Source organism: Chionomys nivalis, chromosome 24 (genome assembly GCF_950005125.1).
Source record: "Chionomys nivalis chromosome 24, mChiNiv1.1, whole genome shotgun sequence".
Lineage (NCBI taxonomy): Eukaryota > Metazoa > Chordata > Mammalia > Rodentia > Cricetidae > Chionomys > Chionomys nivalis.
The window spans coordinates 39,523,681-39,595,365 of NC_080109.1; the positions used below are offsets into that span (position 1 = coordinate 39,523,681).

At 42.2% G+C, this 71,685-nt stretch overlaps 2 protein-coding genes, 1 non-coding gene and 1 pseudogene across 4 annotated transcripts; 3 read left to right on the plus strand and 1 right to left on the minus strand.

Moving 5' to 3' along the window:
• The first annotated feature begins 9,066 nt into the window (after positions 1-9,066).
• On the plus strand, positions 9,067-24,344 carry Ttc14 (tetratricopeptide repeat domain 14). Its single transcript, XM_057757227.1, has 12 exons — positions 9,067-9,488; positions 9,961-10,085; positions 10,189-10,388; positions 11,552-11,636; positions 11,748-11,877; positions 12,085-12,240; positions 12,559-12,630; positions 13,037-13,156; positions 13,257-13,379; positions 15,217-15,334; positions 16,265-16,374; positions 17,102-24,344. The coding sequence occupies exons 1-12, from the start codon at positions 9,331-9,333 to the stop codon at positions 18,018-18,020; spliced, it is 2,316 nt and encodes a 771-aa protein (XP_057613210.1). The 5' UTR covers positions 9,067-9,330; the 3' UTR covers positions 18,021-24,344.
• Positions 10,929-11,034, plus strand: LOC130866132 (U6 spliceosomal RNA). Its single transcript, XR_009056308.1, has one exon. It is a non-coding gene; the product is annotated as a U6 spliceosomal RNA (small nuclear RNA).
• Ccdc39 (coiled-coil domain containing 39) lies at positions 21,858-51,697 on the minus strand. Of its 2 annotated transcripts, XM_057757224.1 has the most exons (20): positions 51,519-51,697; positions 48,451-48,570; positions 47,888-48,034; positions 47,120-47,278; positions 45,734-45,826; positions 45,517-45,645; positions 40,792-40,983; positions 38,040-38,143; positions 37,051-37,183; positions 34,645-34,839; positions 33,658-33,822; positions 31,897-32,034; positions 30,300-30,508; positions 27,517-27,640; positions 24,855-25,014; positions 24,389-24,495; positions 23,592-23,732; positions 23,300-23,476; positions 23,131-23,204; positions 21,858-22,077 (listed from the first exon to the last, which is right to left on the minus strand). In XM_057757224.1, exons 1-20 carry the CDS (start codon positions 51,606-51,608, stop codon positions 21,924-21,926), a joined length of 2,811 nt encoding a protein of 936 aa, XP_057613207.1. In that variant the 5' UTR covers positions 51,609-51,697; the 3' UTR covers positions 21,858-21,923. The 2 variants fall into 2 exon arrangements, with proteins under 2 accessions (XP_057613207.1, XP_057613208.1); XM_057757225.1 differs by lacking the exons at positions 48,451-48,570; positions 51,519-51,697 and having other exon boundaries at positions 47,832-47,931.
• Positions 43,219-43,999, plus strand: LOC130866008 (60S ribosomal protein L7a-like; annotated as a pseudogene).
• Positions 51,698-71,685: the final 19,988 nt, after the last annotated feature.

Genomic DNA, 71,685 nt, shown 5'->3' on the forward strand with positions numbered 1-71,685 from the left:
GAGAGCTTGGTGGATTAGGATAATTGAGATGGAAGAAAAGTGGATAAGGGAGCAGGGAAGAAGTTATCCTAACCAAGGGTGCCATTTTAGGGTTGGCTAGAGTCTTGGCTCTAGAGGGGTTCCCAGGTGTCCAAGGGGATTTCCTCAACTAGGTCATGGGCAGCAGAGGAGAGGGTGCCTGAACTGGCCTCCCATAGATACACTGATGAATATTTTACATATCACCATAGATCCTTCATCTGGTGAGGGATGGAGATATGACGGAGGAGGATCATCTGTCTATCTGTTGCTTTCATTGGTTAATTAATAAAGAAACTGCTTGGTCGGATAGGTCAGAACATAGGTGGGTGGAGTAGACAGAACAGAATGCTGGGAAGAAGGGAAGTAAAGTCAGACACCATGGAGCCAGCCACCAGGTCAGACATGCTGAATCTTTCCCGGTAAGCCACCACTTCGTGGTGCTACGCAGATTATTAGAAATGTGTTAACCAAAATGTGAGGATTAGCCAATAAGAGGCTGAAACTAATGGGCCAGGCAATGTTTAAATGAACACAATTTGTGTGTTGTTATTTCTGGGCATAAGCTAGCCAGGTGGCCGGGCAGCAGGAACACAGCCCACTCTTCCATCTACAGAGATAGAGACAGAGACCCACATTGGAGCACTGAACTGAGCTCCCAAAGCCCAGATGAAGAGCAGAAGGAGGGAGAACATGAGCAAGGGAATCAGGACCGTGAGGGGTGCGTCCACCCACAGAGATGGTGGGACTGATCTAATGGGAGCTCACCAAGGCCGGGTGGACTGGATCTGAATGAGCATGTGATCAAACCGGACTCTCTGAATGTGACTGACAATGAGGGTGGACTGAGAAGCCAATGACAAAGGCACTGGATTTTTATTCTACTGCATGTACTAGCTTTTTGGGAGACTAGTCTGTTTGAATGCACACCTTCCTAGACCTGGATAGGGGGGCTTGGACTTCCCACAAAGCAGGGTACCCTGACTTCTCTTAGGACTGCAGAGCAAGGGGGAGGGGGAGAGGGAAGAGTGGGAGGGAAATGGGAGAATGGGAAGAGGTGAAAATGTTAAATAAATAGATTTAAATAAATAAAAATAAAAATGTAATGAATAATTAAGAAATATAGGCTAATAGATAATCATCTATAATAGTCAAGTTTGTAGTCATGTTAGCTAGGTTTTCCAAATGTACAGAGTTGTATTTGAGATGATTAGATATTCTTCAGATCTTTCAAAGACTACAGAATATGGCATTTAAAATGTTTTAAGAACTTAGGACTTTTCATGACAGTGAGACTCATCTGCTCCTGGCAGCACCAATCTACTTCAAGAGAATGATAGGCATTGAAGAGGCTCCTCATGGAGTTTGTTAGCCATTTGGGCAAGAAACAGCTCTTACCTGGACTGCTTGACTAGACTGGACTTTCAGGGCCCACAGAATAATGACTCCTGAAGCTGCCTAAAGAAAGTGAGACAGTCCTTTGCAGTTCCTGCTTCATGAAAGAGTCTTCCAGACATTCTGCAGGACACAGAAGAAAGTGACTGACAAACTGCCAATATAAGTGGAACTGTCTTTGAAATTTCCTGCTTCATGGAAAAATCTACTGGATACTATGGGCTGAATATGGGTGCCCACAATATTACAGAAGAACTTTGGATGACTGTCCAGGAAAAGATATCCCTGTCAATTCTGGAGTTTTAAAAGTTGTTTACAATGCACTTCCCATTTACTTAGGTAATATTATATCCTTCTGGAGTCTTTGATGGAGTTGAAGAAAAGTTATAGTTTTCCTTAGTTATGATAAAAGATAAAGTAGATATAAATATTGTAACTATAATTCTTGCTTTTAAAAAAAAAAAGATTTATTTATTATGTATACAACATTCTGTCTCCATGTTCACCCGCATGCCAGAAGAGGGCACCAGATCTCCTTACAGATGGTTGTGAGCCACCATGTGGTTGCTAGGAATTGAGCTCAGGACCTCTGGAAGAGCAGTCAGTGCTCTTAACCACTGAGCCATCTCTCCAGCCCCTATAATTCTTGCTTGATACCTGTTTTGTTATATGTAACTTGCTGTGTTAAAGTTAAAACAGAAAAAAAGGGGAGGTGATGTAAGATGTGAATATGTTTTACTGCCACTGCTTAATAAAGAAGCTGTTTTCAGCCAATGGTTTAACAAAGTAAAGCCAGACTGGAAGATATATATATATATATATATATATATATATATATATATATATATATATAAAGAGAGTAGACAGAGTCAAGGGGAAGCCATGTAGCTGCCCACAGTAGACCGACACCTCCACTGGAGCCCACTGGAACCTTGCCTTTAAGCCACAGCCAAGTGGCCATACACAGATTAATAGATATGGGTTAATTTAAGATATAAGAGTTAGCCAGAAATATGTTTAAGCTATTGGCCAAACAGTATTGCAATTAATACAGATTTCTGTGTGATTATTTTGGAAGTCTGGGTGGCCGGGAAACAAACAAGCAGCCTCCCTCAACATATGAACAAGTAGGCAATTTCAGGCCACATGGTATCTTTTTATAACAAAAGTCATTATGCCCATCTTTCACTAACAATGAAAGACAACTTCATGTGGTGGCTACAGAGCTTTCCCTGAAAGACCCCCAGTGTGGGGAGGCTCTCACTCAAGTCTCGGGATAACACGGACCCCACCCCCAGTAACTCACAAGAGACCGTCCTTGCTGCAATCACACGAGGTTTATTGACAGGTACCAGTGCACTGGGGCCGAAACTCATAACTCACGCAGGGGAGGAGTTCGACCCCCAGTAGCTGGGAGAAGGGGTATTTAAGGGAAGAAACTACAACCCGGTCATCCAAGTCATTGAAAATTCCAAAAATACCAGTGATAATCACAAGGGGGTAACTCCCTGTTTCTCAAGATTATTCTCAATATTACAATCTAACTTTATCTTCAGCTAGTTCCTGAAACAGAGTCACTGAACCAGCTAATCCTAGATTTTTGGCTCTTCTCATCCTGCTAAAGGGGTCTGGATTTATCCGGGTCTTTCATCCCCTGACTGGCCACACTGTTCCTACCATACTTTTTCCCTTCCATTTCTCACATGTACCAACTGCTTCCTTCCTTCTTTAGAACCTCTGCTCTGGCTATTTCTTTTGCTTTTTCTCTCAGATAAGTTAAATGACCAATGCCTCATCTTCTATGATTCTTGGCTTAAACATCTTTTCAGCGAGACCTTCCATAACTTTCCTATTGAAAATGACTAAACCAGTCCCTCTTCCTACACTGTTGCCCTTGATTTAGTTACTTTTCTATAGGATGTATCATCAATACACTGCATAATTCACTTTCATTTATTAGTACTATGTCTTCCTCTAGAATATAAACTTCAAGAAGGCAGGAATATTGGTGTGCCTTTTTCATTAGTATGACCTTAACATTTAAAATAGTATCTAACGCCAAACAAGTTCTTGTTGAATAAATAGACTGATGCAGTTCCCAGTTTGGAATTCTGTGTCTATAAACAATCAAAGGTCACATCTAAATGAGTTCTGAATCCTCTCCCTGATAGAATGGATCTTCCAGGAAGTTCCTCTAACAAAGTGCTGGGGACCAGCCTCGACAAAAATACCTCTCACCAGAGTAGAGGCGTGGGGCTTTAGAAATATAGTAAAGAATATGAAGACGTGAATGAAAATAATAAAACAGAGAAACATATAGGAAAGTATCAGGAAGGAGTTCCAGTGAGCACTGAAAATTCGCCCACGTTTAATTTCCAACTGCTTAAAATATCCTTGACCCCAAAAGGTGGGAGAAAGACAAAAGGCCGCATTAACATGACCCAAGGAAATGAACACACCAATTGAAAGCCCAGGCTACATTCATAGTTAAACACTCTATTGCTAGGACAAAACAAGTCCTGCTTATACCCTGGACCAAAACATTCTGTAGGCAAACCACTCCCTGGGTGGAATCCAAAGTTATCTCCATAAAGGGAACTGGAACTTAGTTGGATCCTTAGACTTTTGTTTGAGGTAGGAACAGATTTACTTCTCTGCTCTTGGAGCGCAAGGTCTGGCAATTAGCCACACCTGTTGACAATAACCTTGAGAGAGCAGAATTGCTCAACAACTAGGTGGGACCTTTGTTTTGAGGAAGAGGCACGATAACCTTAAAGGAACTAGAGTTCTAACTCTCTGACCTTTGGTCAACGTGGAAATAGGCTCACATTTTTGGGCCTCCACACAAAGGTGAAATTTTAAACAGTTAATGTATTTCTAATTACTGACATTTTCTTTTGAGGCTGCCAACAATAAGATATAAAAATTATTATTTAATAACTAAAAAATATTAAATTATTCTGGTTTTAGAACAATGTGTAATTTGAATTTAAAATGATCGCCAAAGCAATCTAGAATGTCTTGACAACAAATTCTATTTATTATTTACTTTCCATTTCTCCTAGTTAAACACATCACATGTTCTTTAGTGTAGTATTCTAAAACAAAATACGAACTTAAGAATCTAATATGTGTGTAGTTTTGTGTGGGTTTATGCACAGTAACAAATAAGTTTATTTTAAAACAGCACACTAACCTAACCCATATCAGTAATGAGCATATCTTTGATGGAGTTATTCTGATGTACTTTTATTTTCTAGTCTCTTGTGTGAACAAATAAAAACATGGAAGAAATACTGAAGAAGGACTTCAGATGGTCACTCCATATGGTCAAGAACTGTACACCCCCAAGAGTATCACATGTCATACAAGGATTGTGTTACAAAAGATTACCAACAGTCACATCATATGGCCAAGTACTGTGCATCTCTGAGGTGCCTACACTATGCCTCCCTAGAAGTGAAATACACATCACCTATAAGTCATAATAAAAATGTGCCAATATTCTGCTACCTTGCCTTGGAGCTATGCATAGTCTGGACCTGTTCATAATTACTCAGCCTGGATAAAAACAAAAAACAGTGAATATTACTCTAGGAAGGAAAAATCAACAAGTAAATCTTCAAAAAATACTAAGACAAGTAATGATGTACAATAATTGATTTATTTGCATTAAAGTAATATCCTCAAAACCTTCACCAGTCACTACAGGATGGAGACAGTGTTAAAGACAGTTGTCCTAAAAAGTCATAGGTCTCCATCCCCGAGTCCATGTTTAGTTGCTGTGTCTGCTTTTCTTGAACATGGACACACAGTTGGATACTATAGTGATCTTATAGCACCCTCAAGTGGATTAAACTGACAGAACGTCCTTTCTAGAAGAGAAGTGTTGTTCTGACATAGGAAAAGGAGGTTAGAATCCTTTACAAACAGAGACTATTGGAATAAATGAAGACATACCAATCTTTATCATGTGGCTTATAGTTGGGACTACTCGCTAATAACAGAAACAAGTGTTTGGAGATTAAAGATGATGACAGACAGACAGACAGATAGATTCATATATACTATATAAAATGAAGAACTGCCTCACGTGATACACAACTATGGCAGATTAAAGGAACTGAGAAATCTACAATATAGCATATGTAAGCTTTAGACCCAGTGAAGTTAGTCTGTGTCCACAGGACTGAAAATGAGCAGTCAATGATTCAAATTCTTTTTTTCTTTTTTATGGTTTTTATTGAGATATATATTTTTCTACAACTCCCTCCCTTCCTCCTCTCTTCCCCTCTGCCTTCTCCTTTGACCCCCATGCTCCCAATTTACTCAGGAGATCTTGTCTTTTTCTACTTCCCATGTAGATTAGATACATGTGTGTCTCTTTCAAGGTCCTCTTTGCTGTCTAGTTTCTCTGGGGTTGTGGCCTATAGGCTGGCTTTTCTTTTCTTTATGTCTAAAAGTCATTTATGAGTGAGTACATATTGTATTTGTCTTTCTGGATCTGTGTTACCTCATTCAATATTGTTTTTGCGAGATCCATCCATTCGTCTGCAATCTACCTCAAGACCCAGCAATACCACTATTGGGTATATACTCAAAGGGCATGAGTTCAACTATGTTCATAGCAGCATTACTTGTAATAGCCAGAACCTAGAAACAACCTAGATGTCCCTCCACCAAAGAATGGATAAAGAAAATGTGGTACATTTACACAATGGAGTACTACACAGCAGTACAAAATAATGACATCTTGAAATTTGTAGGCAAATGAACGATTCAGATTCTACTCAAACATCTATTCCTCTGGAGGGAAGAGAAAATGAAATTAGATGCCCCAGTTCAAACACTGAAGCGAGGAAAAGACACAGGCTCCTTTCTCCTTTGTCTAGTTTCCTTTTCAAGCCCCCAGTGGCTCACATAACACCATCACACCAGCCTACAGAGCAGTTTCACTGCCCTAAACAAATGCTCCATGGGCTGTCTATTCTTCTCCCCTTTTTCTCAAAGTCCTGATAACCAAAAAATTCTTTGCTGTCTCCATGGTTTTTCCTTTCAGAGATTATCATTAGTTGGGATAATTTAGTAAGTAACCTTTTCTAATTTGCTTCTTTCACTCGTTAATATGTATTTAACTTTCCTCAATTTCTTCTCATGGCTTGGTGACAAATTTCTCCTTAATGCTGAATAATAAGTATCCTATTGCCTAATGATACCATAGTTTATCTGCTCACCCGTGGAAAGACATCTTAGTTTCTAATTTTTGATAAATATGATTAAAACTGTGTAAAATTTCAGCTACCAATAAGCTCAATGTGATCACTGGGTTTTATGGCAATAATGTTTTGATTTTTACAAAAGCACTAGAACTTTCCTCAAGTGGCTGTACCATTTAGGATTCACACCCACAAGCGGAGAATTCTATTGCTTCTTATTATCACGTTGGTATTGCTAATGTTCTGGAATCTGGTCTAATAAGCTCGTAGCGGTACCTCATTGTGATTTTAATTTGCATTTCCCTGATACCATATGATGTAGTACATGTTTCCATATGTGCATTTATCTTCTCTATATCTTTCTGGTCGCAGACACACTGTTAATGTCTCGCTCATTTTTAAATTTTTATTGGCTTTTTCACCGTTATTTTAAGAATTCTTTGCATGTGCCTTTTGTTAGCATTTCCTGCAGGTTTGTGAATTAGCTTTTCATTCTTTGAATGGAATCTTTTGTAAGTTAGAACATTTTAATTTTTTAGATTTTTATATGTATTAATGTCTGTGTTTATAGACTTGAACTGAATGTGTGCCTGGTGGTGACCCTGAAAGTCAGGAAGGGACATTATGTTCTCCTGGAACTGATACAGGTGACTGTGAGCCACCATGTCGATGAGAGAACAGAATCTGGTGTTCTCCGCGAAAGCAGCAAGAGCTCTCTACTGCTTGAGACAACCCTCCAGGCTCAAAGAAATTCATCCCAGTGAGGTCTATCTTGTCACTGTTTCTCCATGGATCATGCCTTTGGTGCGGTGTCTGAAGCCAATATGAGCTGTGTTTTCTCCTGTGTTGTAGTCTTGGGCTTCCACAAGGTTGTGATCCACGATGCATTTGAGTTTATTTGTAAAGTGGAAGTCTATATGTAGAATCCTCTTTAAAATTGCACGTGAATGTTCGGTTATTGAAGCACAATTTATTGAAAAGATCATCTTTATCAATTAATTATCTTCATTGTCATATATCAGTTGATGTTGTTTATGGAATTGTATTTCTGGGCTCATTATTCAGAGGCGTTGAACTGCCTATCTTGTACCTATAAAAACTGTCTTGATTATTATACTTTTATAGTAAACCTGAAGTTCTCCAAATGTCCTCATTTTTTTTCTCGAAAAAATCCGTTTTATTACTTTATCCAAAATAAGTGAATTGATGGCTTGTAACTAAAGAATTATTTTTGTTTTGTCTTGAGATAAGGTCTCTCTGTGTGGTACAGCTTAGTCTTGAACCAGTATTCTAGGGTGTTTGTTAGAGGATAAGCATATGTGTTTAGTAAGAAATGAAAATTTGAAATCACATTAAAAGTATTCCTAGAAACCAGATACTGAAAATTTGTTTGGGATACTCAGCAATTTCCTTCACCACTTGTGTCCCCTCCCCTGCTCCCCTACCCCATAGTTCATAAATTAGTCATATTTCTTAAAAGTTTCCTGGAGTATTTTAAGTTTTAAAAAATTGTAAGCCGGGTTCAGTGATAGAGCCCTTGGATGCCGTCCTGAAAACCCTGGCGCTAATCCTCTCATTCCATCTTTACCCCTTGTGGATCGGTCAAATATTCAGTGTTCTGTCCCTTTCAAAATAAGGTATTTATTGCAGAAGAAATGAATTCAAAACGCCTATAGCTATAAAAGACCTGGTCCTCCACGGTGAGTGCGGGTCTTAGGTGAAGAACGAATTAGTTTTTGCTGCCTGCTGTTGCAGTGTGAGGCCAGCAGAAGCAGAGGCAGCAAGCCTCGGCCCTGCGCATGGAACTTTAATTTGAGTTAGACAGTGAGGTACGTGGTGGACACACCTCCGGCTGCTACTCATGGTAGGTCCCGGTCTTTCTTCGGCCCTTTGGTCCACCAGGCACCTTTCCTGGGAGCGCCGATTTGGCCCAGTTATGACACTGGGAGGGCAGCGGAACACCTGGACAGTGCTCCGATGGAACACGCAGCGCCCTGTCCCGCCCTGTCCCCGCCCCCATACTCCGCTCCGCCCTTTCCCCGCCCCCGCTCCCTACTCCGCCCCGCCTTGTTCCCCGTACTCCGCTCCGCCCTGTCCGCGCCCCCGTTCCCTGTCCCGCCCCGGCCCCGCCCCCGATCCCTACGTTGCCCCGCCCTGTTCCGGTACTCCGCTCCGCCCTGTCCGCGCCCCCGTTCCCTGTCCCGCCCCGGCCCCGCCCCGATCCATACGTCGCCCCGCCCTGTTCCCGTACTCCGCTCCGCCCTGTCCGCGCCCCCGTTCCCTGTCCCGCCCAGGCCCCGCCCCCGTCCCTTGCCCCGTCCTGGCCACGCCCCTTCTTGCTCCGGCCCCGCCCCCCAGCTGGCCGCGCTGAGGGAACCTCCCTCCACCCGCTGCGCCCAGTGCACTCGGAGGCGCGGGGTGACTATACCGCAGACCCGAGCTCGAGCCATGCGGACCGAGGGACGTAACGTGTCACGACACACAAGCTTAAGGCAAGCATTCCCACTAGGCACAGCTCAAACCCTACCCCGCCTTCTGCGCCAGACACGCTTCGCGTTTCCTACGGCTTTCCGTAGTCCCGAGTCTCGCGAGAGCGTGGCAGCCCGCCGCAGAGAACGCTTCCGGGAGGTTACCGTGGCGCGGCCGAGTCTCTCGGCTTGCGGGAGCGCGGGCTCGGGAGCCGGATTCTGGCGGGCTGGCCATGGACCGCGACTTGCTGCGACAGTCGCTGGGCTGTCACGGCCCGGCGCTGCTGTCGCTGCTGCGGAGCGAGCAGCAAGACAACCCGCACTTCCGGAGCCTCCTAGGCACGGCAGCCGAGCCCGCCCGCGGAGCGGCACCTCCTCAGGGAGCTGGCAGGTACCTGGGCCGGGCAGAGCAGGGCCGGTGCAGAGCAGGAGTCCGGGGTGGCCCAGCACTGGCCCCTAGCAGAAAAGCCGGCTTGCTGCCTCTGAATCGCTGGCAAAGCTTTCAAAGCCTCCCCGCCCCCATTTCCCAGTGGCGACCGTGGGAGAATGGGCTTCATACTTCTAGAGCTCAGTGGGTAAAGTCACTTGCCATCAGACCTCCTGACCTGAGCTCGATTCCCAGGACTCACGTGGCAGGAGAGGAGTCCCCAGAGTTGTCCTATGACCCCCGTTGCACAGTGGCATGTAGACGCCACACATCTGCACTAAATAAATACCTATTGAAAAGCCAAAAGAATAAAAATAAATAAAACTTCCTCCAGAGATACAGCCTGAATGGAACTCTGGGGAGGGCTGGGTGATGAAAGTCACTAGCACGAGCTTGGATTGGAAAACAATTTTAATCCCTCGTCTTCCCTTTTAAGGAAAGAGAAGAGAGTTGACAACATAGAAATACAAAAATTCATCTCCAGGAAAGCAGACCTGCTTTTTGCACTGTCTTGGAAATCAGATGCGCCTACATCCTCTGAAGTGCATGACGACAATGACAGTAAGTTAGTCTGGAGTGCTTTCAAGATGGTTTGGTTCTCGGCAGTATAGTGAAGGAGAGGGAAGGCGACATTATTGTGGTGATTTTGAATTTCTTTTCCCAGATCATTATGCGGTCATGCCACCATTAGAGCAGTTCATGGAGATCCCAGGCCTGGACCGGAGAGAGCTGTTTTTCCGAGATATTGAACGCGGTGATATAGTGATTGGAAGAATCAGCTCTATTCGAGAGTTTGGTTTTTTCATGGTGTTGATCTGTTTGGGAAGTGGCATCATGAGGGACATATCTCACTTAGAGATCACAGTAAGTTCCTTGGTGGTCATCCCGTTCAGAAATGAATGTACTTAGGCAGAGGCTGGCTGGTCTCTGTTGAAACCCTGTCTCTAAAAAACAAGTGCTAGTGTTATATTTCCTCCGTTTTGGGGTTTTTTTGTTTTGTTTTGTTTTTTGTTTTTGTTTTTTAGGGTTTGGGGGACGCTGGTTGCAGGTCAGTTCCTTTCTTAAAATCATAGAGGTCTATTAGTTGATAAGATATGTCCATTGGAATTCTGGACATTTATCTTCTGGTTAAACGGATGCTTAATAGTTGGACATTAGATGTGTACATGTGAGTAATTTAGAAAAAGCTTCCTGTGATATATTCACAATCAACGTACAGCTTTCTTCCACTGTGACAAAATAGTTTACCTCCATTTAGAATACTTCCTTTAAAACCATTGCTAGTGCTGTGTCGCGCCGTCTGAAAAGGAAGAACTACAAAACTTAAGGAGAATTCACATTTCATTTAGCAAATGAAAATAGCTTTGTTTTGTTGTCTTTTTTGACTCTTAAAACTAGAAAGCAGTGCTCGCTTCGGCAGCACAAGTACTAAAACTGGAACGACACAGAGAAGATCAGCACGGCCCTGCGCAGGGACGACACGCAAACTCGTGAAGCGTTCCATGTTTAAAAAAAAAACTAGAAAAAAAACTTTATTGTGTTTGGACACAAATTGTAACTACGGATGTTAAGTTTAAGTAACTGACATGTCTGCTAGTAAATGCATAAAAGCCGTCAAAATGAATGAAACTATGCCATCTGTGTCAAAATGAATGGAACTGAAAGACCCTATTTTTAGTGAAATTAGATAGGGGGAAAGTATTCTAGAGTGAATGTACTGTGACTGAAGTTTATAATGAGAAAGTTCGAAGATAAACACAACAAATGTTGTATTTCTGTTACACTAAGATAATAGGATAATTAGACATTGCATATGTGTATTGAATTGCCACCCTGTAAATATTATATAATTGTACCCTGTAAACATGGCTAATTATGCATTCATTAAAAAGAAAATAGTGTTAGACTTTAGTGTTATTAATTTGCATGTGAAGATTTACCCAGTCATAATGAAAAGCTAAGGTAAAAGGAGCTACTGTTGTGGTCTGAGTGAAATGTATGGTGTTTTCAAATACTTCTCTTTGCAGGCTCTTTGTCCCTTAAGAGATGTGCCTTCTCACAGTAACCATGGAGATCCTTTATCATATTACCAAACTGGTGACATAATTCGAGGTGATCAATTTCAACATACTAATTAAAATTATCAAATTAATGTTGAAAATATACGAAGGTAACGTTTGAAAAGCTTATTTTTGTTTTCACTTTTTAATTTTTTTTTAAAAGCTGGAATCAAGGATATTGACAGATACCATGAAAAGCTTGCAGTATCTCTGTACAGCTCATCTCTTCCACCACACCTATCTGACATTAAACTAGGTGTGATTACTTCTGAAGAGCTACCTTTGTACTACAGGTATTTATCTTTTATGTACCCCTAACAAAGTATAACCATAATTTTTTTATTGTTAAGTGGGGTTTTGTTTTTATAAACCCCATTATTGTAGGCTTGGTGTACAAAAATATTAGTATTTAAACCTCATATAGTAATGTCTTTAGTAGAAGCAGGGTTTGCTGATTATTATACTCATGTCTTTGTGTTTCTCATTTTTCCCCCCTTAAGGAGGAGTGTTGAACTAAATAGTAATTCTTTGGAGTCCTATGAAAATATCATGCAGAGTTCTCTGGGATTTGTTAATCCAGGAGTAGTTGAATTCCTTCTAGAGAAACTAGGAATAGATGAATCTCATCCACCATCATTAATGAGAGGCCTACAAAGGTAAAAGTAGAACTGCATTCTCTTAAGTGGTAAGGGGAATGGATTAGCTCAGAAGCTGAATAACTGGAGAACATATTCGACCATAGCAACAAGACGGTGCCGAAGATTGGCTAAAGTAAGCAATTGTGTCTGCTCCTTGTCTGGCCTAAGCAATGATAGGATGTGCCATAGACAAGTAGAGAAGGTCCAGACGCTTGTGGATGTGCTTAAGAGCAGAACTACAACCAGTAGTAGTCACCATTTCACTGTTGAGTCTGTATCAGAGGTAGAATGAACTGTACTTTTAAAGTGTTTATTGACTCACTTTTTCATTCACAGCAAAAATTTCTCCGAAGATGATTTTGCTTTGGCTTTAAGAAAGAAGCAGTCAGCATCTTGGGCTTTAAAATGGTATGGAGGTTGTTTTGTCTAACAGGGACAGTTACCCAGTGTGAAAGTTCTGGTCGGGCATGCATTCTTTCATCACCATTAAAACTAGACTGTGTTTACAAATGCATGAAAACTTTGAGCATTATTTGTATAGGTATTATATTGGTCTTAATATTGACATCCTATCAGAGTTAAGTTTTACTCAGATTGTTTTCCAGGAAGAATTAGTGTCTTGATATCTAAGTTTCATAAATGTTTGCTATGAGAATCTATAAAAGCAGGGTGCTTTTTAAGTATACAAGAATAATTTGAAAACTAAGTATTTGTCCAATTTAAAGGCATTTTCTTTTAATAATCATCTATATTAACATTTTATTTATTAGATACTTTGTGAAATATTTGCAATGTTTTATAAATGTGTTTTCAGTGTGAAGATTGGGGTCGATTATTTTAAGGTTGGACGACATGTGGATGCTATGAACGAATACAATAAAGCTCTGGAAATAGACAAACAAAATGTGGAAGCTCTGGTAGCTCGTGGAGCATTGTAAGTTAATTTTGGATTTTAAGGAATATTTTTAAGAATGTGAAAAATGTTTAAGTAGGTCACAAGATTAAACTTTTCTAATTTTGTTTAATGTCTCTAGATATGCAACAAAAGGAAGTCTGAACAAAGCAATAGAAGATTTTGAGCTAGCATTAGAAAACTGCCCAACTCACAGGAATGCAAGAAAATACCTCTGCCAGACTCTTGTAGAAAGGGGAGGGCAGTAAGTATGGGATTTCATTTAGTAATAGTGAAAGTCCAACTTGCAACCAACTCCTGTAGTGCCATGTAATTCAAAGTACTCTCTTTCAGTTTTGGGTGGGGCAGGTGGCCTTTTGGTCCCTTTTTCCTGCCTTTTTGAGGGTGAGTGGGAGTGTGTCTGTGTCTGTCTGTCTCTCTGGAGATACTCGTGGTTAATTGCTCTGAATGTATGTTTTTGTTACATAGAAATATAAATTGAAAATTATAAGAGAATAAGTGCTCTAGTCCAGAGTATATACCAAAAGATTTTGTTCTAATGAAGGGTTTAATTTTTAAATCTTTTTATTGTAATAGTATGTAATCTTGTAGATATGAATTGAGTTCTAGTAAATTGTGATTAAGACTCTGCTGTTATATTCAGCTTGTAGCTCTGCTCTGTCTGGTAAACCCCGCAAATTCAGATTAAATGTGGAGTTAGAAGTATTTGGCAGTGTTGCCACTCTAGTTGGTGGCCTGAACCTGGGAGAGTGGAGCCTAAAATTTAGGCAGGCTAACGTCTCGTGCAAGAGCCAGCTTTATTCAGAGGATCAGACAGTTTATAATCCGAGGGTATTTTGAGAGATAGGCAGGGTTGTGTGAGTTTAGGTTGTGTACAGTCACTAGGGCAACCCATGTGTGAAAACATTTTCAGTAACAAAAGAGGCAACAGAAAGTCTGAAGTAAACCCACTCCTATGAGCTACTCCTGGGAGGGGCATGGAAGCACATGTTAATAACAAATCCCTGGTACAGAGGAACAAGGTTGCAGAAGTCCTGTCTTGTTGACTTTTCTCATAAGTTCTTAGAAATCTTACACAACTTCATTCATGGCCATGTTCAAATAGACAACATTCAGCCTTAATAACTAAAAGCCATGAAATGTTTTGATAAGACCATCTGCTGCTTTTCTTTTTGTAATACTGGGAATGGAATCCAAAGTATCTCAAACATGCCAGGCAAGCGCTGTGACAGTGAGCTGCATCCCTAGCCCTCTCTGCTATTGAAGAACGTTTGATCTCGTCTATATTATGTATCTTCTGCCTGGCCATTCTTGTTTGGATGAGTATTCCTTCCAAGTATTTGTAGGATGAGAATGCCCACAAATTCCAAATTAATGAGATTTCGGTTAGTGACTGGAAAAGATTTTTCATTGTCACCAAGAAAATAAGTAGTACCACTGAAATGAGGTCGTCTTATTCTTGGAGTGTTGGGATCTTGTAGCTGAGCAAATGGCTACATTAACTAGTTATCCAAACCACACGTGTTGTCCCTCAGCTCTTTACATCCAGTCTACTACAGAAAAGTAATCCCATTTCTTTTGCAGTGATAATTTTTTCCTTCCTACAGAAGTACAAAGTCCCTTCAATGCCCTATATCCAAACTTCCTTTTTCTGTGTTGCCCTGGCTGACCTGGAACTTGCTATTTAGGTCATATTAGCCAGGGTAACTTGCTCCCACTTTGCCTTCCAAGCACTGGGATAACAGATGTATGTCACCACACCCACCCAAACATTCTAATTTGGGTTTTTCACAGCATAGACTTGTAGATTATATGATAATGATTGTAAATGATATCTACAACTGTGTGTGTGAATTCCCAAATTTAATGGATTTCCAGTGAAGACTTCTCCATAGAAAGGAAAACTTCATAACTCCTTTTAAAAACAACATCTTATGTAAGTCTTTTTACTAAGTAAGCACATGAGTAGGTAATTAGAAAATAATTTGCTAAACATAATTTTCCTCTGAGTTCTGTCATAAGCCTCTAACTTCTGTATGTACGTGGATAAATTTTTACAAAATATTGTATCCTTCTAATAGGTTAGAAGAAGAAGAAAAGTTTTTAAATGCTGAAGGTTACTATAAGAAAGCGCTGGCTTTGGATGAGACTTTTAAAGACGCAGAGGATGCTTTGCAGAAACTTCATAAGTATATGCAGGTGATTCTTTATTTCCTCTTTGAAATTTAATGATGCTTAAAATTAATGCCAAAATGTCATATTTTTTTAGGAAAAACTAGGTTATCTAGATCAACTATTAGGAAAATGAATAGCTTTTCCTAACTAGGTTTGACATTGCATTGTAATACTTCTGCTTTTTTGTTTGTACTCAAGAGTAGAAATACCCTGTAAGAGAATGCTTATGCTTAAGTTCAGTGTGTGATTTTGATTGCTCCCCTTTGTAGAGAGCTTACTGGGTGGTTATAAGATTACGAGTATTGCTGGTATAATTGAGCTAATTATGCAAACCTTTGTAGACATTTTTCACTTGTCCTTTCCTGTAATACTGATGATGATGTTTTCTCATGCATTTTCTTCTGAATTGGACCATTGCTGCTGTGTCTGTGACATCTGGTGCTGCTCATCCCCATCCACAAACTGGAAAATGATTTCTTATGTAATCATGCATCCAACTGGCCTGTGCTATTTTTAAAATGGTTTGTATTTGAACATGGTGATTTTCCCCTCAATTCACCTCTGTGGAATGTCCTTATTTGAATTTTATTTGTAAAATTTGTGTCCTGTTTACATTTTTCAATTTTCAAAAATAATTTTTCATCTTTTTTTTTTTTTAATCTTCCCTGCATTCTGGGTCATTGGTGCTACTGCAATGGTTTCCCTGTTTTTCTTGGGATACCATCTGCAATATGGTCCTCAATACTGTTCTGGCCATTCAAATGATTAATGCCCAATGTTTGTCATTAATTTTTTATTTGGAAAAAATAACTTGTTTAATACTGGCTGTATGGTGATTTGTCTATACTAAATTGGGCTTTTGGTTGGGGGGTGGTCTTTTAAATACTGTTTTTTGTATATCCTGCTACTTTTATTTTTAACGTGTGGTTTTTTCCGATATCTGGGTTCTAAAAGAAATCTTTGGAATTAAGAGAAAAACAAGCTGAAAAGGAAGAAAAGCAGAAAACAAAGAAAATAGAAACAAGTGCAGAAAAGTTGCGTAAGCTCTTAAAAGAGGAGAAAAGGTAAACTATAATATTCAGTATTTTAAACTTAAAGAAACTACTGAGTTGAAACCAAAGTGCCATATGGAGGTAAAGTAAGTAAAAAAAAAAAAGTATCTTAAGTGATAATTCTTAGCAAGCATATGTTCCACATGTCTATCTGCGAAAGAAATTAAGCAGAGTCTAAGCTTAGAATTCTTTTTAAAAATTAGGATTAAAATGTAGAATAAATTACTGTTCCTGGGATATAGGCTTTTAGAAGAGGAGCTGTGGTTCCTAGACTGGTGATTTATTCTGTAGTTATTGTAAGTTGTGGAAAAATACTAGCATCTAGTGTGTAGAGAACAGTTAAATGTCCTGCAGTGCACAGGACAGTGTCTGCTCCTACCTTCAGTAAAGGATCGTTTGACACTAAAGTGTCAGTAGTGCTGAGGGAAACGTGATGAAACTACTGGGAGCTAGATAGGAAACTCGGGTCGCTTCTTACGTGTGCAGGGAGCATGAGCGGTGGAGAGACGTCACTGCGTCTTTCAGAAGCGTGGGTTTGCCTGTAGTGACACCTGTCTCCATAGACATCCTCAGAAGTCATGCTTCATGGTGAAACTTACTGCAGTAATTGAGATTATTGTGTCTGAGTGACAGCTTATAGAACACCTTCAGGGGATACAGAATAAAGTCAAATCTTGAGGATATTTGGATAGCATTTTTGTACTTAACATGTCTCATGAGCTAACTGCTTTTTTTTAAGGCTAAAGAAGAAAAGAAGAAAATCATCATCTTCCTCTTCAAGTGTTTCTTCTGCTGATGAATCCGTTTCTTCTTCCTCATCTTCTTCCTCTTCTAGTCACAAACGGCATAAGAAAAGTAAGAGGAATCGCTCAGAGTCTTCTCGCAGTTCAAAGAGGCACTGGTCTAAGACGTCTTTGAGTCACATAGATCAGAATAGGAAAGATGACTGCTACCCAGTTCCAACTAATACTTCAGCATCTTTCCTTAATCAAAAACAAGAAGTGGAGAAACTGCTAGAAAAACAGGATAGGTTACAGTGTCCAAGCACACAAGTAAAAGAGAAAGAGCGATGCCTTCTCACATCTTCAGCTGAAGTGCCAGATGACTTGGGAGGTAGGTCTGAAGACACAAGAGATTTCTACAATAGCTATAAAACCCACGCAGGTAGTAGCAAAACTGAAAAGCCATATAAATCAGAAAAATATTTCTCCAATAGGAGAAATTCCTTGGATTCCTTCTGTAGGAATTCAGAGGACAAGATGAAAGCATCTAGTTACCGGAGATGTGAAAAGGACTCAGAGGGAAGAAAAGACCACTCTAGAAGGTGGGAGCCGGGGTCTGTAAAGTCCTCTACTTCACCAGCAAGTTCAGACTACTCTTGGAAGTCACTTGAAAAACACAAAAAATACACTTACTCTGGATCACGTGACAGTAGACATGAGCCAAGATATCAGTTAAACACAAATCAGGAAGAACGTGCGTATGAAAAGGAGGACAGCTATGGGGAGGGTGATAAAACTGAGGCTCCAGAAGAGACACTGAATAGAAGAGAGCAACCAGAAAACAGAGTTAAGAAAAATTTACCTCAGAATTTACTCAATATATTTAATCAGATAGCAGAATTTGAGAAAGAAAAAGGAAATAAGACAAAAAAATAATTTGCTTAGAAAATTTTCACTAAATTTTCGGAAGTTTGGGGATGCTTTAACAAACAGTTCTGGATCTAAAATTGTAGCAAATTACAAGAAGTTTCTCAGTTTCAGTTATCAGCCCCTCGTCATAGTCAGTGATGCAGGAGTGTGGGTCTGTGCAGACGTAACTCATTCTGGCAGTTTAAGCTTTTCTCCTAACGCTATTTCTGAGCACTTTGTTTCTTCATGTTTGGGGTTTGTGAGAACCCTGTGCCTATCATAATTCGCTGTTGGAGAGAAATATGTTTACGTTGAACAGTTGGATTGTTTTATCAAAAAGTACTTTATTCTCTTTTGTTAAAAAGCCCTTAGCTTCTGAGGGGAAATATTTTATGGCTAAATGTTTCAACGGTACTATTTTAAGTCTGTTTTGAGCATTAAAATTTTTGCACCATTTCATTTTTAAGTGATAAATTATGACTTGATTTACCTCTAACACCTGATGTAAATGGTTTGTGAAAATTGTTTTCTTCCCAGCTTTAACAAAATACCTTAAGAATAAGACCATGAAAGTTGGTTAATCAGAACCTGCTTTACTTATTTCTCCATTATTATTTTTACTTAATGGTTATGTTCATAAGAAAAATTTTAACTTTAAGTATTTACAAAATTCTTAGGGAATTATAGACAAGACAGATGAGAATAGAAAATAACTGCTAGTAAAAATAGCAGCAGAGAAGCACCCTGTGAATCTGGTTGCTTTCTGTCTTAACCTCGCAAATGCTTGGGAAGTCAGTAGGCATGTTTCTAAATAGTGGAGGGCTGGCTTGCAGTTCCCTCTTCTACTCTATTACCTTCTCTGTTGATGTCTTTTCTCTGAATCATAGCGAAGGACAGAATCAGTTCCAGGCCTCTGCGATGGCTCAGTAGATAAAAGACTATCCGAACTGATGACCTGTGTGCAATCCTAAGACTCAAGGGCTAGGGAGAGAACTGACTCCCAATGCGTGTCCTCTGACAGCCATACACAAACACAGTACACACACACAAACAGCTAACGAAGGAATCTTAGACTGCCAGAGAACATCTCTGAATTACTAAAAATTGAATAGTGGACTCTGGGGAGATATTAGTAGGTATCCTAGCTGTTGTACTACGATGCTCTTCAATTAACCTTCTAGAACGTGTAAATAAGCACCAGGTGGTGGTGATACAGCCTTTAACCCCAGCCCTCTGTGAGTTCAATCGAGGTCAGCCTGGTCTACAAGAGCAGAGCTACTTCCAGGACAGGCACCAAAGCTACACAGGAAAAAAAAAGGAATAAGTAAATGGCAATGAGCTTTTAATCTCTTCTTGGTCATTGGATAGGATCCACAACTGTAGATGGTAATTTCTGTCCTGCCCAATCCTGCAGCCGTTCAGTCCCAAAGAAATACACAGAGTCTTACATTAATTATAAACTGTGTATCTTATTGCCCAGGCTTATTACTTCTAGCTCTTATAACTTAAAATTATCCCATAGTTCTTACACGTGTTTAGCCATGTAGTTTGGTACCTTTTCTCAAGCATTCTCATCTTGCTTCTTCTGCTTCTGGATGTCCTGCCTATACTTCCTGCCTGGCCAATCAGCATTTTATTAATCCAATATGAGAGACAAATCTTTACAGTGTACAAGAGTATTATCCACAGCACACCACAGACATGCATGAGGAAGATGAGGGAGTGGCAGGAAAAGAGGACTCATTGCATGTTTGTTTATACCAGTAAAATACAAAACTTTAGTAATGATATATACTATTTGTACCAAATTATAGTGATAGAAAACTACTGTAAAAACACAATAGGAAAAACCTTGATTAAGAACAATAAATAATGGCAGCAGAAATTGGAGAATCACTTCAATATTAGTTTCTGTACCCAGGAACTCATTATCACTATTATTGGGCAGGGAAAACAGTGAGCATGTGTGCTCCATATGTGGAGATGGGAGGACAACTTGAGGGAGTCAGTTCTCTTCTATCCACAGAGCCATTTTGACAGCCCAGCCCCAAGGAACTTTTAGGCATGCTCAATGTAGTAATGGTTCCAGTTTTAGTCCTACCTAGTCCTCCATAGTGGAGGTTTGTTGTTGTTAAAGAGTGGAAACACCTCCCTGCACGCCACTTTATCTTTGAGAATTCCTAGTACACCTTATACTCTTACACATAATATCTTACTTAACCCTTAGGAGAGTGCCTTGTGGGGTAGGCTATCAGAATTCGGAAACTACAGGCTTCCTAATAGGATTACATCTTTCTTAATAGGAAAAGACATACTAATTTAAGCAGTCTGCACTAATCTAAGCATCCAGTTCCTTGGGTTATTTAAGGAGTCATCACAGGAAAAAATATTGCGGATTTTAATTGATCTTCAGTGATGGCTTCAGTAGTTTCTTCCACATTAATATGTCCATAGTGTATATGTACCCCAGTTAGCTTTGTCCTGTGACTTCTGGGTGTTAAGATAACTCCAGATCTGTAAACAGGTTGATCCTTTGTCTTGCCATTTAGCATTATTATATGCGGTTGTAGTAATTAAATGTAAACGTGGATGCTGGGCATTCCAGACTAGGGGCTAGAAGTAACTCCATAGGTAGAAATTTACAACTTAAAGTACAGTTACTGTGCTTCAAGGCCATTAGGTTTTGCTTAGATCTTATGTTACTTCAGTAAGACCTTGATAAGTTAACCATCCTTGTATTACAAGAAAAAAAGCAGTGAAAAGTAAGCCTCCTGGTAAGAAACAAAACCCTTCTCTTCGTATAACACCAAGTTTAATGTTTTAAGTTCCTAGTAACTTACAAAGTAATATATGACTAAGAATCACAATATTGGTAAACAAAATGATGATGGGATTAAACGTCATACATTTCTGGCAGCATTCAACTATAAAGTGCCCACAATTTTCTTTGCCATTTCAGTTATGAGACTTAACTATACCTTCCTGTTCTGAATTAAAAGCGATCATCAGTAGAAACAGATTTACTAACACTACTGCTTTTTTTAGTAGTAACTGAGTAGTGGGTCTAAGACAATCATTCTTGTAATGAGTATTTTTCCCAAGGTTTAAAGATATGCTCCTTTCTCTACCTGAATGCTAATGTATTTAAATCTAGCTTTATAGTAGTAGTTCACACTCTGATCCAAAAAGTTCAAAGTGCTGGAAAAACTAATTTTAAATATAATATGCAATATCTACCTCCATTGTAAATTTAATATGTTCATTTTTTTCAAGATCAGAATAGAGACAGCAACTCAAGTTGTACTTTATGTATACATGTATAGGGATAAATATATATGGACACACACATATATACATATACAATGCTTTTCTTACCGAGGGAGTAATTAATGATGCTGTCTTTCCTTACAAATTAAAACCACCACCACCACCCCACCCCCCACCCCCGCAATAAAAGGCCTTTAACAGGTAGGTGTGTGTTACCCTCAGGAAAAAGAATGGGGGAATATGGTTGTTGTTTGCTTTTTGTTTTTAATTTTAAAAAGTAATTTTGTGATGAGTAAATGAAAATTTAGAGTAAATGAAAATTTCCTTATTGAGATATGCAGTGACTCTTTAGAAGTATATTCCTGAAAGAATCTTACTTCATAAATGTGTTACTTCATAAAACATCTAACACTATAGACATCAGTGTTCTAGTAAAAAAAAAAAAAACTGATTTCCCTCTGCCTAATCACATGTGGCCTGCCTAGGGTTCTGCAGTTTCCTTGGGGGGGGGGGGGGGCTCCTTTGTCTGGTCTGCAGTACTTCCAATAATATTTTAGTAGGCCTATATCGTTAATAAATGGAACCCCAGAAAAAAAGGAAGACTTAACCATTAATGAGATTTTTATTTGTGTTCAAAATGTGTACAAGAGATTAAAAAAAAAATCATTTGCTGGGCTTTTTTCCTTTTGGAGTACTTGAATTACTGCCATTACTAGCTGACCTAGAACTACTGCTTCCTGTTGGAGATTCTGGGAAGCTGAGCTGTAATACTTTAACTGAAGGTGGAGAAACAGGAGAAATTGTGTCCTCAAGCGACCTAAAACAAGAAAGGATTTACTATAAACTTAATGAAAATGTACTTTAAAAAGATCTTATTGGCAAAAAGTATCATAATTCCACAAGTAAAGAACAAGAAAAACCATTAGTGTTAATAAAATTTAAAAGTATGACCATTCTTTCAAAAGAAATGAACATAGTTTAAGTAAATAGTTCAATAATTGTTTCTGTGAGCGAGTCATTTTCAACCGTAATCAGTTTCTTAGAATTGGAAGCAGTAGTTTATCAAGTGGCAAAAAAGGAGGAGAAAGTGCTTGGGAAAGGCATCAAAATATTAATCTTAAGTCATTTAAGCTGAAGAGGAAAGGAGTGTGTTGGCAAGAGAAATGGTGAGCTTGTTTGGAAAATAGCCATTCAGTTCTAAAATAATGTGTTTTATAAAAAGTACAGAAAACTTAATATGTAATAGTAAATAATTCGGTTCTAAAATAATGTTTTATAAAAAGTACAGAAAATTTAATATGTAATAGTAAATATATTGAGTGGCTTAAAATATGTAGAAGCAGGTTATTAAACTTAAAACAGTGTCTTTGAGGATGCTTTTTTTATTTTTCATGAAAGTTTCGCAGACTAATAAAAACTAGTAAATAGCTGTCAACTGTAGGAGACTAGAAATCCTAAAATTAGCTAAAAGCCAACAATGACTTAGTGTCCATGACTTATCCCACTAATTTCTGGGTTGCATTAAGCTAAGTAAGACAACCACAAATAAAAGCTGATTATGTAGGATTTCACATGAGCAGCTCTGATTACAAAACTGTGCGTCTAACTTGCCCTTTTACAGTTTCAAAAGATTTAAATTTTCTCAGAACTTGCCCAAAATGTTAGCTGTATCACCTCAATTTTCACCCACCCTCGTTCCCCTAAAATAGCTTACTGGTTACAGTGAGTGTGCCTGCAATGTTGACAGGTGCAGGCGTCTTGCTAGACTCTGCTTGTATAGTGAGGTTGCTGAAGGTGAGGAGAGTGGGCAGCGTTCTGGTCAGCAGCAGCCCTGAGAGTTGAGGCCCCACTTGAGTGACCTTGCCCTTACCTGATTGACCGCAGGGAAGACTGTGAAGAGGATCTGGAGCTCGGGCCTTTAACTGTGGGTAGTTCTAACCCATTCTGGAAGAATATCATATTGTAATAATAAAATATCATTAGTCCTGCAACATTGTAGAAGAAAACTAATTAGATACACAGACATTATGCTCTCTTACCTGCTCAAAGTATGTTTGAAGGATGATGTGCATCTCAGCATTTTCCATGGCATTGACTAACATTTGGTCAATGTCCTTGTGAAACTGTTTAATCTCACGGAGTTGAATGTCTTGTTCTTCTAGTGTTTCGTCATTCGTGTCTTTCAAAATGCGGATTTCTCTTTTGAGTCTTCCACACTGTTAATAATAACAGTCAGATATTAAACCTAAATTCCACCAAGTTCAGGAAAGGGGGATGAGTGCATCTGGTACATGACAGAAGTGAATGCTAGGGACAGCTCTAAGAAATTACCTGCTTAATCACGCGCTCTAATTTCGGCTGCTGCTCCTCAGTCTCTTTGCGCAGTTGAAGGGAATGAGTTTGTTTCTCTGATAATTTCTCTTTGATATTATTTGCTAAGTGTTCTATGACTTCAAAAGTATTTTCCATGCTCTGTAGAAAACAAAATATCAACACATTCATGATCAGAATAAAAAAGACTTAATTGCCAATTGCCAGGTGTTCCCTCACTTTTAATTATTTTATTTGCTTATATATATACATATAGATATGTATATATATATACTATGTTTAGTGTATTAATGGATAAGAAGTCTAATGATGCTGTTAGTTTTGAATATAATTCCACTTGAAACTTTTTATAGAACTGGAAAAAATAGAAACAGTTACTTGAAATTATCCAGAGATGCGTGCTGTGTGTCATCCGTTCCCTTAGTTAGGGCCTACTTACCGAAGCATGTTCTTCAGTCTTTGAGAGGTTTGCTCTAGTATCTGCTGTCACTAGATTTTCTGTTTTAAACTTTGTTTTTTAAATCTTATTGTGCTCTTTAAGTGATTCAGTAAAGTCACTTAGTAATGGTTAGTGAATAAGTCATAATTGTTTAGATGTGGTTGATAACTAATAAAGTTATTGGCACCCAGCAATAGGATTTTAACTGATTTACTTAAATGTTTCCTTCGCTTCTTTTTAAGTGAGGTGTGTGTTTCTTATGGTCTGCTTCCCTAAGATGCTTTTCATACAAGACTGAGTAGTGATAATGGTAGTTGCCCTTTATTTAGGGCTAATTACTAAACCCTACAGAATTCACCTGGATGTCTTCTTGAAGTTCTCTCATTTGCCTCTGTTTGTGTCTGTATTTCTCATCTGCAGTCCTTTTTTGTTCCTCTAGTTGAATTTTTATTACATACTCATCACCTACAAGAGAATTTTAATTTCCAGTATAATATGTAGAAAGCCAACTTAACAAAATAAACCACTTATGAAAGGTTAAATGTCTTAGATCATGTGAAAAACAGTATAGATATGTGTAGTAGACATTTCTTAGGATATAGCAGCAATATTCTTCAGATTCAAAATGAATTCCTAAAGAAGATATGCCGTATACCAATAAAACTACTGATGTAAATCACACCTAATACTGATTAAAACAATCAGGAAGGTGCATTATTGATTTTTTTTTTAGGCTCAATCATGGCACATTTTTGACTAGTGTTCCTCCTCTCCATTCACTAACTTCAGTCTCCATCACGTTGCTCGCAGTGACTGACACCTACTTGATGGAGTCACTTTTTTGAAAGATTGCTTATAGTTGTTGTTGCAGCTGTTGAGTACTTGCAGGGTGTTTTGCAGAGCATAGATTTCTTTTTCCGCTTTGTTGATCTTAGCATCCAAGCTGTCACCTTCCCTCTGAAGTTCTTCCTTTTCTTGAGCAGCCTAGAAAATACAGAACAGTGCTGCCATTATTTATCACTGGGGATATTGCATTGAAACAGATAATCAGTTCATTCCCAGCAATCTCTACTTACCTCAGGACCTGCACATGCTTACCAGGCATTTACTTCTTGTCCTCAGTTTCAAACACAAGACCAAATCCTTAGTCATCACGATACAGCATATATATGGGATACAAAACCATGATGGAAATGTAGCCAGTGCTTATATAAAACACCAGGAGGAAGGATGAGAGATGGGGGTTGGGGATAGCTAAGCAGCTACTAGATCTCTAGGAAGATAAATGGGGTGACTCAAAGAAGGTCTTGAAATTAATTAAATCAGAAGAATATTTTGGTTTGACAGCTTTGTGAACTGGATTCTTATTTGATTCAGATAAGGGTAAAAGGTAACCATATACCCAGGAAAACAATGTGTGTATATTTTCTAATATATTTTGTTACAATTAAAAAGATAACTTTGGAGCTTGAGGGATGACTCAGCAGTTAAGAGCACTTGCTACTCTTCCAGGCGACCCAGTTCTGTTTCCCAATACCCATATCATGCAGCTCACAACCACCTGTAATTCCAGTTCGAAGAGATCTAACATCTCTGGCCCTGGGTACATGCACTCAATGTGTAAATACACACCTACACATAAAGAATTTTTTTTAATTTTGAAGATTACTACACAATTGATAGTAGTACTTATAATAAATGTAGCTAGAAAACTACTATAAATTATTGTCAATGCTTTAAAAACCCAAATTTCCTACACAGTGAACTTTTACAAAGGTAACTTCTCTGTGATGGGCTCCATCAGAATTCTCTACAATTCCCATCTGAGGCTGACAACAGCAGCAGTATGTATTTAAGGCTTAGTGCTAAGACCCTTTTTAGTCAGAATCTTCCTCAGACATTAGATGCGCATATTTTAAATCAAGTTGAGAAAGCTGTTCTCATTCTTATCTTTTTCATTATTATTTATATGTATGTGTATATGTCTGCATATATGAATGCTCTTGAGATTAGGAGTATCCCGAGAACTGGAGTTACAAGCAGTTGTAAGCTGCTTGGTGTGGGAATTAAACTCTGGTACTCTGCAAGAACAGTGATCTTAACCACTGAACCATTTCTCCAGCCCCATACTTTATATTTTGATTGGCATTTCTAACTATGTTTCAGAACATGAGTTCCACATACTTTTGTAACATATACTGCTTGTCAGCTGTGGCAAACACTTGGCATAAAGAAGTAAACCCACATTTTTTGCTCGGTATCAGAGGAGTCATCCTTCGTTTGGTTGTTTCTGGCCTGTATTAAAGCAGGACAGTATGTGTGTATGGTTAAACCCTAGCTGCTCACTCTGTGCTAGCCAGGAAGCAAAGGACAATATAAACCTTACCAAGGAATGCCTCCAGTGACCTGCTTCCTCTGCCTAGGCCCTACCACCTCCCAGATATTCCACAAAATTAAATATCAATGACTTAATCCACTGATGAGGTTATTCTCGGGAACCAGTACTTTCCCAAAAAAATCTACCAACTGGCAACTGAACCTTTAACATTTACATAATAAACCCTCAAAGATGATCCATGAGATGTGATTACCCCTGAGTTAACCATGTACATGTATGGAAACATCAAACTAACGTAGAAACACATGCAGTAGGTATGTGTCACATATAGCCAAAACATAATGATAAAAATCAGATCTGCTGTTTCAGTTGATTAAAATAGTGTGGTGGGAGAAAGCTGGGATGAGTGAGACAGTTGAGTAACTTTAGTGAAGGTCCCTTCTCTAAGCTCAGTTCATTCTTTGAATTAGTTTAATTTGTTCATCCTTTATTCCTGACTTAATTCTAGGTGTACATAAATCCTAAAATGATCATTACCTCTGTAGGTAAATCAGATTTTTTTCTATTTATAATGTACATTTTATTTGGGATTGGAAAGTTGGTATTTTGAAACAGATAATTTTAGTATCACAGCTTCTTAAAATACCTTTATTGGACAGTGTCACTCAACTTTGGTCAGAACAAGACTACTGACTTATAAAGACTGAGCATCTTAGGAATGAAATATAAAGGATATTTTCCAGTTTTGCTTTTAAGTAGAAAGAGACATTAAAGTTGAAACATGGAAAACAACCTGTTGTGCCACACACACAGGTCAAAGGCTGCTGCAGGATCAGTACTAGGAGCTACTGTGACCAGCTACTGTGACCATGAGAGATGTGCTGAGGTCCCAACACCTAGTAACTTAGTGTGACCTCCTTCAGGAGTCAGGCCTTTGCAGATGTCAAGATGATTGTCACTGTGGTGGACCTCAATCCAACAGAACTGGCATCCTTGCGAAAACAGTACACTACTTTTCTCCACTTGTGCCATGAATAATTTCTGATAAAACCTAGACTAAGTTTAGTTATTGCATATTTGAGGTATGAAGTGTGGATGTATGTATGTGTGTATTCCATGCAATCAAATGTTCATCAGGTAGACGTTACCTTTATTACATAATAGGCCTGTGTTTTCTCCTCTTCTCCTTCAGGAGGCAGCATGACAACAGTAAGGATTTCATATCTGTTCTTAAGCTTATCAATTTTACTTAGCCGCTCATGAAACTCAGCACTAATATGCAAAGAAAGAAATTAAAATCAGTAAGAGTGTGTACTGAAGGGCTTTGGACTTGTATGATTGCTGTACTCTACTCACGCGTGTTAAAGTGCTCTCTGTTTTAAGAGTTCTGTGGGAAGGTCTCTAAGTGTACTTGTCATAGCTCCATGGATGCTAGCAGAAGACGTGAGGCTTGAAACAGAGATGGTGTTACCATTCATGACACAGAAGGAGATAGGAGCTTCCTGTCTATATGGCCTGCTCCCACATCTCAGGAAGGCAAGAAGGGGCTCAGCTAGATACTACGCAGACATGTTTTTGTTACAGCTCAGGAACCCCAAATATTTTCAAGTGGGAAATAAACCTAACTTGCTCTGGAGTGAAATATGACCTTGTAATTTGCTATTCAAACAGACAGGGTTAGTACCTCTCTTTCCAAGGCATTAAAATAAAACAATTCATGGTGTCAACATTTGGTGTCAAATTTTTAAATGTTAGTTACTTCCGTTTGTTTCAGTAAACTTTCAGGAGCTATTTTCAAGTTATAATAATTCTAGTAAGGGTACTGTCTGCATGGCAGGGTGGAGATTGACTCACTTCTTGCTGTGACCTAACATATTCATTGTTTTTGTGATCATAACTTTCTCATCAGCTAAAGATCACAGACTGAGCAGAAGTTCATCTTCCAACTTTCTAAACAAAAGCTGGGTATGGTGGCAAACACCTTCAGTCCTGGTTCTTGGGAAGCTGATGCAGGACTGAGGCCAAGGCCAGCCTAAGTTATGTATCAATGCCCAGTCTCAAAATTAAACAAATAAAATATAATTTTTTAAAAAAGAAAGGGAAGAAGCCGGGTGGTGGTAGTGCACGCCTTTAATTCCAGCACTCAGGAAACAGAGATAGGCTGATCTCTGTGAGTTCGAGGCCAGCCTAGTCTACAAGTGCGAGTTCCAGGATACACTCCAAAAAAACTAGAGAAACCTTGTCTCAAAAAACCAAAAAGAAAGAAAGGGAAGAAGCATGAAAAACAGAAAACATGACTTGGGGAAAGGGGATTTTTCATGAGTTCATGAAAAAAAATGGAAGGTAACAAAAATAGATGTGTTCCTAGAGCATTACTGCAGCAGCAAGCGCTGCTTTTTGAAAAAAAAAATAATTTATAAAAACTGAATCAAATAGAAATACAAAATAGATTTTTGAAACAAGTAAACTGAATCCATGTTTGAATATTCCCTATTAAAAAGTTCATGCCCCCAATAGCTTCACCAATGAAGTCTTGAAAATTGTATAAAGAAAATAACTATTTGCATACTTGACCAGAATAGAGAAAGGTAAACACAAATCATTGTATGAAGGCATATACACACTCCAAACACCAGGTAGCAGGAGCAAAGAGAACCAAAGGACTTTTGCATGGAGGTTTAAAGTGCATAAAATACTATCAAAATACAGAGTGTACAAAGGATAAATTTATTCTGGGTAACTTTGATAAGCTTATTGTAATTACACTAACAGATCAAAGTAGAAGTGATGTCAGTAAATGCAGAAAATATTTAAAAGTTAATATATTTTTCCATTTAAATAAAATCGAGGCAAAATTTGAGCAAAAAGTAGAAGAACATGGTGAAGGATATCTGAAAACAGGTCTGAGGTATGTAGGCTAGCTTATCTAGCACACATAAAGCCTTTGTTTCAATTACCAGCACCATAAAAAAAATAGATTTAGACTACAGAAGCTCTTAAATCATAAAATAAGGAAACTCTCCCTTTGAGATCAGGCAAAAGACAAAGGTATCTGTAATTACCATTATTTAGCATTGAACTAGCAAGTACAGTAAAGAAAAAGGCTTTAAAGGCTGGAAGGAAAACTATTACTCAAAAATGATATGAATGGAATGCCCAGAAAATTAATGTGTACTGATAAAATTACTTTAGTGAGATTATTGAATACTTGATACATAGAAATTAAATAATATATATGCCAGTAACCAATCAAAAATGGCATGCTTTAAAGGGAAGTAACAAAAAATAACATGCCAGCAATATCTCATAAATGATAGGAAAATGTTCTACATGAAGATTTCTTCAGTAAGCTTAACTGTTAGAGCTAGATAAGGGAAACGTTTTACTGGACCATTTTTAGAAATTCTACAAAACTCAACTCTAAGAGCCAGGATAGTTTAATTGACAAAGCACTTGTCTTACAAGCATAAGGACCCAAGCTTGACCCCAGAACCCATGTAAAAGTGTCAAGTACAATGGCAGGAACCAGTGCTCCCAGCACCAAAGATGTTGACTGGAGCTTACAGGTTAACCAGACCAGCCTAACTGGTGAGCTCTAAGCCAGTGCAAGACCCTGAAGAAGACACCCCAGAGTGTCCTCTGGACTCCACATGCAGGAACATGCACCTGCATATACATATACAGGAATACACATGCATTTTAAAAATCCAAGTAGATTACTCAGTAGGGATATGTGTCAAGGGTACAGGATTAGCCTAAAGAAAGTCGCCTAGACCTCTGGCTCAGTGTATCCTCTGTCTTACACTGAAGTCAAAAACCTTTCAGATGAGTCAGAGAAAGATGGGCATGAGGGTGGTGTCAGGTGGCTCTCTTGGCACCACCCTGACATGGTTTTACAAAGCTCTTTAGCAGAGAAAACCCTGGTAATCACCTGACAGTTTGCCGTTGCTGGTCAACGTATCTGATCTGGGAGGCGAGCATGGCCTTGTGCACCTTGATTTCCTCAGCTCTTTCTTCCATTGCTGTGTACAACTGTTGTTTCCTTTTCTCCAGGGAAAGGACTTCCTCTGCTTTGCCGTGCAGCATTTCTCGGGTGCGTTTAACCTCAAACTTTAAAAGATTGTCCTCGATCATCAAATCCTACCAACATAACAAAATTTTTATTAATGTGGTTGTTTCTATATCAAAATCAAGGTATTTTTCTTTTTTATTGAGTTAAAAGTCAAACTTGAAAACACGTTTCCCAATTAGACCACTGACTAAGACATTAGCAAGGAAAGAAAGCAGAATGGAGAGCTGTGGCTGCTCCAAATCATTGTTATTAATTTAAATTTAAGTCCAAGCTTTACTAGACTATACAGGTATTCCTACAATCGAAATGTAATATTCCAGGAAACATGTAAATCCCACAAATAAACACTTTATACTCCAAAATAGCTATCACAAACTAATGTGGAATGCATATGCTGTTTAAAATCATTCTTCCATGTGTAGAGTTTAGCATAGAAGTCGACAAATGGATTGACTCCCACTAAAACAACATAGAGCAAACAGTTCAGGGTGTAAAGCAGGCTGCTTCTCAAGCACAGCCTTCAGGTTGCAAGAGACGAGATCACTGCATCTCACATGTCCAGAAAGATATTCTTGATGACTGAGACATGCCAATGCAACGGATGAAATCACTGCAACCCAGTAGAAAGAGCAAACATTTGTCTAACTTAGCACAAGCTTCTAAACATAAACATTAAAGACTCTTGAAACTTAATATTAAATGATTCATGTCAAAAACACTCTAAAAGCAAATGGGGAAAATATTGGCAATATTTAAGAGTTATTTCTACAAAACAAAATAATTTATAAAACAAATATAAATCCCTTAATGGAAGAAAATGAACCAAGAATATAAACTGGCTATTCAAAAAATATGGGATGTGACGCAATGTTTAAAACTTTAAATAAATATCATTAAAATATTACCAAGTAAACAGGACAGATTAAAACACTGAGTTTCATATTTGCCCGTCAAGTTGGAAATACGATCTAGCCACAGTTGCACATGGCTGGTGGATAATTATTAAGGGAACCATCTAGAGGACAATTTGAATTTAAAATAGTTTCAAGTCTCTAACATACTTATTTTTAGTTTAATTATACAGCTAGAAATTACTCCAACAACTAACTGATCAACTGTACAACACAATGGATACAGCACTTACGCATATTATCAGAAACAGCCCCAGATCAAAAAAACTTGGATTATACTGAGCTCATAAACTATCCCTGGAGGAAGTGCTGGAGAATTACTATTTAAAGAAAAGTTGATGTAGGAAGCATGTGTAATAAATTAAACATTTGTAATAAAACATAATAATTGCAATTTTTTTAAAAAGAGGAAATAATACACATTAACACTTAATCCTGGATACTGTGGATATCATGCTTTTCCCCTTAATTACTTCCTTGTGTTACTATCCCCATGTTGCTATGGTGCTTGTGACTCATCAACTGTGCAGGGAGACTCAGCGCACCTGTTTGGCAGCTCTAGCCTTGTTCAGTTCCTTCTCCGATCTGTCAACGAAAAGGTGCAGTTCGTTTATTTTATTCATGAGAGATTGCTTCTCATCATTATTCTTGCTGTTTGACTTCTTAAGGAAGTAGAGATCATTCTGCAAATAGAAGGGAAGGGATCTATGTTTTAAACAGTGGAAAGAATTGCAGACAGAAGTAGATATGCCTTGCACTGAGTCACATTTCAACACAACAGCTGGAGATTTCAACCTCCCCAAGTGTATTCACACAAGAACACTGTAAGTTCAATCACTTAGGATGTTTTGGGGTTAGCGTGAGATCAATAATTCTAAGAAGTATCATGTGTGGTTCCAAGTCAGCCTAGTTTTCAAGGTGCTGACCACTCAGGAGGAAATAGGACCCTGCTAATAGCTCATTACAGGGCACCAAGTGCCGGGTGGTAAAAACACTACCGGTCTGGAGAGCTCAGGACCCTCGGTTAACAGTATGGCTCCAATGGCCCATACACACAGTGGCACACAAGCCCACAGACATACATCATAAATAAAAGAATAAAATAAAATAGATGAACGTGTTAGCATTTCAACCTGAGGCTGTTTTCTCCCTCCGAAAGGTTGGGAGCTCCAGTAGAGTGAGACTTTACTCTCACACACAATCCCTCAGCCTGCCCACTGCAGAGAAGAGTGAACACCCCGTGTTTTAGCCAGCCTTAACCTGGGATCTCCTAACACTTCTGTGAGTCAGTGGAGAACAGAATGGCGTGTGCATCAACCAGCTTCATAGTGGCGAGAGCAGCTGGGGTGGTTAGGAACTCGAAGACCACTGGGGGCTCCCCATACAGCACAGCTTTAAAAGCCCTCTCGTTTATTCACACTCGTGTCCTCATGTTCCACGCTAAATGGTCAAAACCTGTGGAGAGTACTCAGCAGGAATTGCACCTGTTTTTCCCTTGTTGGCTAATGAAAAACCTATGCTCAAGAAAGATCAAATAGCAGGAGCCATGTAACCTCGACATTCAAACGTGTGCCTGATCCCAAAGTCGGTGCTGTTTTCCAGAAAACCTAGGTACCCACCTGAAAACTATGTTATCAAACTACAAACTATAAACTCCAATCAAATGCTTCATTCATGTTACAATTAAATGTCTTGCCTTCAAGAAACTCGAGGCAATTCTACTTATGACCACTAGAGGCCACTCATCACCAGCCTTTCCAACTTTCACAGTCCTCACCAACAGAAGTTCCATTCTCCCTCCTTGGCCTTTCCCACCATAAAACTTCAACAGAGGCTTACAACAGACACAATCACGTCCCTAAAGTTGAACTGTCCTCCCGCCTAACTGTAGTTGTTTCAAACGTAACTGCATAGCTGCATGACAACAAATTAGTCATGGGGAAAAAAGTTCCCTGGTGGCACTTTTTACTGGGGCAAAAAGTGGAGTGTCCCAATGTCCTAAACAGTTAAGAACGCTTTTAAGTCAAATGGATCTGAGTTCAAATCCTTCCTCCCCATGCACTCACTGTGTAGCCCTGAACAAGTGTCTTTGCCTATAAGAAGGGTAATCATCTTGAGAAGGCATTTACAAGAGTTAAGCGAAACCAATGGCAGAGACGTGATGCAGCAGCTATACAGAGTGAAAGTCAGGAGAGCGCCGCAGGGATACAAGCATCTGTTATGTGTGTGGGTCGCTAGACATCACTGCCCCCAACAGGAGCACTCAGCAGGATACGGAAACCACATTAGAAGGAGGAGTTAGTTACATGCAGCTTCTTGATCTGTGCTTCCAAAAGGGAAAGCGTGGATTTTTTCTCATCCAGTGTCTTCTTAAGTTCAACAATTCTTGCTTCAAGGGTTTGCTTCTCCTCTGAATTAATTTCTCCCTTTAGTCGTGACATCCTGCGTTCAACTTGCTGAATGTAAAAGTCCTATTGAAAGATTTTTAAAAGAAGTTAGTGGGTGTGTGTATCCAGGCAACAAGACCTCTGTGGAAGTGCAGAAGCAGCCCGCGCGCTCCTTGCTTTGCTCTGAGCACCATTCGCTAGGAAAGTCAACTTGGTCCTTCAGGAAATTAGGATAAAATCCGTTTTAGGATAAGGGGAGCAACAGTCTGCAACACCTGACTGCTCAACAGTCAGAGTGCAGGACAGCAACACAAACACCACCAGGAACAACACAGTGCAGCTTGGGAATCACAGCATCTGTACGCACGTGCACGGGGATGCCTGCAGGACAGTTGTCAAAGGACACAAAAAACAAACGCCTGTCACAGTAACCATGGAAAGCTCAGTGTATAATGAATTATATTTTTAATTTTATTTTAGTATCTATGATAGCATGACATTGCAAAACTAATAATTTTTTTCGATTAAGAAATTAAGATGTGAATGGGGGGTGTTAGGAAATAAACAGAACCATGAAGTAGGCAAAACTGAGGAGATAAGGCGGGTGGGAGATGCTCTCGTCCGAAGACTTCTTTTGTTCTACTCTGGCTCCCACTGCTCCAGGTTCCTTTAAAGCACAGGCCTTCCTTCCTCACTAGGATCTGTCCCCTTGCCTGTTCTTTTTAGATTGGAAAAAATAGCTTCTAAGGCTCTCGCAAGGCTCCACTATCCTAGCATGGCAGTCAGCTGTCATCAGCTATCCATCGAGGATATCTCGGAACACTCCATTTGCATGGGCACCGGGGTGACTTGACCACCACGGGCATGGCAAGTCCTCACAGCAGACCCACGGAGAAGAGCGCCTACCTGACTGTACATGATTTCCTGCTGCTTCAGGGTTTCAAAGTCCAGCTTGCGTAAGCGCTGGTTCAGATGTTTTAGGGAGGATCGGGTTCCTTCGATCTCTGAGACCAGGGATTTCTCCTTCATTGTCTCATTCTGTAGCTCCTGAACTTTCTTAAAGAGCACGTCCTTCACTATGTGCAGCTGAACCTCCACTTCCTGATAAGAAGTTGTAAGAAGTATGACAGTTAATAAACTTAGATAGCTTAAGCTTTGTGTTTACATGAACGTGAACATTTAGGAGCTCAGAAACAAACGAGACCCTCCCGTCCACACTTAGCCCTTGAAAACAGAAAGTCTTCCTAAGCTTCCACCCCTCCCCCAAATCTCTTTTCTCCTGGGCTGGCATATGAGATTGTCATTTTCCACTCCTGTGTCATTGGACCTATCACCCTAACTCCATCCCTAGCCTCAGAACGAGATACCCCATGAGTTCAGAGTTCACTGAATAATCTTGAGAACGTAAAGGAGGAAATCATACTGTCTAATTGGGAACTTCTTAGGGCCACTGTCAGGGTGAAAACAGCCATCCGCTCTCCAGTGGATGGGGACTAAGGGCAAACACTCCTTCTGTGGGGTCAGCACACCCACGGTGGGCAATTTCAAGCCACTTGTATACTTACACTACCATGGAGGTGGCATACAGAAGCAAACCAGCGTACAGAGGACAAAGTAAGAGATGTCGTTTAACCCTGAGCACACAGCTAATCATAGAGTATAATTCACAAATGATGAATGTTAATTATTACTTATTTGAATATACTGTTTTTAGCTATAAGTCTACTTACAATTTGGGTTTTAATGGTTGCCGTATTTAGCAGTGAACTTATCAATATTCCTGAAAACTTAACTGCTGGCTCTTAAGAACTGGTACGAACCAGCCCCCAGAAAACTGGCCCAGCCCTTCACGGAGGCTGTGAGCTCCTTGGTCTCCCTTTGTGCAAGTCTCTGATCTGTCGCTTCTCTAAGAGGACCTACCGTGACCTCAAGGCTTCATGGCCAACACGTGCCCAGTTTCCCTTTGACCTGCCAAACTCAGACCAACTGCAGCTTACCACTTTCAAACGCTGAGAGAATTTTCCCTCAAGACCACATTCCCCCTTTGTAGCTAATGAACCCCAACATGACACAAAACAAGCGCATGACCAGTGTGTACAAATCTTCACAAATCAAGAAATAACCAATAACGGATGCGGTATTTCTCACGTGGTAGTCACTTTTCCCTGAACTCAAGACTTTCTTAAGGATTGCGCTGCAAAATTTGAAAGTCTGGACTAAACAATGACAAAGTCCACTGAGCTTTCCCCAAACAAATGGGCGAAAAGTTATTCACTGGAGCAAGGGCAACCTATTGACAGCTCCTTTAATGGGCATTAATTGCTAACCGTCTTTCTGGGAGGGCTGGGCCTCATGGGTCCTCCATTCCTAATGCATTGCTGATGGGCCCAATCTTGTGCGAGTTTTGTACAGATAACTGCAGCCACAGTGAGCTCAGTTCACCTGCCTTGTTAACTGTCACAACTTTTATTACGCTCTGTGATGAAAAGATTTATTTCACACACCTTCAGTCTTGCAAGGATTTTTATTTTCAGCTCTACTTGCTGTCCACATTTGCACCATAGAAAACCGTGTTCTTAAGGCAAGGCAAAACACAAAGGCAAGGTTCACACTCAAAACCACTTGGGCCAAATGCTTTGCTACTTGGGATCTCAGAACACATCGGGGAACCAGGAGTCATCAAATATAAGCGAAGTTGTATTTTATGAGCCTCATCAAGGGCTCAAATTGCACTGCTTTCATTATCCCACCTCCTCTGCACAATATGGAAAAACCAGAGGCGGGGCTGCCATGTCAGAAGTGCCGATGTCATTCTCAGTATTCCAAAGAGAATTCGGCAAGGCAACCTTCTCCAGTTTCTTAAAAGTTAACTTTACTCTTGCTAGCTCGCTGGAGCCTGGTGGAAGAAGAGGCCAATCTAATGAATGAAATGGTACATTTCACAAACCACTTGCCGAAAACGCTGCCAGACTGGAAGAGTTTAAAACAACGATCAAATACTGGCCGTGGACAAATGTATGGAGAGGGGAGAGTTAATCACAAATACATACAAGATGACAATGTGGCAGAGTAAGCCGTAAAACAGGGACACCTGTCAGGATCTGCACACCGGCAGGCATAGGTAGGGGAACATGGCACAATGGGCACTGGAAAGAAATGGGCTAAGAAAAAAAATGGCTACAGGGCATAGAGTGCGGCCACCCTCAGAGTCAGGGCCCTTTAAGACTCTGCAGCCCTCTGACCCCACAAGTCTAATCACTTCACTCTTTTGGAAACTGCTGTGGTTCTGGGAATGCACAAAGCAAGCCTGACCTTGGCCACCTTCTCCTCTTCCTTCAGCATGTCTTCCATGTTGGTGGCCTTCTCTTCCACAGAAATGGTCTTCTCGGTTATCGTCTTCAGTTTATGCTTCACAATCTCGTTGTGATGTTTCAGTTTCTGTAACCTAAGTAGGGTTTACAAGGAAATATAGAAAACATGTTTAAATGGGTATTTGACACACACTCTCACACACACACACACACACAAATACTTGTTTCTTTTGCTGCAGACATTTTTATTGCCATCATGAATCTAATAGACTATAAAAGTGTTGCTCTGAGCCTCTGCTGGAATAAAAGAGAAAAATCTGGACTTTAATAATGGAGTAACTGCCCTGGGGTGGAGTCCAGTGGGCTGGGGTGGAGTCCAGTGGGCTGGGGTGGAGTTCAATGGGCTGGGGTGGAACTCAGTGGACTTGGGTGGAGCTCAGGAGGCAAGGGTGGAGCTCAGTGGGCTGGAATGGAGCTCAGTGGACTGGGGTGGAACTCAGTGGACTTGAATGGAGCTCAGTGGGTTGGGGTGGAACTCAGTGGACTGGATTGGAGTTTAATGGGCTGGGGTGGAGCTCAGTGGGCTGGAGTGGAGCTCAGTGGGCTGGGGTGGAGCTTAGTGTACTGGATTGGAGTTTAATGGGCTGGGGTGGAGCCCAGTGGGCTGGGGTAGAGCTCAGTGGACTGGATTGGAGTTTAATGGGCTGGGGTGGAGCCCAGTGGGCTGGGATGGAGCTCAGAGCAATGGGGTGGAGCTCAGTGAGATAAGGTGAAGTTCTGGGGTCAGGGGTACCACTGAGTGGTAGTGTTTATCTAGCACCTTCAAGGCCCTAAGTTTCATTCCTAACACACACACACACACAAAAAGAATGTAGCAGTTACAATCTTGCATGTATTTATAAAAATAATTGTAACCATTGATAATTTTCTAAAATAGACCATAAATATATCTAATATTTACATACACTATATTTATATGGGGTTTCTTACTTTGATGTTTCACCATGGATGTCCTTCTTTACTTTGGAAATGTTTTTCCTCAGAGCTTCTAAGTCGCTGGATGTTCTATTGAGAGTAGTTTTTAAAGTATCCAGCTATGAACCAGTAGACAAAAAAAATTACATATTCATAGTCAATAAGTTAATTTTACTTCCGAGAAATGCTATCCTCCCTACTTCTAATTCTAAGTTAATAGCACCCATTAAAATAACAACTTTTTATGATTAACACATATCTGTGGATCTTCTTGCATCCCACATCAAATCTTAAATGACTTTTTCTTTCATAGCATGAGAAAATGGCCAATATCCCCATCTATAAGTTGAAAGTACATGGAGAATCATCTACTCACTAGGCTTGCTTAGGGGGAACATGTCACATGACTCTGGACAACTTGGTGTGAATAGATAACCTGTCAGAACACCCAGACAAGTGCAGCTGAAGGTAGAAGACCTCAAGACTCAACCAGAAACGTGCAGGGTAATAGCATGTATTATTTAATATAAACAATAATTAATAAATATAAAGAATAATACATTATTTCTCTTACTGTATACAGAATCAACTCAGTGTGGAAAGCCTCGAGGCAGGTCCGCCACTTTAGAACTGCTAGGAGAAAAGACAGGGATCTGTGCCCAAAGGGCGGGTCACGCAAGCAAAATCACCACCTGACACTCTTCTGCTCACTCAGGACAGCAGCACAGTGCACAGGTGACCTGCACAACACTCCCAAACCACAGTGGATAAAGGGCTCATCTCCAAATACACCAGCAACCCAAGCCACTCAACGGCAGTGAAAGTATGACAATTTCAAGTGGGTAAATGTCCTGAACAGGCATCTTCCCAAAGAAAGCGTCAACAAGCAACAGGTACATAAAGACGGTGAGCACCACTGAGCCCAAGGGAACACAGGCCAGCATCAGCAGGCTGTGATGTTCCATTTGCCACACAAAGACAGTGTCATTGGTCAAAAAAACAAACAAACAAACAAACAAAAAATAAACATTGAGAGAATTCCTCAGGATAGTAAAAACAGAACCACCAGACGTTCCGGTAAACCCATTCCTAAGTACAAATAAAAGATATGTTAAAGAGATATCTAGACTCCACATTCCTGACAATATTACTCAGGATAGCCAGGGCAGGCAAACAGCCTAAGCGTTTCTAATCAGATGAATGGCTAAAGAAAATATAGTGGTGGCATGTGGGGGCAGGGGTATGGTAGAATATTACCCACCTTTAAAAAGAAAGAAATCCTGCCATGTGCAACAATAGCAACAAACCCTAAATGCATACTAAATAAAATCAGACACAAAAAGACAGCTATCATGCTAACACTGGAAACAGCTGTAGTCACCAACAACTGGTATGTAAACTATGACGTATAGCCACATGATGGGACAGTGTTCTACACAGAAAGGATGACGTCCTGAAAACACGGCCAAAGAAGACAGACATGAACAACATACTGCGTGATCCCACTCTATGAGAGACACGGATGAGGCCAATCTAGAGTGACAGGAAGTTGATGGGCAATGTCAGGTGTCTGGCCGAAAGAAGGGAGAAGAAAAAGTGACCAGTGACCCAAAGCTATAGGGGTAACAAAAACTGCTGGAATTGGAAACAGCTCTACAGTTAGGTGGCAGGGACTATTCCCACAGCTACGCAAACGTCCCGAAAGCCACTAGTTTGTGATATATGGAGGATGGGTGGGTCTCTGGGAATTAAACCTCAGTGAGAAAGGAACAGGGATGCCTGCCTCTGTCCACTTGCCTACAATAGCTAAAGCTCTCAAGCTCTTGGTGACATCTAACATAAGGAGAAATTACCTTCTTTAGGAACTTATGTAATTAGCTCTTTGGCAGAAAAAACTATCCGAGAGGAAAGTACAACATACCATATAATAAAATGGTTTATAACATTCTGCTTTTTGCCTAAGTAGTGGTAGCTTTAGATAGCAGGGACTCAAAACAGAAATGTTAGGGTGGTCCTTTCGTTGCTGAAGAAGGAATCATTAACTCGCGCTATGCTAGTCCAGCTGTTGTGGAACCTGCAAAAGAAGCCGAGGACAGGAGTTTTGCTCTCTCTGCGTCAAGGCCATTCATCACTACTCCTATGGTCAGACTGAAATACTGTCCCTTAACAAAATGGAAAACAACTTCAGCAGGTCCCTGGCAGACGCTGACACAAATGTCACACATGCCCGACACGGGTAAGACATTCCCCAGCAACACTCCTCGCGCATGCCCACTCATGGTGACCCCTGTGCGCATGGATCATTAGAAACATCAGCCTCACATCTCACAGACACTAGATCTCAAAGGAGCACTGGCAGTGCCCAGCAGGGATCCCTGTGCAGGACCTGAGGTTTAGGGCACACCCTGTGGCCTCACCGTACAAGGGCTCAAACAAAGTACCCTGAAGTCCCATGATAGGGACAAAAACGCACTGTGGTGGTACATACATTTATTCCCATTAAATGGGAGGCAGAGGCGGGCAGGTAGAACTGTGATTTCCTGGCCAGCTTGGTCTATATAGCAAATTTCAGGGCAGCCAGGTCATAGTGAAGTCTTGTCAAAATAGGAAGAAAAGAAAAGAAGAAAAGAAAAAAGAAAAGAAAATACATGCACATGTGCACACACACACACACACACACACACAAAGATTTAAGGAAAAGAGCCAGCAGGTCACTCCCTAAACAAATAACCCTCTGCCATCAATGGCCAGGGCTTGGGTGGCGCACCTCGTCCTTCAGTTGACTCCTGCTGGTTTCATGCCGCTGGTACTCCATCCTGCATTTTAAAACTTTACGCTCGGCGACAGAAATTCTTCTCTCATATTCTACGTTGTTCCCAACCTCATTTTCCAGAAACTTGATCTTTTCTTTCACCACGCCTTCTTTTTCTCTTGTTTCCTGCTTTATCCTCGCTAATATCTAGAATTGAAATGAATGCGTGCATTTAAATATTTATTTAATAAGTACCAACTGAAATACAAAGGAATTTAGTTTTCATTTTTATATTCAGTACTTATTTTTTACAAAAAAAATACATTTTGCTGTCAAGGAGAATGTACAGTTGTTTGGAGACAGAGTCATGCTGTGGCCCTGGGTGACCGGGAACTCTCTGTGAAGACCAGGTTTACCTTAATCTCACAAAGATCTGCTTCCCTCTGCCTCTCAGAGAACTGGGGTTAAAGATGTATGCTACCACACCTGGCTAAAAATAAGATGGATTATCAGTATGCTACTCCTGAATGTCTATGAATTCACATCATTGAATGCCATTATATTTATCTTTTCTCTCTGGAACCTTGCTGAAGAGCACAGAAATGCTTAGGCCTTTATACAGAAAGGGAATGCCCCCTCCCCACAAAGAAACACACAAGGAAATAGGACTGACTATTTTTCACATTAAATCTTAGACCTCAGTGAAATCTAAATACTATATAGACCCATTTTTCATCTTTTAAAAGTAACTTTCGGCCAGATGTGGTAGCGTATGTTTTTAGTCCCAGCTCTCAGGAGGTGGAGTGAAGCCCAGAGCTCAAGGCCCAAGGTGAAGGCAGCCCAGAGCTCATGGCTCAAGGCCAGCCTGGGCTACACAAAGAGACCCTGTATCAAAAAACAACATCAAAGGAAAATACATTTTGTTATTGGTTTTGCCTTAGTTAGGATTTCTATTGCTGTGAAGAGACACCGTGACCACGGCAACTCCTCTAAAGGAAAACAGTTAATTGAGGTGGCGGCTTACAGTTCAGAGGTCAGTCCATTATCGTCATGGCAGAGAGCATGGCAGCATGCAGGCAGACATGGTGCTGGCTGCATCTTGATCAGAAGGCAACAGGAAGTGTATTGAGACACTGAGTGATATCCTGAGCATATATGAGACCTCAAAGCCTGCCTCCACAGTGAGACACTTCTCCAAGACCACACCTCCTAATAATGCATCTCCCTATGAGATTATTGGGGGTCAATTATATTCAAATTACTAGAGGTTTCAATAAAAATGCCCTCACAGGCTTTTTGATGGCACTGAAGTCATATTAATAAAAATAATCCTCAGAATTCCATAGCTCGTGTACAGGTCAAGTGTTCCAAGGAAAAGGAGCAGAAGTCCTCCCAACAGACGCTGCTCGCCATATTACCCCAGAGAGCACTGCCTCCACTGTGAGAACTGGCTTCCATGGAATCACACGGCGCCATGCAAGCTTCCAAATGAGGGAAGTAGTCAACAGTTCGTCTACGATTCCTATGAACCATATCAATGACCAGCATGGCACGATACCAGTAAAGGTGCAGTAGAGGCATTCGTGCCTTGGCAGTAACCTAGTTGGACTGATGGGAATTAAGGCTCACTTAAGAGGAAAATCATTCCTAGTACTAGAAACTGAGCCAACTGCCCAGGGCCAGTAAAATCATGGATGTTGGAAGAAAACGTATAATCACTTTACTAAAACAATATAATCTCTAAGTACATTCTAAATATTTTTTCATCTTTTCTTTTTTCTTTTTATTTTTTTTTTCAAAACAGAGTTTCTCTGTAGCTTTGGTGCCTGTCCTAGAACTAGCTCTTGTAGACCAGGCTGGCCTCGAACTCACAGAGATCCGCCTGCCTCTGTCTCCCAAGTGCTGGGATTAAAGGCGTGCGCCACCACCGCCCGGCTAAATATTTTTTTCTTATACCCATAGATAAGTGTGGTCTTCACCCTTCATCAAGGAAACTTCACTTTGTGACGGACAGAAAACCACAACCAATCAAAATGCAGAGTTGTGGAGCCTGGTCCATGCCCACACATAAGGCTAAGGGAACGTTGAGAAAGAGAGGGTGGGATGATTGTAAAGCTAGAGGATCTATGTGTTTTCTCGGAGACTGTGTCTCCTAGGAACATCAAAAGCTACAACTGGAAAGTTTCACCAGCATGACCGCCCAAACATGAGCTGACCAAGGATAACAATTAGACATACCAAAGTGGATGAGGAAAAGACACGGGCTCCCAACCCTACATAAAGAACTACAGGTAACTAGGGAACTCTGGGAGTGGGAGAAATAGTCTTCCAAGGAAGAGCACACCAATGGGTTGTCCTATACCAAACCGTCAGCCAGGAAAACATATATACAACTAACTTTATACAAATTGAAAAGGCTACTCTCACCTCCAGCTAAGCAAGATGCCCAAGGGAAAGAAGGCCAAGGGGGAAAAAGTGGCCCCAGCTCCCACCATCATGAAGAAACAGAAGGCCAGAGAGGTGGTGAATCCTTTGTTTGAGAAGAGGCCTAAGCCCTTTGGCACTGGGCAGCACGTCCAGCTCAAGAGAGATCTCATGCGCTTCGTCAAATGGCCCCGCTACACTCGGCTGCAGCGGCAGAGGGCCATTCTCTATAGCCGCTCAAAGTACCTCATGCCATTGCAGTTCCCCCAGGCCCTGGACCGGCCAAGAGCTACCCAGATCCCTAAACTCGCCCACGACTACAGGTTGGAGACAAAGCAGGAGAAGAAGCAATGGCTCCTGGCCCGTGCTGAGAAGAAAGCTGGTGGCAAAGGGGACATCCCAACTAAGAGACCACCTATCCTTCGAGCTGGGGTCAATACAGTCACCACCTTGGTAGAGAACAAGAATGCTCAGCTGGTGTAGACCTCACTGAGCTGGTGATCTTCCTGCCTGCCCTGTGTGGGAAGATGGGGGTCCCCTGCTGCATCATCAAGGGAAAGGCCAGGCTGGTGCGGCTGGTCCACAGGAAGACATGCGTCACTGCTGTCTAACACAGGTTAGCTCAGAAGACAAGGGCGCTCTGCCTAAGCTGGTGGTAGCTATTAGGACCAATTACAAGGACAGATATGGTGAGATCCGCTGCCACTGGGGAGGCAATGTCCTGGGTCCTAAATATGGGGCTCAAACTGCCAAGCTGGAAAAGGCAAAGGTCAAAGAACTCGCCACTAAACTGGGTTAAAAGTACAGATAAGATTTCTGTGCATAAATATAATTACAAACTTATCTTCCAAGAAATTGAACAGGCTATATTTAGGGATATATATGTATATGTACGTATACATATATGCACATAACAATTAAAAAAGAGGCTATGAATTGAGTAGAGAGCAAGGAGGAACACTATTGTGTTGGAGCAACCAAAAGACTGTCAGAATCTATGTTCCAATGTTTCAAGGGCTCACTTGAAAGCCTTCATCACTTCGGCTTTTCTGCCACTTAGGCAGATAATTTAATAACATCAGCAGCATCCGTGTTTGTGAACAGTGCTGTTTATTAAGCGGTACCCTGGATGCTACATGTGTGTTGTTTGGTAACAAGATACACATTGGAGAAAGGGAGGAAGAGAAGAGAAGCCTAAACCGACCAGCCTGTGCTCTGCGCCAGTGCTGACCAGACACCTGTGATCCGGGGCCTGTTTGACTCACGTAAGGAAACAACCAGGACAGCAGATTTGAAAGCAAAAGGAACTAAAGAAATGGACACTGGTGTCCGTCTCCAGAATGAAGAGTGTGCATGGTGTGGCATCTACCTGCAGCCTTTTCCTGTCGAAACGACACTCGATTTTAACAGAAACTCAGAGGAAACACTGGCTCCAGCTATAAAGCCGGAATGGTTCTCTGTAATTCTTGCTAGAGAGGCATGGCCCTTCTGTCAATAAAACAGGCATTCAAATAAACCACATCCAGCTCTCAGAAGCCCAAACTCCCAGTCGCCTCTGCTCTCTTCTCCCTCCCTGCTTGTTTTCCTAAATTTCTTCTGTTTCCCCCTGAGCTTCCTGCCGTTTCCACCAAGCTTTCTTAATGATTTGCCACAAACTCTCCTCAACCCACCTGGAAGTGATGGGCCTGGGCCTGAACTGCTACCACACCGTCCCTGCCCTCTTTGGGTTTTGACTCACCATTGGTTCCACAGCTTCAAAACTGGACTCCCCTGGCAGCCAAGCTTCTCCTCTGTACCCACTTCCTTGCCTGCATTATCTACACAGCCATTTCTACACACCTACAACTTAGTGCCAACAGCAACATGTGAACCCCAAGTTACTACAGTCATGGGTCGGGATTACTGACAGGAAGTCTCAAACCTCAAGGATAATAATACTATAAGAAAAAAAACCCTCCATAGAGTCAAATTGGCCAGAGCCATTGAATCTTACTGAAAAGTGACTTTCACATAGCAGTATAATATACATTTTAATTTTGTTGTTGATGGTGGCGGTTGTTTGTGTTCATTTTGTTTAGAGACAGAGTCTCTTTAGGAAGTCCTGACAGTCCTGGAACTCACTCAGTAGACCAGGCTGGCCTCGAACTCACAGAGGCCTGCCTGCCTCTGCTTCTGCCTCCCTAGTACTGAGATTAAAAGCTTGCACCTCCACACTTGACTATGATGTACATTTAAATTGATGTGTGGAGCAGGAGTGGGAGAAGTCCAGCTCAGCGCTGCAGGGTCTGCAGGGCCTCAGAGTTGTGGACCACTCACCAGGGCGCAGCTGTCAATCTCCTGATCCCGCCTCTGCATCTGATCGATGGTGCCCTCCCACTGCTGGATGAGCTCTTGTCGTTCTAGGTGAATCTTCCGGAAGTCCTGCGCAGCTTTATCTAATTCTAACTGTCAGACAGAGAGCAGATTACACTTCCATTAACACAATGCCTTTGCCAACACCACCTTGAAAATTAGGAAGGCTCTGTAAACCAACCTGTGCACTCAATGTCTCGGTCAGTTCACTGTCTAGAAGCTTCCTTTTCTCATTGCATTCCAGAGTCAGCCTTTCTAATTGCAGGGTCAGGGCCTGAGGTGTGGGACATGGAAAATATTTTTATCGGTCAGTTATTTCAGTTTTAAAGCTGGCATATAGCATAACTAACATTCTGTATCATTATACCTTATTATAAACACTGGATAAACAGTATAATATGTATTTTCCTTATTGTCTAGCCCCAAGGTTTAATCTACTGTTTGAACATACCCCCATGAAAATGCACTTATTTCTAAGATGGATTTTGGCATGAATTAGGGGGAAAAAGAGAAATACAACCTGCCATTTGAAAATACTTAAAATAATACATTTGTATTTAATCTGCTAGAGAATCGCATGTTTGTGATACTGATTTCATTATCACCAGTAAAGAGAGTCTAAGTAGACTTTATATAATATTACAAAAACTTATCAATTGCAGTATTAACTCAAATCAATGTAATCAAGTAGGATAGTCAGCAATCAACTGTACATCTTGTAACATAGCTCCATGTTGAATGGAGATGCACAGCCTCTCTGGTGCTCCGTGCTTCTTAATGTCCCCACGAGTGATCTGTTTGGCACGTCATCTCCAAGTAGTGCCTTCAAAGGGAGTTATCCAGAGATGTCAGATAATGAAACAGCAATGAGATTTATTCTTTATAAAAACAATTCTGGTGTGCATGTGTGCGTGTGCATGTGATACGATTGTGGTTTTTTAGGCCACGACAGATATGTAGAGGCTGGAAGACAACTTTGGGGAGGGGGTCTACTTTTTTCCATCTTCATATGAGGATCAAGATGAAGTTACCAGCCCTGCACACCCCTAACATTTCCCACCGAGCCGTCTCGCCGACGCTCAAGTAAGATTAGCTGAAACATTACATCAGTAAAATATTGTCTCCTTTTCAGATTGTAAACATATTTCCATCCAAAGAGACAGGAAAACGGGACACTCTGAATAATAAATCCTATTTTAAAATGAAAAAATATTAAATAGGTAGAACTTACATACAATATTCAAATTAAATGTAAAACAAAGTATCCAAATTAATTATTAGTTCAGTATGACTAGAATTTTCTTCCCTAAGATGATTTAGACAGTTCTTTGAAGTCCTAACCAGTTCCCCAGTGGGTCATCGGACTTCAGAGGACGAGCAACCCAGAGTCAGCAACATGCTATAGGATTTGACTGCAGCCATTGCTCTAGGGACGTGACACGTGATTTCAATTGGAGACCCTGGTGCAAACCTTCAAGGACAGTTGCCTTTAAAACCGGCCAGCAACACTTCTTGTTTTAAAAGATGACTCAGAGCAAAGCAGTTCTGGTAGTTTCTAACGGCTCACCCTGATTTTGTTATCGTCTTGCTGCGCGTACTTCTGAAGAGTGAGAGAGTCGCTGTCTTTGTGAGCCGACTCCTCCAGCCAGGCTTCCAGGGCTTGCTGGTCCCAGTTCATCTGACATTTCAAGCCATCCAGCTTTTGGGTCGCTTTAAATATGCCATTCTAATTTCCAAGGAATGGGAGAGAAAAGGTGGTGATAAAACATCATTTATTGTTCAAACTAAAATAAAACATAAATTATCCTACTAAACAGTTAAAGAACCCATGTCTCTGCCTTCCATATTGCATAGCATGTTCAAGTCTATCACTACCATGCTTGTATTTGAATTCTCCAGTTGCAAAACAGACATGATCATACATGGTCAAGAACCGTGGTTAAACCAAAGTTCCTGTGAAAAGGCTTGAGGGTATTTCTCTCCCAGAGAACTCATTAGATCCCCCACCAAAGTCACCCCGAGTCCTCCATGTCTTTTCAGGGTCAAAAAAATGTAAGTAAGCCAGGCGATGGTGGCGCATGCCTTTAATCCCAGCACTCGGGAGGCAGAGGCAGGCGGATCTCTGTGAGTTCAAGACCAGCCTGGCCTACAGAGCTAGTTCCAGGACAGGAACCAAAAGCTACAGAGAAACCCTGTCTCGAAAAACCAATAAATAAATAAATAAATAAATAAATAAATAAATAAATAAATAAATAAATAAATAAATGTAAGTAAATCACAGAAAAGGTTGCGCTCCCTGGAGAGCAGAAGCGGGACTGCAGCAAGTCACACCCACTTCCTTATCGCTCTTGCGCTCCTGGATGGTCGCCAACTCCTTCTCCAGTTGTTGGATCTCATCCTTGACCCGGCCCAGCTCTCTTTCAGCGATGGCCTTAAAATGCTCTTCACTTTCAATCTCACGCTCCCTTGCTTTGTAAAGAGCCTGAAGAATAAGGCACAAAACAGAGCACGTTACAGTTCTACAGCGTAACATACAACAAGGCTCGAGACGAAACACCCAACCCAGCGCTCACTACGCCAGGGTAGTCTCACCCCCACGTTAGCCTGTGACTAGCTCACCACCAATGAGGCGATTAGCTAGCGGTATACTTCCCAGAGTTCCACTGTCAGGAGTTCAGATATCACATGGCATAAAGTAAAGAAAGGAAATCTATAAGGTGAGAGCTGGAAACCAAAACTCGTCCCTTCCCAAAAAGTAAGAAATATTGGTTATAAATCATTGAGAAAAGGGTATTTATACTGAATTAATCATATGTTCTACTTAACAGAGATAATTATTTCCATACTGAGGGTGAATATCTCACACGGCGCTATCAACATGTGTCAATATTTCTGTACCTGTGTGAATGAAAATTCCTGATTCACATTTTTAAGGTGAGAAGTCATGGAACTAATCCGATCTTCGTAGTCGCGAAGCTGATCTTGCAAGTTTGATTTCTCCTTCTGCAGGTTTGATAGCTGTAAGTAATAAAAGCCACGATTAAAAAGTAAAGTAAATCTTCACTTACTTTGTAGCATAGTCACTTCGAGACACTGTAATAGAAATACTATAAACTTGATACTTTAAAAAGCAGAAATGTATCTGTTACAGTTCTGTAGGCTAAGAATTATAAGATTCCTAGCGAGGCCCTTCTTACTTTGCAAACAAATGTCTTCTTGCTATGTCTAGACATGACAGAGAGATTAGCTCTCTCTTTTTACTTCTTTTTTTTTTTTTTTTTTTTTTTTTTTTTTTTTTTTTTTTTTTTTTTTTTGCTTTTTCGAGACAGGGTTTCTCTGTGGTTTTGGAGCCTGTCCTGGAACTAGCTCTTGTAGACCAGGCTGGTCTCAAACTCAGAGATCCGCCTGCCTCTGCCTCCCAAGTGCTGGGATTAAAGGCGTGCGCCACCACCGCCCGGCTCTTTTTACTTCTTATTAGAACACTGATATAAAGCCAGGCAGTGGTGGTGCACGCCTTTAATCCCAGCACTGGGGAGGCAGAGACAGGTGGATCTCTATGAGTTCGAGGCCAGCCTGGTCTACAGAGCAAGTTCCAGGACAGGCAGCAAAGCTACAGAGAAACCTGGTCTCTAAAAACAAAACAAACAAAAAAAAAGAAATAAAAAAATAAAAAGAATACTGGTAGAATTTGTGAGAGCTCGAGCTTTGTAGTGTCTGTAGTGGCGTGAATGAGGACGGCCTCCGTAGACTCGTCTGTTTGAATACTCAGTCTCCCTTTGGTGGAACTGTTTGGGAAGGGTTAGGAGGTGTGACCTTGGAGGAGGTGTGTCACTGGGGTTGGGCTTGAGGCTTTAAAAGACTCTTGCCATTTCTAATGTGCTCTCCGCCTCCTGCCTACAGTTCTGAGGTATGAGCTCTTAGCTGGTCCTGCTGCCATGGCCTAACTCTCATGAAACCGCTAACCCTAATTAAATGCTGTCGTTAGTAAGTCACCTTGATTGTGGCATTTTATCACAGTGACAGAAAAGTCACTGTGCAAACATCCCCGCAGAGACCCTCGCCCCCAAATACCATGACACTGGGAATTCGGACATCCAAAGAAAAGGTTTGGAAGGATACAAACATCCGGCACATGTCACCAGGAACTTAAAAATCTACTGATCTTTTAGATATAAAAAAATCTAGAGACAATTTTGAAACAACTATACTATAGTTCACATGACAGAATCTCCCTCGAGTGTGCAGTGTCAGCAGGGCCATTGCTGGCTGCACTTCTCACATAACAGGGCTATTTCCCTCTAGGCAAAAGTGCAGCTCTGTCGCGTGGCTACACCACAGTTTGTCTTCTTATCTTAGGTTTCTATCACTCTGAGAAGCACCACAACCAAAAGCAACTGAAGAGGAAATGGCTTGTTTCGTAGTACACTTCCAGACAATACTCCATCACTAAAGAAGCTGGGGCAGAGACCCAAGCAGGGAAGCTAACCTGGAGGCAGAAACTGAAGCAGAGGCCATGGAGGGTCGCTGCTTACCAGCTTGTTCCACACAGGTTGCTTAGTCTGTTTTTTTATACAGCTCAAGACCACCTACCCACGGGTGACACTTTCCACTGTGGGCATGGCCCTCCTGCATTAATCATTAATCAAGAAAACACCGCACAGCCTTGCCTACAAATTAATCTGAGGGAAATATTTTCTCAGTTGAGGGTTCCTTCTTCTCGCAGATGATTCGAGCTTGTGTTGAATGACAAGAAAAAAAAAACCTAGATACTTAATAAACGTGATCAGGAAAAAAAAGGAGCCTGTAAATGTTTGCTCTGCGAGCATACATACACATAAAAAGCCAGGCATGGTGGCATGCGCTCGTAATCCCAACAGAATGGAGGATTTCTTAGACTCACTGGTCTACCATTTTAGCCTAATCTAGGAGCCCCAAATCCCAATAAGAGACCTTGCCCCAAAAAGTAAAGTGCACACATGGACACTCATCACTCACATCCACCACCTCACATTCCAAACACACACGTCATTCTGCAGTTCCCATTCCTCTCCTCAGCAGACCCCACTCAAGGGGTTTTTCGTTCTCATTATTCATAGGGCAGAAAAAGGTTCTCTTCTACTTTGTCAGTTTGTACATACTGTCCGTTCCTGGGCCCTCTTCCCCACACCCTAAGGCCAGTTTGTGGGGCTTTAGGCTGGCTGCTAAAGATGGGCCAACTTGGTGGAGTCGTTTGCAGTTCGTGTTTTTGTTTTGTTTTTTTGTTTTTAACAGGAGGCTGAAACTGTATGTATTATAGTTGGTGCAAGTTCTTCCCACAGTGTGAAATATTCTGTCCTCCTGTGACACCTTGATCCTCTCTTTGAAACTTCCTACACTGCATATTTCACTGAAACGCTCCCCCTTGAAAGGCACCCAAGCCGCTTTAAGCATCACAGGCAAGCTAATGCCCATGAGAAAGTGTCTTGTGTGCGCACATGCGTAAACAGCGGTTACTAGGCAAACACCAACAACTTGCAGCCCTTAGTTGGATGGGGGAAGGCTACTAGCTGGCATCTGAAAGAGCTGGAGGAGTGAGAGTTCAGGTTTCACGACCCTGAATAGAAATCGTTGCTTTGATAAAACTTTCAAATGTGTAGCAACTGATAGGAGCAGCAGGGAAAGTGGGGAGGGTAGACACCAGACTTACGGGATGAGGCCAGGGCACGGGAGGCACAAAAGAGTTGGGCAGCATGGCACCCAGACCCCGGGGGTCTTTCCTGGCGCTCTCCTAATTCCCACTGGATACCCACCGGACCTGCAACCTAGTCGATCCTCACCTAGTCCTCCATCCTCCCGCTGGTCCTCATCTGGCTATCCTGGCGGTTCTCAACCAGTCCCCACCCTCATCCCTCCACCTCACACCCCTTCTCCGTTGCTCAGCTGGTCCTCTCCTGTCTATCCCCTAACCTCCACCCGGTCCTCCTCACCTGATCCTCCAGCATCTTGTTCTCCTGGTTGGCCACGGGGATGGCGAACCCATCTTCCCAGGGCAGCTCTGATAGGAACTCGCTACTCATGATGCAAAATCTCAAAGGCAGCTCAGACAGACTCCCCAAAGAAACCCTCTCTGGAACGCAGCCTGAGTCTGCAAAGCCTGCCGGTTTGTACTCCGCGACCCTAGCAACAGCCAGGCGCCCTTAGTTACCAAACAGGAAGCACTCAGACTGGAAGGCGGAACTTCCTTTGAAAATTCCCTCGTTCTTTCCGGAGCCTGAGAGAAGTTGCCTGCCCGCAACTGTGAGGCGCAGCTTTCCTTTCAAGGATAGGGACACTTTCAGGACTTCCGGCACGAGTAAATCTGCAACCTCGGGTGCCCCAGAGGATCACAGAGTTCAGGGGATGGAAGGCACAGGGTTTCTGGCATGCCAGGGTGGTGGGGTACAGGGTGCAAGATGCAGGACCACAAGATTGAGAGAGCCTATATAGGACCCAAAAGGAACTTGGGATTTATTTTTGAGCCATAGGTGAGGGCCCATGGTCCAGGAACACAGATCCAGGTTACCCCAAATAGTGTGTTCTAGCATGGAAATTGATTCGTGACATTTTTGTGGTTGCAGAAGAAAAGGAAAGTATAAAGCAAGGCATTTTCCAATGCATTGATGAAAATGTCACCAGTTGGGAAGTCTGTGCTGTAGGTTTCAGATACTATCTGATGGCATTCTTAGCTTTGGGGCTGGTGGAAGCTAGGGTTCTAAGTTAACACACTGCGGAAAGTATTGCCTGGTCAAATGGGCAATGGATGGCTATGAAGGAAACTAAAGATAGCTCAAGATAATTTGGTTCTGGCTCTGCACCATCCAACTCCCACACTATGGAGGTTCTGTCAAGTCAGCCAGCTTTAACATAGACACTGCCCTGTGTCCACAACAGGACGCCTGCTTGGGCGTGCACAGCACGGGAGTCCTACTGCCTACCCTGAAGAAAAGCTGACACCTCCACACTGCTCTGCAGACCCGTAGGGCTGTCACTTCAGGGGCCTGCTCCTGAGGCCCCAATCCTCTGCCTCTCTGGTCGTGTTAACCTCATTTTCTTTCCTGCTCTTGTGAGTGAGAACTCATTTCAGGGGTTTTCTTTTCAGACTCTTGAAGTGTCAGTCTTTGCAGCATGACAGAGATGAAAGAGACCTTTAAATGCAACCCAGCCTGGTACCTGCTATCCGAAACACTGGGTGAGCACTTGGTTCTTTTCTTCTTTAAAAAAGGACAGTTTTTTTCCTTTTTTTTTTCTATCCTTAGTAAACCCTACGTTTACTGGTAACCTGTGGCTTTGTGTAGGTGGTGTTTATGCAAATCCTCCTTATATTTAAAGACTAGTGACAGTTAACTATACCACACCATGCAGCCCAGCAATGTAACAGCTTGCTGATCCTGCAGGTCTTTCTGCTGTTGGACTCTTTCAGGGCCTGTAAGCATTTCTTTAACTCTGTGCAATGGGAAGCCTGTGTCAGATCTTACACTACTCTGGTCTCTACTGAACAGTGTCTTGGCCATTCACCACCGTTGTAGTTGTCAGTTACTTTCAGTCAGTCCCCTGCTCAGCTCTGGAGACAAAAGCCAATGAGATATTCTGTTTGTCTTACCAGCGCCACAAGCAAAGGCCAGAAAACCAAACAACTTACAAACCATCAAACTACTTATAAATATCTAGTATTTACACTCATCTACATCCATGTTATAAATTAGTGTGTGCGTTTGTACAATTTTATATTTACCACAGATACATGGTATAAGGAAAAGCATACTGGCTTTTGAAAAGTTTTCAGAGCTGGGGACACACCTAAGGCTTTTCATACGTTAGGTAAGTCTTCTATCACTGAGATACACCCCACCAGAAGACTGCTGTTGATGGTAGACAGCACCATAGTAAATTCTAACTTAGCTAACACAACTATTATGTTGCTAAATTTAGCTTTATATTTTCTTCATTGTGTTAATGTTTTAGAATATCATACAATGTATTTTGATCCTATTTGCCTACAATGCTCCATTTCCTACTGTTATTATTTAAGATAGGAACTCCCAGTAACACAGCCATGCCTGGCCAGTGCTATACCTTCCGCCCCATAATTAATTTCTTCAACTGTACTTATTTATTCTGGATAAGGTGTATGTTTTGTTGGTGAGCATCATTAAAGAGGCAAGACTCTAGGAGTCTCCAGAATGCAGGGACCAGCACTGAGGATCTGTTTGACGTCACAGTCAGACAGGAGATCCGTTTCCCAACCACCACGTCTTCAAGTTCATCTTCATCTAAACTTCTTAGAGATGTTGCAGGCAGGGACTTGAATCTGGCACTGGGCAGGACCTCCGCCACACCTTCCTTATTCTGCATCCTGGTAAGGGTGGACATGGTAGCCTGGCCACTGTAAACCCTAATTATACTTGGGGCTTCACAAAAGCACCCTGTGTACATGTCTAGCATGCAATCAGAAACATGACCAGCCCTTGAAAATCTCTAACATCCCTAAGGGAGATGCATGAAGCAATAGGCTGTGCGTAGCACCAAGGATGCTGTTGCCTGCAGCCGCAGGGTTCCAGGCCTCACAAAGAAGGAGCCTCGTTACAAGACTTCACAAGTGGAGGGGCCTAGTTAATTGGCTGCAGGTTGAATGAGTTTCAATTAAGACTGAGAATAATTACCTTAACAATCATATTTTTTCTCATAGATTCAAGACCACTACTATATTTGCCAGTTATATCTTTAAAATTCATTGACCAGCCCCTAATGTTTCACAGCTGTGCTAGCGTCTGAAAGTACCTTCTATCACCATCAACTATCTAAAGCCTCCGCCTTTATACAAGCGCCATGTTGATCTTGGTGTCTGTTAGCTAGTTTTCCAGCATGGTAAAAAAGTATCGGAGAGCCGGGCGGTGGTGGCGCACGCCTTTAATCCCAGCACTTGGGAGGCAGAGGTAGGCGGATCTCTGTGAGTTCGAGACCAGCCTGGTCTACAAGAGCTAGTTCCAGGACAGGCTCCAAAGCCACAGAGAAACCCTGTCTCGAAAAACCAAAAAAAAAAAAAAAAAAAAGTCTCGGAGATAACCAATTTAAAAGGAGGAAAAGTTTATTTTTGGTTTATAGTAGGAGATTTCATCCCATATTCAATTCGTCTCACTACTTTGGAGCCTGTGGAAAGCGATGCAGCCTTGGTGGGATTGCCTGGGGGAAACAGCTATTTCCCTCCTGGAAGCCAGGAAGTGGAAGGAAGAGGGGTGGTCAGGACCCGGCGAGGCAAGCAAGCGTAGGGAATAGCTTAACAGCCTGACTCCGCTCGACTAGGGCACTGTGTACCCTGTTCTAACAGAAACCTAGGACCCTCATCTGTATGTGCCATGGGCACACACTCTTCTCTGCACAGGCCTAGCCACCTGTTGGAATCCAGAATGTTCATTCACATTGAGCTGTGTCTACACTCTTCTCTGAATAATAGACTATATTCCCCTTAATGGCCATCAAACTTAGATGGCCTTCACTCAAACATATCCCTAATACAAGGAGGGGTGAGGATAGGAGGGCTAGCCTGGCATAAACTTGTTTGGAGTACACATACTGCAAGGCAAACTGTGTCCTCTAAGGGAGATTTTAGGGAGAATCCCCTATTTATCATCTCATGCCTGTGCATAATCAGGCAAGGAACATGAACACTGAGCAAGGGATTACATCATCCAAACCTGCCAGTCAAAACACTCAGACTGTGCCCCTAGTCATTGGACTCCTTCTCCATTAAACTTTGCCAAAAACAAAAATCAGGTCCTGGGTGTCCTCACTCATGTGACCCGCAATCAGTCTCGACTGTGTATCTGACCTGAACTTTTACCTTGCTTTGAATAAAGTCACCTTGCTGAAACTCTGCCTTTGTATCAACCCTTTCAACAAGAGGCCAAGAAACTGGACACAGCTGACCCATGTCACCATCCGCTGGTCAAGTGTTAGGCAAGCCAGCCAGGCAGCGAGAAAAGACATTCTTTCCCGTCTTGCTGCACAGTTCCCCACTGTGGTCTAGTCCTTTTTCATATTGATGTCTGTGGTGGCAGTTGACCCAAGTAGCCAGCTTTGTCAGAGCTGTCAGTCCATTTAATTGTGCCATGTCAGCTCATGGGAGTTATTTTTACCTTTATGTGCTTTGTGTGTGTGTGTGTGTGTGTGTGTGTGTGAGAGAGAGAGTCCTGAGAGGGGACTATGTGACCAAACCAATGGCCCTTTCATTAATGCCTTAAGAATGAGCTATCTGCTGTTCTTGTCACATGCCTGATTTTGAGATGTGTGTATGTGTGTAATGCGTGTGTCTGTGAGTGCATATATGATGTGGCACGCACGTGGAGAACAGAGAACAGCTTTCAGAAGCCAGGCCTCTCCTTCCACTATGGGATCCAGGGGTCAAACTCAGGTTGTGAAGTTTGCACAACAAATTATTTACCTTCACTCTCTTTGTCATCTCGCCAGTCTGGAAATGATTTAAAAAACAAAAGTAGGCTTTTTTGGGGGGGGGCAAGGGTTGTTGTTGTTGCTGTTATTTATTTTGTTTTTGAGACAAGTTTTATATATTATATAGCTACAGTTGTCCTGGAACTCGATATGTAGACCAAGCTGGTCTCAAACTCTCAGAGATCATTCTGCCTCTGTCTCCTAAGTGTTGGGATTAAAGTCATGTCTCATCACACCCTTGTAATAATGTATGTATGTGTGTGTGTATGTATGCATGCATCCATGCATGCATGTCACTTACAGACGTCAAGGGCAACTTTCAGAAGTTGATTCTTTCTTTCCTCCCATAAGATGAGTCATAGAGATGGAATTCAGGTCATCAATTTAGTGACAGGCACCCTTAACCACTAAAGCATCTTAGACAATCCCTAACTTGCTATAGTGGTTTGAATAAGAATAGCCTCCATAGGGTCATATCTTTGAATGCTTAGTCACCAGGAGGTGGAACTCTTTGATAGGATTAGAAGGACTCGATATGTATTGATCAAGTTTTCTGTCCCACTAGGTCCCACAGTTATTCAGTCCCAAAGAAATACATAGAAGTCTACATTAATCATAAATTTATTGTCCTATTAGCTCAGGCTTCTTATTAAGTCTTATAACTTATATTAGCCCATAATTCTTGTCTGTGTTAGTCACATGGCTTGGTACCTTTTTTGGAGAGGCAGTCACATCTTGCTTGTTCTGTGTCTGGGTGACAACTGCAGACTGACTCTTTCTTCTTCCCAGAATTCTCATCACCCTGCCTCTGCTTCCTGCCTGGTCACCCCACCTAAATTTCCTGCCTGGCTACTGGCCAGTCAGTGTTTATTTCAAATGGATAAAGACCATTGTCCCACAGCAGGTGTGGCCTTCTGGAGGGAGTGTGTCATTGGGGGTGGGTTTTGAGGTTTCACTTTTTCTCCCTCTCAGTCTGAGGATCAGGATGTCTCAGCTACAGCTACAGCACCGTGTGTGCCACCATACTCCCTTCCACGATGATAATGGACTGAATCTCTGAAACTGTAAGCCAGCCCCCATTAAATGCTTGTAAAAAATATTGTAAGAACTGCCTTGGTCACGGTGTCTCTTCACAGCAACAGAACAGTGACTGAAGCATTGTCTCTAAATGTGGGAGTCCCACAGACTTCCACTGAAAATACATTGGATGTGGAAGATAATTTAAGAGCTGACAATTTCCATATGCTGTCTCACCACACAGAAATGTACGCTTCTCCATCTATTCAGATCTTCTTTTATATAATTCTTAATATAGATGCACCCGAGCAAACTGGGAAAATCCGTCCACAGCAGAACATGAAGAACACTCTGAATAACGCCTGAGGATAAGGAGTATACAGAATCACACGGTGGCTGGTGTGTGCCCAGTGCGCCCGAGGGAGGCATGCAGCCTGTTGCAGGAAGGTGAAGCTGAGTGAGAGAGTGTCACAAGGCCAGTGGCTGCTGCGCTCCGTCTGTTTAGTGTTGCTTGTCCAGCGATTAGCGCTCTGTGAAAATGTGTCCCACACAGGCTTTGCCCGCGTTTTCTTGGGCACATTAACGAGGGCTCCAAGTTCTTATCACGGAGCATTAGCCTCACATTGGAGAGAAGCTGCAGTGTCTCTGGTGACATTGTTGGACCTGTCCCAGTGTTCCAGCTACTGTCTCTGGTACCTGCTAATATCTCAATACATGTTGAATTTATAAATCTTTTGTTCAATGTATGTACTTTATGATGAAAATTTGCTATAGTCATATTTAAAGAAAACATTTCTTGATGCAGAAAAACAATAAGAAGGATTTCTCTAACTACTGATTTTTTTTTCTAGCACAGAGGTTCAAACCCAGCGCCTTACACACAGGGATAACTAACTACTCTACCACTTAACTATACCCAGCCCTAATTACAGACTTTCTAACATGTTTTTCTGAAATAGTCACAAGATCTATTTTTCCAGAATCAGCCACTGCCTTGCAGAAGTACTGTGTAACTAAATGATTACAGTTCATATAATGTTCATGTGCAGTGATGGAATTAATCCAGCATGCTCTGTGTATGTGTGTGTCTCACAGTGGTGTATTGTGCATGTATGTATGTGTAGATATATATATATATGTATGTATGTACACCTTTATGTATGTGTCGCTGAGTATGTGTATACGTATATGTATATATATATATATATATATGTGTATGTGTGCATGGATCTGTATATATGAGCATGTGTGAATATGTGTGCATGTATGTGCATGAATGCATGTATGTCTGTGTGTGTACATGTATGGTCAGTTGGGTAGGTGTATGACTATAAACAACAGCCAACAATTTCCTCGGGCTGCCTCCTAAAACCAGGGACAGAAAAGCTATTTATATATCAAAGTATCCCAAGCATTCGTAGACGGGAGTCTGAAGCCCTGTGTAAGCCAAGCTTCTTCAAAGTATCCCAAGCATTTGTAGACGGAGCCCTGTGTAAGCCAAGCTTCTGCTGCTCTCACTCGTTTGCCGGGATCCAGCAGATGGTGCTACATGTCTGTATATGTAAGGCACCACAATGCCTTTTTCCTTTTCGTTTATCTTGTTTTGGTTCACTCCAGAGCTTCACGAAGGCCTATTAGTACAATGATGACCACTATTCCCAACATCTGAGCCAAACATCCAGATGCAGCCTTGGAGGTGAACTTGAGAAGTCCCTCCCCCCAATAACTGTGGACCAAATAGCAACCAAGCAGTCTGTTCCCGTCGACTCTGATTCCATATTACAAACACCCAAGTGTGGGGAGCATAGCCCCTCTTCCTTTTCCAGATAAATGCCACAGCTGACATTGGCATGAAGCAGCCGTGTTCACTGTAATAATTAACAGCAGAATGGAAGCTGAAGACCGCAGCTTGTGAATCAAAGATTACACACATTGGAACACTGGCGCTCTGCAAAAATGTATAAACACAGTTCAGCAATTAAGACAACCATAGGTAAAAACGTTCACCATGAATTCTCAAAACCCAAAAGTTTTAGAAAAGTGAGGATGGCATGTAGAAATCACAGATAACCCCTATGACCCAGCAACCCATAAATGATCAATTGTGTTACTTATAAACAGTACTAGGAAGCATATCATTTAAACCAGAAGTTATCCATGTCTAGCTCCTGTTATCTGGAGGGTTTGCAATGTGTTATAATTCAACACAGCTAAGGTCTTGAGCGTGACATCATACCGTGAGCCAAGAATAAAGATGGCATTGACCGCTCATAAAAAGTTAGATTTCCCTACTGCATTCGCCTCCTGTGTTCTATTTTCATTTGCTTCTCTCTGATATGATTTCATGAAGTGAGTTCTTTGAAAATTCTTTTACTCTATTTCATTGTATCAAAAAGAGAAGCAAGCAGTGTCTAGCAATGAGCGCCAGCCTTGGGGCAGGTCTTGGCAGTCTGCTCACTGAAGGCCTCATGAAGTGAATTCGTTCAGGAGACTATAGTCCTGTATGGGCTGGATTTCAAAACAGACACACCTGACTTGGGAGCAGCTTTTCAGGTGACCACTGTCTTGACCCATATCTTCATTTGAATTTCTTACCAGCTTACGAACAAGTGCAGACAGGCTTGCAGAGGTGAGTGAGACAGAAAGAGAGAGACACAGAGAGAGAATGAGAGACTATAACCTGACCTGTGTTCAAAACAGCCCATTTCTGTTTATTTGTTTCTTGTTTGTTTGTTTGAGAGGGTCTCACTATATAGCCCTGGCCTGGGACTTGCTACATAGGAATACTAGGCATAGACCACCAGACCTTGATATCCTTGCTCTTTGGGGTTCTTCAACAGTCACACAATCTTCCTTCTTGTCTTAGAGTCTTTATTGCTATGATGAAACATGATGGCCAGAGCAACCTGGAGAGGAAAGGGTTTATTTGGCTCACACTTCCACATCACTGTTCATTAAAGGACATCAGGACAGGAATTCAAGCAGGGCAGGAACCTGGGGGCAGGAGTTGGTGCAGAGGCCGTGGAGGGGTGCTGCTTACTGGCTTGTTCCCCATGGCTTGCTCATTCCACTTTCTCATAGAACCCAGGACCACCTACCCAGGGGTGGCCCCACCCACAATGATCTGGGTCCTCCCACTTCAAGCACTAATTAAGAAAATATCCTACAGACTTGCCTACAGCCTGCTCTTACTGAGGTGTTTTCTCAACTGTGGCTCCCTCTTCTCCCTTGATTCTAGCGTGTGTCAAGTTGGTATAAAACTAGTCAGCGCACTTCTCCTCAAAGAGTTGACTGTGAAGATCTTCTCCCAGTCAGTGGGTTCCCTTTTTGTCTTAGTGACAGTGTCCTTTGCTTTACAGAAGCTTCTCAGTCTCAGGAGGTCCCATTTATTCAATGATGTCCTTAATGTCTGTGCTGCTGGGGTTATACGTAGGAAGTGGTCTCCTGTGCCCATGTGTTGTAAAGTACTTCCCACTTTCTCTTCTATCAGGTTCAGTGTGTTCGGACTGATATTGAGGTCTTTAATCCATTTGGACTTGAGTTTTGTGCATGGTGATAGATATGGATCTATTTTCATTCTTCTACAGATTGACATCCAGTTTTGCCAGCACAATTTGTTGAAGATGCTCTCTTTTTTCCATTGTATACTTTTAGCTCCTTTGTCGAAAATCAGGTCTTCATAGGTTTGTGGGTTAAAGTCAGGGTCTTCTATTCGATTCCATTGGTCGACTTCTCTGTTTTTATGCCAGTACCAAGCTGTTTTCAATACTGTAGCTCTGTAACAGAGTTTGAAATCAGGCGATGAAAGGAGACAGATACAAAGACCCACATTGGAGCACCGGACTGAAATCTCAAGGTCCAAATCAGGAGCAGAAGGAGAGAGAGCACGAGCAAGGAACTCAGGACCGCGAGGGGTGCACCCACACACTGAGACAATGGGGATGTTCTATCTAGAACTCACCAAGGCCAGCTGGCCTGGGTCAGAAAAAGCATGGGATAAAACCGGACTTGCTGAACATAGCAGACAATGAGGACTACTGAGAACTCAAGAACAATGGCAATGGGTTTTTGATCCTACTGCACGTACTGGCTTTGTGGGAGCCTAGGCAGTTTGGATGCTCATCTTACTAGAGCGGGATGGAGGTGGATGGTCTTTGGACTTCCCACAGGGCAGGGAACCCTGATTACTCTTAGGGCTGACGAGGGAGGGGGACTTCATTGGGGGAGGGAAATAGGAGGTGGGGGTGGGGAGGAGGCAGAATTCTTTAATAAATAAATAAATTAATTAATTAAAAAAAAAAAACAAAGAGTTGACTGTGGAAGCTGCCCCTGACCAGTCTCCAGCCTTCCATAGAGGACATCTAATGACATCTCAGTATCGTAGCCATGATGACTTCTTCAACCCTCACATGTGAACACGCCTGCCCGCCATGGTCCCTAAGCTTGTTTTACTGGCACAAACTGGTTCCCACCTGCTTCCAGCCTCACTTTTCATCCTCCTGTACATTCTAGTCCAGTTCAATTTACCGTCTTCAAGTTTTCTTTTTTTTTTTTTTTTTTAATATTTATTTATTTTGTATACACATGTATGCCTGCAGGCCAGAAGAGGGCACCAGACCTCATTACAGATGGTTATGAGCCACCATGTGGTTGCTGGGAATTGAACTCAGGACCTTTGGAAAAGCAGACAATGCTCTTAACCACTGAGCCATCTCTCCAGCCCCCTTCAAGTTTTCTTTCATGTCTGCCTTGGTGCATGTGTTCCCTCTGCCTGGGCCTTCACCCAGCCCAGCTCCTGTCAGCTGTCTGACCTGAGTGGGTCTCCCCAGCATCCATTCTATTCTCTGAGTCCTCTACTCCATGTCAACAGCTAGATCAGGGGGACGCTAACTTATCTATCTCTGGTCTCCCACCATGAAGAATTCTGTAGACATTCCTTCATTCCTTTCTTAACGGTCATTGATCCCCAGAAGTATGTTGGGCACACTGCCTGTGTCAACGACAGGGACACACATTTATGAACAAAAACAGACTAGAGTCTGCCTCCACGACGCATGGACACCTCTCCTAGATGCTAGAGCTGTATAAGGTTATTGTGTCTGTACTGGACCCTGAGACCCTAACCAGCCCAGAACTCACCCCGGCCACGGTAACAGACCTTCTCAAAAGAACCGTTCCCAGGATTTTCAGTATGGGCCAGATGAAACACGGCAGATGAAACACTCAGTCTTCCTGAGCAACACGCTCTGCAGATGCGATCCAGAAATCTGTCATTTGACACGTTCCCTGCTGTGCTGGTGACATCCCTGTCTCAGCCCAGATCACTGTGCTAGAGAAGGTGGGGAAGCTCCGAATCCTGAGTCCCTGGGAAACAAGTTGGGGAAGCGCTGTTCCTGCAGAGAGGCAGATTCTAACTGCTTCCAGAACTTTCGTTAAGTGCAGACTGTGTGCCCACAGTATTGCATGGCTCTCAGGGTTCATCAAACAGAGTGGGACTTTGTCTTCACGGGAAAGGGATGGTGGGCCGGGGGGGGGGGGGCGGGGGAGTCAAGGGGCAACACAGGAAGAAAAGGCTCTTGCCTAAAGCCTGGGGTTCTAGTAATAGATCCTTGCAGTGGAGAAGGGATTGAGAGGAATTACAGCAATAGTTTGATACAGCTGGGCACAGGGTAGCGTTTGTCTGGGAGGGGTACTTACTTGATAAGTAAGACAGGAATGGTTGAAAGGTACCAGGTCACACAATGTTTAAGCTCAGGGAAGGAAAGGGAGGAAGAGGTGCTATTCTGTGGATGTTTAGAAGCCAGACAAACCAAGAGCATGGCCTCCCATTCTGTGGGAAGTCCCAGCTTCCAGCCCCAATTCTTGCAGCAGAACACATAGTGAATAGCAAAGCACTCACAACCTCCCCAGGATTCCTTCAGCAAGTGTGGTTTGGCCTCGTTTTTTGATATGATCCCATGTCTTCTGGTCATTAGAGCGTATGTTAACACCTGCAGGCACTTGCAAGTGTGCATGAACATGTCATTGGCGACAGAAAGCATGGGGATAGAAAGAGGCAGCGTGTGGGGGTGGCATCTGTGGTGTCTGGCATTGGGGACAAGAAACACTGGCAGTGGCTGTTGTGCTCTTGGCCATTCTCTTCTCTGTTCTTTTCCGCATTTTCTTTACAGTAAGCATATTTTCATTTAAAATAAAATTTTACATTTATTTATTTATTGAAGGAGGAGGAACACATCACAGCTCATGTGGAGGTCAGAGGACAACTCTCTGGAGTTGGTTCTCTCCTTCTACCTTGTCGCTTCTGGGGCTCAGACTCAGATTTTTGGGCTTGGTGGCAAGCAACATCACCTGCCGACCCATCTCACCAGCCCGGATTATTTTAATAATTAAAGGAAAAATAATCCTTTTGGTTTTTCAAGACAGCTCTGGCTGTCCTGGAACTCGCTCTGTAGACTGCCTGCCTCTGCCTCCTGAGTGCTGGGATTAAAGGTGTGTGCCACCACTGCCCAGAAGAAAAAAAAAAAACCCAAAAATCTAAAAACCTATCCTTGGAGGTAATGGGGACTGGTGAATCACAAGCAGAAGCTAATATATGAAGCAGGGTCACGACCGCATAGGGTTGAAGCTTGTCATGGTACTAGCGTCTAACACACCATCTATATAAACAAGACTGGCAGGAGGCTGCAGATGGACACTCCATCTGCTGTGTGCAAAGGCAACAGGTGACCTGGGACACTTGGCTTCTTTTACAGTACGGGCTTTAAGACACTCTGCCGAGAGCGCCTTTACTCTGGGAACTACAGCTCTCTGCATAGCACATGGGTACATTTACTCAAAGCATTTACTATCAATTGCCAGTCTGCTTCAGCCTGTACCTGGCTATATTTAAAGTAGCAGGGGGCACCCCAGGGGTTACTGCGTGATTTCTGCCCTTGTGGCTTCTAACTTGGGAGAACTACGCGGGGAAGGAAGCTGCTAGTCTCCTGGTCCAGTGTATGCTCTTCACTCTTGCCACAGCACAGGAACTTAGGTATATCATTGTTTTCCTTCCCCAACATCGACTCTGATTTCCTCTGCTGCTCAGGCCATTGTCTCGCTCCCAACTCCTTTGTAAAGGAGTTTCTCAAGTTTCGGTGAGAATTCTGAAGATATAAACCAGTCTCTCTTTTCAGTGAGGTTCATTGTAAACTGACTAGGAAGAAGAAGAAAAAAAGGAGAGGAAGGGAGGGAGAGAGGGAGAGAGACGGAGAGAGAGAAAAAGCTATTAACCAACAGTTTTCTTTTATGAACAAGAAAATTGGCCATTTTCCTATTAGCATATGAGAACTGTCCCTTGTTGTCAAGGCAACAGCTATTCCTTGGGTGGCTACAATAGAAAAGAAGCCAGAGCGATCTTCATAAGATCATTTTTTTAAAAATCATCAAATCCTAGAAAGAATAGAACCCTGAGAGTTGCCAGCCTGTTCCTGTCTCTAGTGAAGACCCACTAAGATAATTTGAACCCCCCTCCTAAAAAGGGTCCTGTTTTAAACACATCCGAAGAGCTTGCCTGACTTTCTTTGTAACCATTTGTGGTGTCTTACACTGCACTGTGGATAATGTTTCTTGGAGATTTTTCAATGCTTCATGCAGCAGCTGGGGGTTCACTTCCTACCGTTCCATTCCAAGTAAAGAGTAGTAACTACTCTTTCCTCTGCTCAAGTTTCTCAAAATGACTAAAGCCAGATCCTCTTGGGCCCCGTAGGCTATCCACTGCGAGTTCTGAACAACTCAAGGCCATCTCCGAGGAGGGACTCAGCCCCGACTCCCCAGAGAAGGCCGGTGGTGTGGGAAGTGCTGTCCCCACCCAGCTCTCAGGTCCTCAAGCATCTGGGGGAGGTTATCCAGGAAACCACAGTCCTGATCAGGGTCATCTGTTTCTTTCATTCTCACAGGAGGGCAAACACAGCTGTTACCTGATTTGAGCACTCATCTCCTCTCTGTGTGGTACCAACCAACCGGCTTTCCCCTCGAGCACACACGGCGTCACTTTTCCTTTGGATTACTTTGTTTTCTTTCTCACTTCTCTCTGACAAGAGATAGTCCTTCCCGCCTTCCTGGATCCGGATGGCACGTTTCACAGGGGCTGGGGATCCCACTGTGTGCGTCACAGGATAGTAACCCATGCTGGATATTTCTTAAAACAGCCATTCTGACTGACCAGGCCCAACAAATGAAAGACCTGGAACTGGGTGTTTCCTTCCACTCATTGTGTCTTTTGACCTTAGTGCCTTAAGGATGCAGGCCTCGCCTTCTCAACCTTCTTGTCTCTGAAAGGAAAAGACTGTGAACAAAGTCCAGCACCCTGCATCGGTCCCTCGCCCTCTGCTAGTACCTGCCAACTGCTCTGTGTCTGCCATCTCACCTCAGCGTCATGGCTGTTCTGGGGGAGCTATTTATTATTACCTCATTCCACACAAAATAAAACAGGAGTTTGGCATTTTAAAATGGTGTCCCAAGTGTCTTCATCACTTTCCTCTTGCTGTGGTAAGACACCACAACCAAGGCAGGAAGTGTTTGTTTGGGCATTATGGTTTCAGAGGGACAGCAGTCCATCCCAGTCACCAAGGGAGAATGTGGCGACACCGAGAGCTCACTTCTCTAACCGCAAACAGGAAGTAGAGGACACTGGAAACTGCACATGGCTTTTGAAACCTTGAAGCCCACCCTCAGTGACACACTTCCTCCAGAAACACCACACCCCCTATTCCTTCCCAAACAGTGTCACCAGCTGCAGTTCAGATGCCTAAGAATATGGGAGATATCTCACTCAAAACCCCATGCCAAAAAACAACAATGACAAAAACATAGCCAGGTTTGGGGGAGGTGAGTAATCACTGTGCCACTGAGGCAAGAAAAATGGGTGTTAGAGTCTTTAAAAGGTGCCTGTCGGGCACAGAGCCAGCTTGGAGGTCGAGAGCACTGAGTGTTCTTCCAGAGTTTGAGACCTGGCACCATCTGCAGCATCAGTTCCAGGGAAATCTAACACCCCCTTCTGGCCTCCAAAGGAAGTACACACATGCAGTACACAAAGCTATATACAGGCAACACTCATACACATTAAATTAAATAAATAAATCTCAAAATAAAAAAATTGCAAAAGTGACTATCTTGGCTGTAAGATTTAGTTTTCACTTCCACATACACACATCATATTTGCTGTATATCTGCTACTGCTCTAAGCTCCTCCTCTAAACGATTCAAAACAAAGCCTGGAGTGTGCACAGCTCTGAGGGAGTACGGACAGCGCTATTTTATAGAAGGTAAATTAAGGCACTTGAGAGCCAATAGCTCCCACATTTCCCAGTATGTAAGGTGTGAGGATCAATTGTGACTACAGAATGTAGTCCTGACTGATAGACTTTCCAGTAGCTGCATTTTAGGAATTAATTCTGGGGAAAATTATGGACATGCACAAGAAGCTCCTATCTCTGTTCATAAAGTCAAAATTGGGAAAATGTGCCCAGTAGGGTGGTAGACTAGATAATCCACAAGATTCTCTATGAATGAGCAATAATTCCTTGAGGAGGAGTTATCAATTTATGTAAGTATAGAAACAAACTAGAAGAAGCTAGGAACAAAAAGTAAACATTGGTCTCTGGGGGAGGGAGATGGTGATTCTTTTAGATATGTTTTAGATTTTACATTTTTTAGATTCTTTAAACATTTTTATGTGTATAAATGTTTGCCTGCATGCATGTTGGTGCACCATGTGCATGCCTGGTCACATGGAGGCCAGAAGGGGATGTCAGGCCCTTTACTAGAGTTATAGTTGGGAGTCACCACGTGGGTATTGAGAACCCACGCCAGGTCCACTGCAAGAGCAGCCAGTGCCCTTAAGTGCTGATCCCATCTCTCTAGCCCTAGCTTTCTGTTTTAAATAATGAAAGGATATTTCTAAATGGCAGTTCTTAGTTGAGAAGCAGTTGGTTGTAGATGTAGCTCAGAGACAGGGTGCTTGCCTAACCTGAGCGAGGCTCTGGATTCTATCCCCAACACTTTACAAAGTTTTCCTTGAGTATCTGTATCTGACTGGATCTTTGTTCTTTCTAACAGATGGCGCTCCCATTACAGAACTCTGTGAGGGCCAATCATGCTCACCTCAAATCTTATGAAATGCAGCCTTCCCGGTCCATCGTTTACTGACACACGGAACGTAGTGGTCTGCTTGATCTGCTTCGATATAGATGATTATGGTCTAGGCTTTATCCCTCAGGACTCTACGGCTGTTTCCAAAAGCCACTCCATTAAATCTGTGCACGATAAAGTACAATTAACACATGCACATGCCTCTTTTTAATAAAGACATTAAGAGAATGGCACTCACCTCCTTCAAAGCCCATTTCTTTGAGCTCTGAAGAATACCTGCCGTAGGAAACTATTGCTGTCTCTTGCCAATAGAGTTGTTCCATCCAAATCTAAACCAGCTTTTCACCTGGCTCTGCTGGCACAAGGCAGACAGAGCTGGCTTGCTATAGGTCCCCAGGATCCCCCCTCCCTCCCCACATTAGTTTAGCATCACTGCCCTTCCCTCTAATCCTCCCACGGCTATGCTCCATGTGGGTTGAGCCTCAGTGCTCCAACAAGTAAAGTTCTTCTGATACAATGTGTGTTGGAGGGTAGGGTCGAGACCATTCCAGGAGCATCAGATAACCATGAGATCAGCTCCAAGGCTCCCCCTTCCCCACTTCAAGGGGCACATTAGGAACTGCCCAAGTGAGACATGATGGCATTATCCCATCTTATCCGGTGCTGAATGGGGTACAGCCTCCTTCATGGTGAGGCTCTTGGCTCGTTGCCAGAGGACCCCCCTTTAGTGGGCTCACATATTTGCCAGGTACTGTCTCCTTGCCTCTGCGGAGTGTTTTTAGCTCTAACCTACTGCAGATGGTAAACACTCTGCCCAGGGCATTTTATGAAGAGTTGATCAGTTTTGAAGCCAGTTTAGAAACCCAAGTATCGAAGGGTTTCCCACATCTACAGGACTGGTTTTGTCTTCTCTCCAGGGAATCTTTAAATCTTGGCTATCTCCTATCCCAAGCAGGGAGACGGTAACCACACACAGAGGCTACATGGAAGGGACCTAATGTCGGATTTTTCTCAACAAGCTTCACGGGTGAATCTAATACCTAAACTGCCTTTTGAGAATGACATTCCTAGAGTTCCATCAAAGGGAGAACTCGATGAAAAGATATCTAGGCTTATGAGCCACTCTGAGAAAGTGACACACACGCTAAAACCCGAATGTCCTCCGACAGTTGACAGCAGTCAACCACCAAACGCACAGCACTGCCCTTCTCTGATAGGACGCCAGCAGCAGGTGTCTTACTTTTATTAAAGTCACAAGTAACTGACATCATAATTACTTGTACTGGTCTCAGTACACAGACCACACCGGGCTCTATGCATCCAGTCTCTGATTGTGTGACCCTAAAAATTTGCTTATAGTACCCAAACCTCATTGTCTTCATGTATAGAATATATTATCAAGTTTGTACTTTTTTAAGAAATAAAAATAAGCAAATCTAGCTAAATGAGTTAGCTCGGTCAGGAAAGCATTTGTCTTGCAAGCAGGAGAACTTGCACTTCCGTTCAATACCCAGAGCCCAGGTAAAAGGCATGCGCTTACAGTATCAATGCTAGTGAGTGAAGACAGCTGAGCCCTCGGGCTCTCGGGATAGCTGGCCTAGCCTCATCTACAAGCCCAAGGCCTAGTGAAAGACTCTGCCTAATCAAATAAGGCGGTCGATCCTGAGAAACTACAGCAGAGGCTGGCCTCTAACTTCTTTAGCAACATGGACACACACCGGAGCCACTATGCATCATCTGCACACACATGTGCAACACACATACACGCGTACATGCGCACACACCAAATAAAGTAAAAGGTAAATGAAGACCTGAGCCCAGTGCTCAGCTCATCTACTTCCTTCTCCCATCTCCTGGCCTCCTGTGTAGACCAACGGACTTTGCACATCGCTGGGGCAGAAACCCCAGAATAGACAGCAGCTGCAACAATAGAAGAAATTTGTACAGACGCTGCCCATCCACTTCTTGGTCCATAATGCTAAAATTGCCCCTCAATTTAAGGTCTTAGGACATTAATGAACACTATCTGAGGGTTTTTTAGAAGGATTTATGGGTAATAGTCCAGTAAACTCCATACGGATCTGATATCAAAGGGTGCCAAGGGTGCAAATGTTCTCATCTTCCATTTATAGGCGCTTGAGTTTTTTGAGGTTGTGTGCTTCCAAATACACACACACACACACCACCACCACCACCAACAACAACAACCAATCTGTGACCACGACGTAATTAAGACCCATGATTTCTAATTCCCAGGGACGCCTCTAACCCCTGAAATTACTTCAATTCAATGGCACTTTGGTCTCTGGAATTAGGTCCCGTTATCAATGCTTCCACATGGAAAGATCATTCCAAAATGTGTAATTAACCAAGAAAATGCAAATAAACCAATTTGTACCTGCTATTTAGAGGTAAGATGGACATGGCTTGAGTTCATTATTTTAAAATGCAAGCCTTTTCCACTTCAAATACAGCTAATGTTCTCCGGGTTTTTTTTTTTTTAATTTTTTTTCAAGAAATTACATTTTCAGTGAAGTATTTTAGATCACTTATGAATCAATTAACAGTGCAGAATCTAGGATGAGAAAGGCATGCAGGAATACAAGGATAAGAAACATCTTTCTTTAGTGACCTTTGGCAATTCAATTCAACAAACATTTTTCCAACTCTTACACTTATAAGGCTCTACGCCAAGAGGAGCAGGAGTCAAATTCGGCAGACAGCGCATCCAGCGCAGCTAGCGGCATGGTCGCACTTGGCTGGAAGGACTGAAGCGAAGAACCGCATGAGTGGGTAAACACGTGTGTACCTTCTAAAGTGCAGACAGCAGCCACATAATCAGGAGTCCACAAGGGCGCAGTCCAGAAAGGCCTCTCACAGGAAGCAACATTTAAGCTGGAAGCTGCTTTGAAGTGGCAGGCTTGATTCTGAGTGATTTAATGGAAGCAGAACAAAACCAGACAGTCCGGGCATCATTAGAAAAGGTCTAGGTCGCTTGGGCCCTCCAGTTCGCTACCTCGTCTTCTCCCGGGGCCCTGACTGCATGTAGCCTTACCGTCTCCCACCACAGATGGGATTCCCACGTATGTTGGAGAACACGGCCATAAGTCAGCTTTCAGATAATATCCTTTAGTCACAGGGAGAAAGAGCCCCTTGTCTGCCTTCCAACTAGAAGGGGCTCCAGTTGGCTCATCCCAAGTGCTTGCTCATTCTTAGATAATTCACTGTGATCACATGCATGAAGGTCACGTGCCTAGAGCTGGGGCACTCCTGTGATGAGCTGTACAGTCTCAACATTCTCAAAGGAAGAAGGGCGCCAAGTAGATGAAAAAAATGAGTTCCTCACAGCCTGTGAAGATGAGTCGGCCGCCTCCACAAGGACATGGCAAAGATGGCTGTTCCGAGCAAGAGAAAGAATTCTAGCAAAATCAAGAAATGGAGGGGGGCGGTGGTAGGACAGTTACTATGAAGGGGGGTGTGGGGAAATGTGTGTGGGAGACTTAGTGAGAGGGGAGAGAGGTGCAATATCGAGGAAGATGGAGGAGGAGTAAATAACACTCAAGATGTCTAAAAAAGACATAGGGACTTATTTTCTACTTACTTAAAATTACATATATATGTTTATGTACACACACACATAATTTAAATGAATTTACACCATTTGGGGTGGCAATGTTGCCCCAAACCATAGATTATCTAATTACCCCCCATGGCAGTCATGGGGAACCTCTGAGTCCGGGAGACCAAGAACCCCCCGAAACAATGTAAGTTATTGCTGTTTCCTTTAATGGCTTCTAGAAAAGAAGGTGAGACCCTATTACTGAAGACACCACCCACTTCCAAGACCCAGGACTTGGAAGAATCAGGCTGGAACCTACCTGGAAACCTCCTCCCTAAGGATTAACATGTACAGTACTGGAAGGAGCTGTGTCAGCTGCCAGGGGAGAAAAGGAATTAGCAGTACCATCCATCCAGCTGTAACCACAACAACTGCCATCGCAGAAAGATATTCAGAAAGATGAGCTAGTGACACTTGCATCCTGAAGGTGACCAACTAAGGTCCACCTGATAGAAGGGAATCTATGCCCTCTAAATTTCACCAACTACCGGTGACCGGTGAGGCCTTGTAACCTAGAAAGGACCCACTACCGCCACTTTCCTAAACAAGGATGGTTCCTAACTGTATTCCAAACACTTGCGCTTGTGTTCACAGTAAGCACAGCTCTCACCCCTCAACAAAGAAATCTCTTTCTGCAGCCCACAGAAACTATTACACAAAGTCACCGCTGACCAGGGGTACCCAGCCCCAGTGGATACATAGACAACACAGCTCCTACACATGAGGCTCAGAGAGCATCTTGGAAGGGGCAGAAAGAGTATAAGAGTCAGAGGAATCGTGGTCCTCCAAGAACGCAGACTGAGAATTTTCAATGAAGAGTCTCTGCAACAATGAAGACAAGAGAAAATGAGACTTGAAACATAGAGGTACGGGTGTGCAGCCACAGCTTCGGCCCAAGGCTGACG

Bases quoted from the DNA above. Each gene is read 5' to 3' on its own strand.
- Ttc14 (XM_057757227.1), top strand. From the start codon at position 9,331: ATGGACCGCGACTTGCTGCGACAGTCGCTGGGCTGTCACGGCCCGGCG. The intron at 9,489-9,960 runs GTACCTGGGCCG...TTCCCTTTTAAG, and splicing joins CCTCCTCAGGGAGCTGGCAG to GAAAGAGAAGAGAGTTGACA. The intron at 16,375-17,101 runs GTAAACTATAAT...CTTTTTTTTAAG, and splicing joins CTCTTAAAAGAGGAGAAAAG to GCTAAAGAAGAAAAGAAGAA.
- Ccdc39 (XM_057757224.1), bottom strand. From the start codon at position 51,608: ATGAGTAGCGAGTTCCTATCAGAGCTGCCCTGGGAAGATGGGTTCGCC. The intron at 47,279-47,887 runs GTGGGTGTGACT...CTTGGAAATTAG, and splicing joins AGCGCAAGAGCGATAAGGAA to AATGGCATATTTAAAGCGAC. The intron at 40,984-45,516 runs GTGAGTGGTCCA...TTTCAATTCTAG, and splicing joins AGATTGACAGCTGCGCCCTG to ATATTAGCGAGGATAAAGCA.